The following is a 66,968-nucleotide window of genomic DNA, read 5'->3' as shown; positions in this document are numbered from 1 at the left end:
GGCCAATGGGGGAGGCGAGGCAAGAGTCCGAGGTGTGGCTTCAACCTGGGGGAGAGGCCGGGAGGCACGTCCTGGGATTTGCCGGGGGAGGGGCTGGGGGGCAGGGCTCCCGGCTGCCCGCCCCCTCCCTCACTGCCTGGCCCGCAGGTGCTGGGCCTGTGCGGAGCCGCATACCGACCCACAGAGGAGATCGACCTGCGCAGTGTGGGCTGGGGCAACATCTTCCAGCTGCCCTTCAAGCACGTGCGCGACTTCCGCCTGCGCCACCTCGTGCCCTTTTTCATCTACAGCGGCTTCGAGGTGCTCTTTGCCTGCACTGGTCTCGCACTGGTAAGTGCAGCCTGCAGAGGGTAAAGCCAGATAAAGTCCACGACATCCCGTTAAATTTGAGTTTCGGATAAACAACGAATAAGTTCAGAATTTATCAGTTCAGTTCAGTTCAGTCGCTCAGCCGTGTCCGACTCTTTGTGACCCCATAGACTGCAGCACACCAGGCCTCCCTGTCCATCGCCAACTCCTGGAGTTTACCCAAACTCATGCCCATTGAGTCGGTGATGCCATCCAACCATTTCTTCCTCTGTCGTCCCCTTCTCCTGCCTTCAATGTTTCCCAGCATCAGGGTCTTTTCAAATTTCGAATTTATAAGTATGTGTAATACAAACACCGTTGGCCCTCCGCGTTCACGAATCCAGAGGGCCCACAGCACTGCCCCATGTTATAGAAGGGATTTAAGCATCCACAGAGGGTGTCTGCAGAGAGTCCTGGAGCCAACCCCCTGCAGACACCGAGGGACAATTGAAGGCCTGGATATTTCCCCCTGTCTCCTTTTGCCTCTTTCCCTCAATCCCTGTGTACCTTGGGAAAGTTGCTTTCACCTCTCCCAGGCTGCTTCCTCATTTGTGAAGTGTCTAATGACTCAGTTCCAGCTGAGACGGAATCGTGCCCAGAAAGTGTTTGGTTCCACGTGGGTTCCAACCTTGGTGTCTGGGGCCACTGTCCAAGCATTTTCTCATGGTCTGTCACTGAGGAATCTTCCCACAGGCTTTGGAGGAAGTTGGCCCTGTGGTGGCAGTTGGGAGGGCAGGATGTGGCCTGACGTGAGTCAGAGAGCCTGGGCCAGCTGACCACCAACCTCACCCCTGTTCCCCTAGGGCTACGGCGTGTGCTCGGTGGGGCTGGAACGCCTGGCATACCTCCTCGTGGCTTACAGCCTGGGCGCCTCGGCCTCCTCGGCCCTGGGCCTGCTGGGGCTGTGGCTGCCGCGCCCGGTGCCCCTGGTGGCCGGGGCTGGGCTGCACCTGCTGCTCACTCTCAGCCTCTTCTTCTGGGCCCCCAAGCCCCGGACCCTGCAGCACATCTGGATCCTCTACACAGTAGCCGTGCTCTGGGGCGTGGGCAGTGCCCTCAACAAGACTGGGATCAGCAGTGAGTGTAGCCGTGGGCCCTGGGTAGCTGGACAGAGGATCCAGGGGCTCCTCGAGGCAGTTGTGGGGAGCACAGACATCCCAGGGATAGACTTAGGGGCGATGGATACCCTGGAGGGCTGTCATGGGGTCTGTGCACTTGCTGGGGGCAGGTGGGGATCCCTATGCACACTCTTGGTGGCGGGGGGAAGTTCATGGACACTGCGGGGACAGATGGGGGCTGTGGACACCCTCAAAGCGGGTATAGAGTCACCTGCATGGACATCCTGTCGACTACCAGGGCAGGCATGGGATTCAGGGTGACATTGTGTGGTTCCGTGAGCTGAGTATGGGGCTCTGTGGACACTTCTTCACTTCAGTTGCTCAGTCGTGTCTGACTCTTTGCGACCCCATGAACTGCAGCACGCCAGGCTTCCCTGTCTATCACCAACTCTCAGAGTTTACTCAAACTCATGTCCATTGAGTCGATGATGCCATCCAACCATCTCATCCTCTGTCATCCCCTTCTCCTCCCACCTTCAATCTTTCCCAGCATCAGAGTCTTTTCCAATGAGTCAGTTCTTCACATCAGGTGGCCAAAGTATTGGACACCTCTTAGGGACCATGTAAAAAAAAAAACACTGGGGAGGCCTTATTTCATACTAGGGGGCAGGGTCCACCTTGGCATAGTTTTCAGAACACTGGAAACATATCAAGGTCTGTGCCCCAGAGCAGGTCCATTGCATCCCAGAAAAATAACCAGGGTGTGTCCATTAGGGGGCTCACTGGAAAAGTCCTTGATGCTGGGAAAGATTGAAGGCAAAAGGAAAAGGGGTCAACAGAGGATGAAATGGTTAGTTAGCATCACTGACTGAATGGACAAGAGTTTCAGCAAACTCCGGAAGACAGTGAAGGAAGTCCTGCAGTCCACGGGATCGCAGAGTCGGAGACAACTGAGCGACTGAACAACAACGAACCACTAGGGGGCAGGCCGGGACCAGTTTACAACAGCTTTCTACACGCTCTTGCCAAGGGCTGGGACCAGTGCAGAAATCTGGGGGTCCCCTGAGGCAGATCCGCAGCTCTGGGCCCACCTGGCCCCTCCCCCTCTCTGCCCTGCCCTGTCTGCAGCGCTCCTGGGAATCCTGTACGAGGACAAGGAGAGGCAGGACTTCATCTTCACCATCTATCACTGGTGGCAGGCTGTGGCCATCTTCACCGTCTACCTGGGCTCAAGCCTGCCCATGAAGGTGAGGGCCGTCCCTACTCAACCCCTAGACAACAGATACTTTTGAGTGCCCGCCCTGGCTTCACAGACCATGAAAGGCATTCTCTGTCCAAGGGCCAGGCCCTGGGCAAAGCCCACTGGTTGGCCCCACACCCATCACTGGCTCGTCACTTCCTGCTTCATCTCCTGCCAGCCTCAGTTTACCCGTGTCTGAAAGGGTTCATAGTTTGCCCTCTCCTTGCGGGCACATCCCAGCTGCCTGGTGGGTTGTTTGGTCACCTGCTCACTAGATGTCGGGCTCTGAGCTGGATGCTGAAGGTCCCTCTCCCTTCTTGACCCTCCAGGGTCCTGGCCAACTTTAAAAACAATTTTAAAAAATTATTTATTTGGCTGCACTGGGTCTTACTTGCAGCACACAGGATCTTAGTTGGAGCATGTGGGACCTAGTTCCCCGGCCAGGGATTGAACCTGGGCCCCTTGCATTGGGACCACAGTCTTAGCCACTGGACTATCAGGAAGTCCCTGGCCAACTTTTTTTTTTTTTTTTTTTTTTAATGACATAGAACAGGAAATAGCAGGGAGTATGCCTGTGGAATATGCGTGAATGTACTGCCTTATGATGTAAAATTATGTCTGACTGCCTCTTACAGTCAAACCCTGTAACTAGTGTCACTTATGGTCCTCACATAAGGGGCAGGGTAATCTAAGCCCTGTTAAAGTGGCCCAAGCCTCCCTTCACATCTACCCCGGGAACCAAAAGCATTATCATTACAGTAAGGGAAACTGAGGCCCTGAGAAGTAGGGTGGCCATAAAGGACAGAGCTGGGGTTTGGGCCTTGCCGGCAGCACGGTACCCAGAGCTTGGCTGGCCCCCAGGAGGAGGGAAGGGCAGCCGAGGAGCTGCGGCGTGCCTATCAGGGCGAGGGGTGGGGCGGCAGCCGTGGGTCCCCTGCATTCTACCCCTGTTGGCCCAGGCTAAGCTGACGGTGCTGCTGGTGACGCTGGTGGCGTCCGCCGCCTCGTACCTGTGGATGGAGCAGAAGCTGCGGCGAGGCGTGGTCCCGCGCCAGCCCCGCATCCCGCGGCCCCAGCACAAAGTGCGCGGCTACCGCTACCTGGAGGAGGACAACTCGGACGAGAGCGACGCGGAGGGCGAGCGCGGCGGCTGCGGAGGCGGCGGCCGGGGGGACTGCGCGGAGGAGGAGGCGCCACCCGCGTGGCCCCGACCCGGCCCGGAACCAGCCGGTCTCTACCGCCGGCCCTGTCCCTACGAACAGGCGCAGGGAGGAGATGGGCCGGAGGAGCAGTGAAAGGCCAAGCGTGATCTCCGGCCTAGGTTTAACGCGTCTCAGGTCGGGCCCCTCTGATTCCGCGCGCCAATTTCAGGCAGGATCCTCTGCGCGCCCCGCCCCGGGTTCAGAAACGCCCCTCCCAGAGCCTGGCCACCTGGAGCTTGGGATCCTCCCCGCAGCCTCTTCCAAGGCGGACTGGGTCCTCGAGACCCCTCTGCCAGGCCCAGGCTTCAAGAGACCGCCCAGCGGAAACCCTCCCCCCACCTTAGGGGCCGCTCTCCACGACCCCCTCCCCGGCCCCAGCCCCAGGGCAGGGACCCCGCAGTCCCGCCCCAGCTCCGGCTCCAGGACTGGGCCGGTCGGTGTGTCGCCTGCTTTGCACATCCTGTCCCCACAGCCCGCCAAGATGTACGACGACTTTAAGAAAATGGGCAATAAAGAGATTTTTGTATTGTCCTGATTGGGAAGCGTGTCGTGGGTGAGCAGAGATGGCCCAGGGTGTGTGGCCGGGTGACCCAGCCGACTGGGGCACTGGGGTCGCCTGCCTTGAACTGAGATTGGGGAGGGAGGGTCCCCTAAGCTCCGCTCACCAGGCTGTTCCCGCTCCTGGAGGTCCTGCCGCTCCTCACAGCCGCCAGCTTTTGCCAGTTCCACCCCACCCACTCAGGACAGGCGCCTGGGGGTCGTCAGTAGGGACCTCAGGGGAGTGTGATGGGGGCAGCCAGCCCCCCATTGGGCTAGAGGAGGGAATGGAGTCCCGCAGCCCAGGTCCCGCTGCCCCCTCCTCTAGCATCGCCAGCCCTCCTGCTCCACCACGGTCCTTTCCTTACCCCTTGGGCCGCTTCTGCCCACAGCTCCCCAAGGGATTCCTTTTGGGGCCAAGTCCATTTCTGAGCCGTGTGCGGGTCACCCCGTGTCCAGTATGGGCCTGGGGCATTGATGTCTGAGCCCAGCTAAACTTGGCTGCTGATCTTCCGGGGTGACAGCCTACACTGTGATGTCCATGAGGGATGCAGATGCTGGTGGGAGGGGCAGACCCCTATCCCCTGAGGTCGCCCACCACTGTGGGGAGAGGGAACTGAGATCCCACTGTGAGGAGAGGCAAGGGGACCGCAGGAGGGTCCTGGAGCCCCCAGCTGCACCCCAGGAGATCGGTACCAGCAATGCTGGAGGCAGAGCATTCCTCCTCACCCCACATCGACCCCTGGCAGCCTCCCAGACCCTCGTCCACACCCACTTAAGCATCGGTCTCCTAGCTTCTTCCACCCACTATGGCCCTCTCTCCTCTGCCTCCCGCAGCCCTCACTTGAGTTTGGTTCCAGGAACCTCAGCGAGCCCTGGAGCCAGGCTCTTGAGCTCAGACAGGGGGTCAGCCCCTCTGAGCCACTTTCCTCCTCTGTAAACTGTATCTGTGGTGGCACCGAGGTCCCCAGAGCCTGGAGGAGACTCACAAGGGCACAGAGGATATTTTAAATTGTCTAAAATGTGGACATCTCCCCACTCTGAGCAAATTAACAGGTTCCGTTGGTTCACAATTTCAGCGTTAGATGACACCACAAATCCTTTCATGTCATAGCTTTGAGAAGGTGGGTTTCCTGTGGTTTCGAGACTAAAAAATGGACATGACCATGGAACAAGAAATGAGACTGGGGGTGTCCCATCTGATTCCAGGTTTGAGAAGCTGGCCGGTGCACATAGCCAGTTTGTAAGTCATGGTGGTTATTGTCGAGTCATTACATGGTATCCAACTCTTGTGCGACCCCAAGGACTGTAGCCCACCAGGCTCCTCCGTCCATGGGATTTTGCAAGTAAGAATACTAGAGTGGGTTGCCATTTCTTTCTCCAGGAGATCTTCCCAACCCAGGAATCGAACCCAAGTTTCCTGCACGTGTCTCCTACATTGTAGGTGAATTCTTTACCACTGAGCTACCAGGGAAGCTTGGTGGTTATTAGAGAAGGAAATAAAAATACCATTTTTTTTCTTTCTATTGCTGTGTATTATTCAATATATTTTCTAAGTTATTAGAACATACATACTTATTGATTGGACCTAAATAATTCACAAATAGAACAGTTAGATATTTCCTTTGGCTTTAGGAGCACCGTGAAAAAATTACCGAGACGCTGAGGGTTTCAGGACCAGGGAATGCTTGGGCAGCTCTGTGTTAGCAGAGGACTGGCACGGAGTTACCTACAGGGAGGCCCTCGTAGGACCCTGGGCTCCCCCTCCTGCCTTGCCCAGAGAACTGAAGCATCTTTGGCCCCAGCCTGGGGACGGAGATTAAACCTATGCTCTGTGATGCTCCAGGCCCTGCTCTGAACCAGCGTAAACTAGTCACCATCTGCTTTTGGCAGATTCGAGGATCCTGCCTTTATGGGGGGCAGCAAGGCCCACACCTCTCCACAGCCTCCCCGACAGGTGACCTCAAGATTCACACAGATGAAGGGGCTGAAAACTGCCTGCCTCATATACAGACTTTCAATGACGAGCAGCCCCAGACGGGGTCATGCGGGGTGACTGGCACTCTGTCCTCCCCTTCCCCCAACAGCATCTAGCACAGAACGCAATGTTCTCTGACGGCAGATGTGCTGACCTCCTTCTGGCAGGGTTCCAGCCAAATTCCAGACAGAGCTGGGCAACCAGATGCTCGAGCCATAAGCAGGGCAGGGCATCGTTTGGGAAAGTGTGGGCATCTGGGCGTGCCAGGCAAGCGAGGGGAGGCGAAGACAATGGTTCTACAGCTGGTCTCAGTTCCAAGTCATTTCCAGGGATGAGCCCAGGCATTCAGAGCAGCCACCTGGGAGGGAGCATGACTTTCAATGACATGCCTTGCAGGGGGATAGGCTCCCCATCAGAAGACTCCACACCCCCTGTTACTGCTCCTGGCACATGGACAAGATCCACAGAGAGACACACGGAACAGGCCACACGCATGACAAGCAACACACACACACACACCCAGAACAAGCAGGATAACTGTCATGGCGGCAAGCCCCAGCAGGCCAGCTCTTACAGGGACGCCTAATCAAGCCATCAGATGTGGATGCTCCATCCCTTGGCAGCTCCAGGTCTGGATGTAAAGTACAATGTTGATGTCTCTGTCACCTCTGGAGAAGGGGACTGGGTGGTCGTCTGGACTCCAAAGTGGAAAGTCAGACTCAGCATCATGGTCTTGGCTTCTGTGATTCTGTGTCAATCTGCCCTTGGGTAATTTTAAAAATCATATGATTCCAAGACTCTATAGTGTAAGATTTTAACTATCTTCTCAATAGCAGATGAGAGAGCTTGAAAGTCTTCTAGAGTCACCTAGAGATGCTGGAAACAAACAAACTGGTTTGGGGACGTCCCTGGCAGTCCAGTCATTAAGATTCTGTGATTTCCCGGCATCCCATATGGCATGGCCAAAAAGTAAAATTTGATAAATTCTGCAACTGAGGCAGATCTGCATCAGCAGGATACAAAAGTAAAGGTTGCTATTCAGAGGGTATTAGAGTTTACATTCAGAAAAGTGGAAGTCACTCAGTCATGTCCAATTCTTCGGGACCCCATGGACTATACAGTCCATGGAATTCTCCAAGCCAGAATACTGGCATAGTCTTTCCCTTCTCCAGGGGATCTTCACAACCCAGGGATCGAACCCAGGTATCCCGCTTTGCGGGTGGATTCTTTACCAGCTGAGTCATCAGGGAAGCCCAAGAACACTGGAGTGGGTAGCCTATCCCTTCTCCAGCAGATCTTCCCAACTCAAGAATCGAACCGGGGTCTCCTGCATTGCAGAGTGTCAATCTAAATGTAAGTTTGCAAATGTGGGCATTCTCCCAAGTATCTTGTTCAAGAGATGAGCCTTTCTTTATGAGAAGGCGGGATCTTATGAGAGTTGTTGAAGTTGGACGATTTGGCATGGGCTGAATCCCTTTGTGTTACATGTTACCGGTCATGAGGCAATACATGTCGTGGTTTTGTTTTTACAGACGGCAAACCCAGCCCCACAGCTCTGGGGTCAGGAACAGTGTGGCTGTGGTCCTGGCTGGTCAGGGTCCTGCTCTGGTGCTGATGGTAGTGCCCACTTCGGCTGGCTGAGAGGCCCGTGATGCTCAGGGAGGGCCCACGAGGGATGGAACCGCTGCTCTCAGTGAAGCCCTGTCTTGTTTACTCTCTTATTCCTGTGTTATCCCTCAGTCGTGTTCGACTCTTTGCAACCCCATGGACTGCAGCCCATCAGGCTCCTCTGTCCGTGGGATTCCCCATACTGGAGTGAGTTGCCATTTTTTAGGGGACCCCAAAGTGGTAATGACTCTGGGGCAAAAATGGCCTCCCAGAGCATCATGGTCCTGGGCAAGGGACCAAGGGTGGGGGTGGGGGTGGGGAAGGGTTGAGACTATGCCAGAAGACCCAGGTCTGTCTTTACCCTAAAGATGTTATCTTTACTGTAGCAAGGTGGTTTCTGTGGCCCACTTTCCTGACCCAAGGCATAAGTGCAGGGAATTTCCCCGGTGGCCCAGCGGTTAGGATGCCAAGTTTTCACTAGTGAGGGCCTGGGTTCAATCCCTGGTCGGGGAACTAAGATTCCACAAGCCATGTGGCACAATCAAAAAAAAAAAAAAAGCCATTTGGACATTTATGTGGAAAGTGTTGTCAATAAAATATCACACCTGGATTCTAGGGACAGCTACACATGACTGAGGGCCTGTGGGCACAGGTTTCATGCCACAGCTGGGCTGTTCAGGTAACCTGGGGAGCTCAGCCGGAGCTCACGATTTGTTGTTATTCAGTGGCTCAGCCCTGTCCGACCCTCTGTGACCGCATGGACTGCAGCACGCCAGGCTCCCCTGTCCTTCACGATCTCCTGGAGTTTGCTCATACACATGTCTGTTGAATCAGTGATGCTGTCCAACCATAGAGTAGGACTTACTTCAGAAAAACCTGTGGGGGCACCTGTGGGGGCACCTTTCATCACACGCGCTGAACTTCAGCAAGAGTCACAGAATTCCCACAAGGTTTAGGAGAAAGTTCGCCAGCTTGGACTGAAAGGACACAGACAATGCAAAAGCAAAAGAGGCCATCAGAATGCCCCCTCCCAGTCCGTCCGATTCTACTGGCAGGAAGCAGACTGAGGAAACCACTCAGCTGCAAACACATGCTCCCTTTTATGAGAAAGGAAAGACTCAGACGACCAGGACCCAGAGATCAGAGCCCTGAGCCTTGCAGCATTCCTCCCAAACCTTGGAATCCGACTAAAGAACTTCCCACGTGTTCCTGGCTGGATTTCAGAACTGCTCTGGGCCGGCCGGGTCCACTGCGCCTCCTGTTTTCTTGCTCTTTGAGCAGGAATGCCTGTGGCAGCTATCCTGTACTGAGATTATAAGACTACAGCCGAGGCATCGGCCAGATTTCAGTCATCTCAGGGCTCCGATGGGAAAGGACCCACTTCCAAGCTCCCTCCCCTGGCCGTTGGCTGGCTATGGTTCCTTGGAGGCTGTTAGGTTGAGGGTCTCAGCTCCTCACTGGCTATTGACGGAGGCTGCCTACAGTTTCTGCCGTGTGGGCCTTTCCATCGGCAGCTGGCTTCATCAGAGTAAACAAAAGAAGAACCAGAAAGAGCACGAGCGGGTGGAATAATAACCTTTACTTTTGTGGAAGTGAAATTCAAATAACACGAAACTCACCGTGTTAAAGTTCAGTGGCATTTTCTGCACTTGGCATATGATATAACCAACACCTCTCTCTAGTTTCAAAACTTTTTCATCACCACAAGATGAACATCCTGTACCCACAAAGAAATCATTCCCGGTTTTTCCTGCCCCCAGACCTTGACAGCCACCAGTCTGCTTCCTGTCTCTATGGATTTGCCTCTTCTAGACATTTCATATAAAACAAATCATTCAACATGTTCCCTTTGATGTCGGGGTTTTTTTTTTCCACTTAACCTCGTGTTTTCAAGTTTCATCCATATTGTAGCATATGAATAAGGACTGCATTTTTTTTAAAATAGACTATTTTTTAGAGTTGTTTTAGGCTCACATTCCTTTCTAGGGTGGAGTAATATTCCATTGTATGGCTACACCCTATCAGTTTATCCATTCATCCACTGATGGACATTTGGGTTGTCTCCACATTTTGGCTGTTGTGATTAATGCTTCCATGAACATTCATGAACAAATATTTGTTTGAACACCTGTTTTCAATTTGGGGAAATATACACACCTAGGAGTGAAATTTCTTGGCCATGTAGTGCCTATGCTAAACTTTTTGAGTAACTGCCAAACTCATTTCCAAGGCAGAGGCATCATCTGACAGTCTCACCAGCAGTGTACGGAAATTCTAATGCCTACACACTCTTACCAAGACTTGTTATTTTCTGTTTTTATGGGTTTTTGCAGTTGTCATTTCATCATAGCTACCCTAGTGGGTATGAAGTGGTACCTTATTGTGGTTTTGATTTGAAATTCCGTAACGGTCAATGAGACTGGACATCTTTCATGTGCTTTTCGATCATTTGTATATCTTCTTTGGAGATAGGTACTTTGCTATTCAGGTACTTTGCTCATATTTAAATCGGATTTTATGCTTCTTGTTGCTGAGTTGTGAGACTTCTTTATATATTCTAGATACATAACCCTTACCAGATTATATTGCAAATATCTTCTCACATTCTGTAGGCTGTCTTTTTACTTTCTTAATAATGTCTTTTGATGCACAAAAGTTTTAGATTTTTGTAAATCCCAGTTTATCTATTTGCTCTTTTGTTGTTCATGCTTTTGGAGCCATATTTAAGAATTCATTGTGAAATCCAAGGAGATGAAGATTCACTCCTGTGTTTTCTAAGAGTTTTATTTGTTTTAGCTCCTATACTAGGTTGTTGATACATAATGAGTTAATTTTTGAATATGGGGTGAAGTAGGTATTCAACTTCTTTGGCATGTGGTTAGCCTGGTGTCCCAACACCATTTGTTGAAGAGACTATTCTTTCCATAGCTTCCCTAGTGGCTCAGGGAATAAAGAATAAAGAATCTGCCTGCAATGCAGGAGACCCCGGCTTGATCCTGGGATGGGAAAGATTCCCTGGAAGAGGGAATGGCAACCCACTCCAGTACTCTTGCCTTCCTTCTTTCCATACTGGATGATCTTGGCATCCTTGTTGGAAATCGACTGGTCATTGATATTTGGGTTTGTTTCCAGACTCTCAATGCTATGTTATTGGTCTATCTGTCAGTCCTTAAGCAATAATCAAAATGTCTTTGATTACTATAGTTTGTAATAAGTTCACACATCAGGAAATGTCAGTCCTCTAACTTTGGTTTTCTTTCTACATACATTTTTGGCTATTTAAACAATGAGGATTGGAATTGCAATTACATATGAAGATGGGCTTTTCCATTTCCACAAAACGTTAGAGTTTCCATAGAGATTACATTGTATCACAGATCACTTTGAGGAGCACTGCCATAGTAAACATTATTCAGCTTTTCATCTCTCAGGCCTTCACTTTCAAGGTGACCAAGAAAAAAGAAGGAATGATAGTCTAGCCAAAAAGGGCTGTGGCCACGTGCAGCCCATGGTGCCAGCTGTGCCCAGTGTGCGCTCAAGGACAAGGCCACTAAGAAGGTCATCATGCAAAACATATAGAGGCTGCGGCCATCAAGGACATTTCTGAAGCACACGTCTTCAATACCTATGTGCCTCCCAAGCTGCATGTGAAACGACAATACTGTGTGAGTTGTACCATTCATAGCAAGGTAGTTAGGAGCCATTCTCGTGAAGCCTGGAAGGGCTGAACACCCCCACCCCAATTTAGAACTGGGGGTGCCGCCCCATGACCTTTGCCAAAGACCAAGTGGGGAGCTAAGTCCTTAGTGACCAAAGAAAAACTACCCGCTGGAAAAAAGTAAAGTGAAAATTATATTTTAAAAAATACTAAGTTTTCCAATCCATGAACATGGGATATCTTTCCATTTATTTATATATTCTTTAATTTCTTTCTACAGTGTTTTGCAGTTTAGTGTAAAAAAATTTCCCCTTCCTTGGTTAAATTTATTCCTAAGTATTTATTCTTTTGGATGATATTGTAAACAGAATTGTTTTTTAAATTTCCTTCTCAGATTGTTCACTGCTAGTGTATAGAAACACAGCTGATTTTTGAGTATTGATTTTATATCCTGTAACTTTGCCGAATGTGTTTATTAGCTCTAGTAGTATGTGTGTGTGTGTTCTTTGCGGGTTTTTTTTTTTCTTTTAACCACACCACGTGGGCTGTGGGATTTTAGTTCCCTGACCAGGGATCAAACCCAGGCTCTTGGCAGTGAGAGAGTAGAGCCCTAATCACTGGATCACCAGGGAATTCACCTTCTTTGGAATTTGTTTATATATAGAATCATATCATCAGCAAATACAAATTGTATTACTTTTTAAAAAATATTTATTTAGGCTGCACTAGGTCTTCACTGCTGTGAGAAGGCTTTCTTCAGCTGTGGCAAGTGAGGGCTACTGTTTGTTGTGGTGCTCAGGCTTCTTACTGCGGTGGCCTCTCGTGTTGCAGAGCATGAGGGCTCTAGGCATACTCTAGGCTTCAGTAGTTGTGGCTTGTGGGTTTAGCTGCTCCACAGCATGTGGGATCTTCCCAGACAGGGGATCGAACCAGTGTCCCCCGCATTGCAGGCAGATTCTTTACCGTCTGAGCCACCAGCTCTATGTAATGTTCAATGACAGTAGAAGACGCCGCCACTCACAAAGTTATAAACACATGGCAAATGTTAAGATCTGATGAGGCTGGGCGGTGTGTGTGTGTGAACGATCGTGCGTTATCCTGTGTATTTTCTGTATGCTAGAAATATTACATAAGGTGTAAAGAAAAAAAGAAGACCGTTTGCACCCCACATGCTAGAGTTCTCCATATCCTGAAGTTTAGCATGGTTAAGAAGAGCTTGAGCTCTCAAGTCAGTGCATTTCTCTGGGTCAAGTTTCTCGAACAGTTTTTGCAAACTACGATTCAAGCCCGTCCTGGGACCATAGCCCCCAGCTGTCCCTTCGGCCGGTGATATGTAGGGCAGGCAGGCACCTCTGGCCCCGCCTCTGCTCCTGGCCACACCTCACCTGGCTGGGCCCTTGAGGCTGGAGAGGACACACAGACTTCTGTCCTTCCCCCCACCCCTCAGGCCTCTCACTGCCTGCAGTGCTTTGAAGTTTCTGGAAACATCCAACCCGCTCCCATAATGACCTTCCCGCGACCTCATGAGATGAGTGTCATGGTTGGCTGCTTTCTCCCCATTCTATGGATGGGGAGACTGAGACTCTGGGCATTCTGGACAGGGTTGGTTCCCAGCTGGGGAGCTTCCCTGCGGAAAAGCCAGAAGGGAGGCTGCCAGGGGCCCAGGATCTGTCACAAAACTTACTGGGTAGCTTTTCCTAGGAATGACCAGGGAACCCCCTTTGTTCCCGCCAGGGAACCCAATGCCACTTTTGAAATCCATCTGAAATTTGAGATCATTTGGAAGCTGGTAAAGATGCTGATGCCAGGGCCCATCCCACATCTGCCGAGGCAGAAGCCCAGAGCAGGGACCTGGCATCTTCAGGTCCCCAGGGCAAGTTTGAGGGTCCCCAAATTAACCTGTTGAGTCCCACTGAGGAGGCCAGGGTCCTGGAGTCCTGGGCACTGCTGTTTCTTTTCTTCCCAAGAAGGATCCTTTTCATAGGGCACCCAGCCACTTGGCCCTCTCCGCTTCCTGCCTAAAGGCTTCCTAGTGACTCAGTGGCCAAGAAACCCGCCTGCCAATGCAGCAGATGTGAGTTCAATCTCAGGGTCAGGAAGATCCCCTGGAGGAGGGCATGGCAACCCACTCCAGTATTCTTGCCTGGAGAATCCCATGGACGGAGGAGCCTAGTGAGCTACAGTCCACAGGGTCACAAAGAGCTGGACGCGACTGAGCACGCTTGCACACAGATATGAGTTTGGGGAGACACCAGTCAGACAGAAGTCTGGGAGGTCTCACTGGCAGATCATGGCCTAGAGTCAGCTGCTCTGTCCTGAGGCTTGTCACATCCAGTCCCTCCTTCCCCTCCCCTAGCTGGTAGTCACTTCCTGGAAAACACAGGAACTACGCTGCCGCCCCAAACTCTGCAAGACCCCACCCCCCATCCATATGGGTCACCCCCTGTGACATTCTCATCAGGGGGATCATTCCTGTAAGCACCCAGTGTGACCCCAGACTTTCCCCTTTCTACCTCAACCCACCCTTCAGCCATCATTGATTCTTTGCTTCCCTGGAGCAGCAGAATTTCTTTTAAGTCTTTCTTCCCTCTGAGAACTATTTGTTTACATTTTTTGACCCTTCTTTATTAATATTTTATTTGCCACGCCAGACAGCATGCAGGAATCTTAGTTCCCCGACCAGGGATCAAACCTGCCCCCTGTTTGCACTAGAAGCACGGAAGTCACAGAACTGTTCGCAAGAATCATCTAGTGAGGTGGCTCTGAACTAGGGAAAATGTCATTCCCCTAGGCACACTTGGCAGAGTCTGGCGACATTCTGGTTTGTCGTAACTGCAGAGGTGTAGAGCAGAGGAAGGCCAGCAGTTGCGAAAGCTGAGACCTGGGAGGGGAGGACCCCCGCTGGAGCCCCACCAGCACATGGGTTTCAGACTTCTGTCCTCCAGAACTGGGAGACTGTAACCCCCGCTGTCTCCAGCCACCGCTGTTGTGGTGGTGGTTCGTTAGCACAGCCCAAGGAAACTGATCCGAGGCATTTGCAGAGCATCTCTCCATTGCTGCACTTGGCATTTCACAGTTGTTGTGGAGGCCGAACATACTTTCATTTGCTTGTGGGCTATGCAGGCTTCTTGTTGGTTCAGTTCAAAGTGGTTTAGTTTATTTAGTTTTATGTTTGCTTGTTTTTGACCCTGTGGCTTGTGGGAATTTAGTTGCCCAACCAGGGATTGAACCCACGCCCTTGGCCATGAAAGCATGGGGTCCTAGCCACCAACCACCAGGGAATTCCTTGGTTTGTCTCGCTTTAGCAGCTTTGAGGTACAATTGGTGAATTGCGCAATCCGGTGGCTCCCAGGAGGCAGGCTGTACCCCATCCCACCACATCCCACCCCTCGGCTCTTCGATTGTTCTTGCCAGCACTGACTTCCCTTCTGGTGTCTTGCGTGGCCTCCACTGGCCTGGTTCCCATCACAGCCAAGGAGCACCTCACACGCCTGCCAAGGGGGCAAGCTGGTTCTCATGCGGTGCCTGGATCTGCTCTCCACAGCCCTCGGCCATGGAGTGATCTTGATCTCTTGGGACAGGCTTGGGAGTGAAGGGCAGACAGGGGCAAATCACACATGACGGATTAGCAGTGGGGCCTGAGCACATCTGCTTCCTAGAACCTAGCAGGTGCTTTAGAAAGACTGGGGGAAAAGTTAGTAACCAATGCTTACAAGCACTGATTTCGTGTCAGGAGCTGCGGTTATCTATATCTATTCTTTCATCTTATAGTGAGATTCTCTAATTGCAGTTGCTGCCTCGGGAGGCTCAGGGAGGTTAAGCAGCTTGTCTGTGCTATGTGTTTAGTCACTCAGTCGTGTCTTTCTGACCCCGTGGACTGTAGCCCCCCAGGCTCCTCTGTCCATGGAATTCTCCAGGCAAGAATACTGGAGTGGGTTGCCATGCCCTTCTCCGGGGGATCTTTCCCACCCAGGGATCAAACACAGGTCTCCCGCATTGTAGGCGGAATCTTTACCATCTGAGCCACCAGGGAAGCCCAAGAAACTTGCCTAGGGTCACACAGTAAACAGAAGAATAAGGGGAAAAAGGAACAAGATGTGATACCCTGTGGCTACAGGGGCCCCTGGCCCATCCACTCTCTCTCTGCAGCTGCCAGGGCCCCTTCCTCTGCCCTGAGGAAGCCAGTCAGGCACATGAGGAGAGCGCAGATGAAGGAGCCCTGCAGTGTGGGAATGAAGGCATAGACATGAGGGTCTGGTGGGGGACCTGAGTGGCTTGAAGAGCTCTGCTGTCTGAGGGCGTCCTGGAGGAGGCTGCCAGGGTCCGCTGACAAAGTATTGATGCTTTCAAACTGCGGTGCTGGAGAAGACTCTTGAGAGTCCCTTGGACTCCAAGGAGATCAAACCAGTCAATCCTAAAGGAAGTCAACCCTGAATATTCACTGGAAGGACTGATGCTGAAGCTCCAATATCTTGGCCACCTGATGCAAAGAGCTGACTTATTGGAAAAGACCCTGATGCTGGGAGAGATTGAGGTCAGGAGGAGAAGGGGATGACAGAGGATGAGATGGTTGGGTGGCATCACCAACTCAATGGACGTGAGTTTGAGCAAACTCCAGGAGATAGTGGAAGACAGAGGAGCCTGAGGGGTTGTAGTCCATGGGGTCACAAAGAGCTGGGCTCTTGGCGACTTGGCAACTGAACAACTACCTTATCTTTCTCCTTCTCAGGTTACTTCCTGCCTGTCCTTCCCAGCAACCACAGCATCACCTGGAGTCACTTGGAGTTGCCAGGCCTGTTCCGGGGGCCAGCTGTGCCAGGTGAGGCAGCCTCAGGCAGTGCTGACGTGTGAATCAGCAGGAGGCCAGACTGGCTGGAGCTTCGGTTTGGTGATCTGTCACCCGGGAGCCTCTCCACTGCCAGACGTGGGCACAGGGCATCCGGTTGGGGAGCTGCACAGGCAGCTGGCAGAGGCGAGGTGAGAGCGCGCATCTGGAGGCAGAATGTCAGGCATAAAGCGCCCAGGCTTGGCAAAGGATCCGGGGTCGGAGTCCACACCAGGGTACATGGGGTCAAGCGTTGTGGGGAGGGGCGGGCCAGCAGCACAGAGTGGGGGAGTGGGGAAGAGAAATGGGATCCCGACCCTGTGGGGCCTCCAGGGCTGGGGGTCCGTGGGCCTGGGGCCTGGCTCAGTGCAGGGAGGTGGTGCTGCCCCGCCCCCTGCTCCCCGCTCCCACTTCCAACCCCTGTGACGCCCGGGAATACTCTCGGGAAACCTGCAGCCCCCATGGGCTGGCCTGGCCCGGGGCAAGGGTAGAGGCTCCCCAGGCTGGGGGAAGAGGCCCTAACCCTAAACGAGGGAGCTGCTGACCTCAGCCCTACCCAGCCATCCGCCTCCTCATTTGATTGGGCACTGGTAGGGGTGGGCCTGAGAATATGGTCCCCGGGCTTTGGTTCATTCTGGCCACATTCAGCCCTAGCGAGGCTCTAGAGAGGCTCAGACAAAGCCAGAGCAGGGCCAATGCAACCAGGTGCCACTGGAACTCCAGTGGGAAAGCTGGGTGGCGCGGGTGACGCTGGTGCCTCTGGGGCAGCCCTGGAACTTGAAGGTCTAAGGGTGTTCCTGGCCACCATGAACCGAGGGTGGGCGGGGCCTGTGGCCAGAGGCAGCCCCGCAGGCCCAGCTGCTCCCGGACGCTCAGGAGGAAATGGCCCTGGTTCATCTTGACGCTGAGCCTGGGCCTCAGCGGGACTTCCTGACCTCCCTCGGCCCCTCTGCCATCTGGGGCGTGGGCGGGGGTTTAGGTGGGACCACCCCGGGCCTGGCTGTGGGAGGGCATAACTTGGGTCCCCTTCCAGCCCAAGAAAGGGCCAGGATAGCTGCCCTGCCAACCACAAGTGGGAGCAAGCAGGTCCTGGGTTCCCCCTAAGAGCTGAGCTCCCGTTGCCCACCTGCTGAGGGGCCTCACCCACACGGCCAGCCTTCCCCCTCCCACCCAGCAGGACTTGCATGTCCCTCGTGTCCCCAGCCCAGGCCTGTGCTTGCACGCCCAAGGAGAAGTCTGTCCCCACTCCCCAGGTGAGGAGACTGCGGCTGAGAGAGGAGGAGGGGGCGGACGCTGAGACCTGCCTCACTCCACAATCAGGGCTCTGAGGCAGAAGTCCTGGGCTCAGGCCTTTGAGACGCTGCTGGACCCTGAGGGTAAATGGCTCACATTGGCACACGGGAAAAGAGAGACAAAGACAGACACAGAGAGACACACAGACATGGACAGAGAGACACTCAGAGGGACCTGGAGGCACAGGCAATGGTGTGGTTTTGGGGCCCTGGTTGGGGTGCTCAGAGACCTTTCTTGCTCAAAGTCCAGGTATTTCCCCCCAGAGGCCCTCCTGGGCTCCTTCTTCCCACCCCCATGCCTCATCCCCCTCCCCTCCCAGCCCCGCCGGGGTTCCCTTGGGTGTCAGACCAAGGCCAGATGGGCTCAAGGCTTCAGGCTGTCAGCTGAGCCTTCCCACGGACGCCTCGCCCACCCCATTGCTCCTTGTTCCAGGCCCACCTCCCCAGAGCACAGGGAGCCGTCCCATGCTCCGGGGCCCTGCGGCACACCCCAACCTCAGTTTCCCCATCTGCCACTGCAAAGTTCTGTGGTCTCTGAGGCAAAGAACCCCTCGAGGCCCTGTGGGGGTGTCCATGGGCCCACGTGGGTGCGAGTATGGGCCGTGGAGGGGTGGTAGAGGTGGGGGCACCCCAACCCACACTGCCTCCACCCTGCAGGATGGACCCCTTTGCAGACACCCTGCAGCGGCTGCGGGAGGCCTTCGTCTCGGGGCGTACGCGGCCGGCTGAGTTCCGGGCCGCCCAGCTGAAGGGCCTGAGCCGCTTCCTGCAAGAGAACAAGCAGCTTCTGCAGGAGTCGCTGGCTCAGGACCTGCACAAGGTGGGTAGGGGGCGGCGTGGGGGGAGGAGGGCAGGGGTGGGTGAGGGCAGTCAGGGGTGAGTGGGGGCAGGCAGGGGTGAGGGGAGGAGGACGGGGTGGGGGGAGGAGGGCAGGGGTGGGGGCTGGAGCCAGCTGCATCCCCAGCTCAGTCCTGTGGTTCAGCAGACTCTTCCCTGGGCTGCTAGCTGCTCTATGTCAACTCAGTAAACCTGTAAGGCAGGTCTGACTGCTGTCCCATCTCACAGATGGGGAAAGTGAGGCACGTGGGAGTTAAGTCACTGGCCCAAGTTCCCACAGCCAGAAAGCAGCAGAGCCCAGGACCCATGCTCCTCACTGTAGTTCCCAGGGGCTGGCTGTGCTCACCCTGGAGACTGTCTCCGTGTCCACCCTGAGGACTCTTGGGAACCTCCAGCTCCCCTCCCCACCCCGCCCAGGCCTAACCCCCGAATCCCACCTCTACCACAGGTGGCCTTTCATTCAGACATTTCGGAGCTCATCATCTGCCAGAATGAGGTCGACTTGGCTCTCAGGAACCTGTGCACCTGGATGAAGGACGAGCCAGTGGCCAAGAACCTGGTGAGACCTCTGGCCAGGCGGGACAACTTCAGGGCGGCCCAGCCCAGGCCCTGGGCGAGTCACTGACTTTCTTGGGACCGTGGTCTCCTTGAGGGGACTCCACTGCACAGGCAGGTCGAGGGCTGTGAGGGGTGGGCTTTGGGGTGATCCTTAGTGAGGCCTCACTGTCCGTTCCACACCCCAGATCACGCAGCTGGACTCGGCCTTCATCAGGAGGGAGCCCTTCGGCCTGGTGCTCATCCTGTCTCCCTGGAACTACCCCCTGAACCTGAGCCTGGTGCCCCTGGTGGGCGCCCTCGCTGCAGGTGAGAGGACGCCTCCACCCTCATGCCCGGTTGCCTGTCCTCCCAGCTGCCCCCAGAGCCAGGAAGGAGGAGGGAGCTGGCACCAGGTGGCTGAAAAGGGCTGGTTCCCATCTGGCCACCATCCCTGGGTCTGTGTGGCCTCGGGGCCAATAAGGCACCTCTCTCAGCTGCACTAGGCGGGAGGATCCGAGGATCGGATAGAGATGGGCGAGGCTACACATGGCCCCGCCCTCTCCTTGCCCCGCCCCGTCCCGCAGGTAACTGCGTGGTGCTGAAACCCTCAGAGATCAGCAAGAACACTGAGAAGGTCCTGGCCAAGGTGCTGCCCCGATACCTGGACCAGGTGAGGCTGAGCCCCCACTCCCACCAGTGGGAGATCCTGCAGGGTCCTCTGAGCCGTGCATCCCTCCCGCCCCCTTGCAGAGCTGCTTTGCCGTGGTGCTGGGCGGGCCCGAGGAGACGGGGCAGCTGCTGGAGCACGAGTTCGACTACATCTTCTTCACGGGTGAGGGTGGCCCCGGCTGGTGTCCTGGGGAAAGAGGGATGCTGGAGAAGAGGCTGGAGAAAAGGGGGAGGGAGGAGGCGATGGCCAGCCGTGTGGAGCGTCCCTGATAGCAATCATCTGGGGCAAGTGGGCCTGGCAGGGTGGGGTCCTGGGGCTGCAGGGCGGGGGCAGATCCCAGTGGGTGGGCCAGGATGGGGCCAGGAAGGTGGTGCCTGAACCTTCCGGCCAAGAGCAGCTGAGTAAAATCCCATGCTCCCAGGGACCCCTCGAGTTGGCAAGATTGTCATGGCTGCCGCCGCCAAGCACCTGACGCCCGTCACACTGGAGCTAGGAGGCAAGAACCCCTGCTATGTGGACGACAACTGCGACCCCCAGACTGTGGCCAACCGGGTGGCCTTCTTCCGCTGTTTCAACGCCGGCCAGACCTGCGCGGCCCCCGACTATGTCCTGTGCAGCCCCGAGATGCAGGCGCGGCTGGTGCCCGCCCTGCAGAGCGCCATCACCCGTTTCTATGGCAACGACCCCCAGAGCTCCCCAAACCTGGGCCGCATCATCAGCCAGAAGCATTTCCAGCGGCTCCGGGGCCTGCTGAGCTGTGGCCGCGTGGTCATCGGCGGCCAGAGTGATGAAAGCGATCTCTACATCGGTGAGACCCGCCCTCCCTGCCATTGTGCCCCACCCCCATCCACACCCCAGCGAAGGCCCCTCCACGCTGGGGTCCACAGCTGGGCCCCGAGTCTGGGCTCTGAGGCTCCCCCCACCCCACCGCTACAGCCCAGCCTGGTGCCACGACTTCGTGACCCTGGTGTGTCCTGGTGCTGGGGTCTGAGCCCGCGACCCCACGACTCCACACTCTGGCCCAAGTTCTCCAAGCTCAGACCCCAGAGTTCTAGGCTCAGCTTCCCAACTTCAGCCCCACGATCTGCTGCTCCACGGGCCACACGACCCCTAGTGCTACGCGCCCACGATTCTGGTTCTCAGCTCCCAAAGCCCGTCCTGAGCGTCTGCTCTGCTGTGAACAAAGAACCCTGGTCTCTTGGGCCAAACGACTCAGAGTGTCTAACAGGCTGGGGCTTGGGGCCTCAGACTCTGGGGTCTAAGATCAGATCACCCTCTGACTGTGAGACCAAGGCTGAGTGATTCTCTGGGCCCCACGAGCCCGGTCAGGCTGGGGAGCCCCTCGTGGTCACTTCCCGGGGGCTGAGGGGAGAGTACTGTCCCTGGGACATCCGGGTCTCTGGGCCCTGTCAGCCCGCGGGCCCGCCCACCAGAGGCCCTGCCCACCGATGCCCCACCCGCCGGAGGGCCCCGCCCCTGGGCTGAGCCGGCCCCTGTCTCTGGCAGCCCCCACGGTGCTGGTGGACGTGCAGGAGACAGATCCGGTGATGCAGGAGGAGATCTTCGGGCCCATCCTGCCCATCGTGAACGTGAGGAGCCTGGGCCAGGCCATCGACTTCATCAACCGTCGGGAGAAGCCCCTGGCCCTGTACGCCTTCTCCAACAGCAGCCAGGTGGGGCTGGACGCAGGTGGGGGCAACAGAGCGGCCCAAAGGGGTGAGACTAGTCACCTCCCTTTTCCCAGCCCACTTACAAGGGTCAGGGAGCAGACAACCAGGGTGACTATTCAGTTCAGTTCAGTTGCTCAGTCGTGTCCGACTCTTTGCAACCCCATGAATCACAGCACTCCAGGCCTCCCTGTCCATCACCAACTCCCGGAGTTCACTCAGACTCACATCCATCGAGTCCATGATGCCATCCAGCCATCTCATCCTCTGTCGTCCCCTTCTCCTTCTGCCCCCAATCCCTCCCAGCATCAGAGTCTTTTCCAATGAGTCAGCTCTTCGCATGAGGTCGCCAAAGTACTGGAGCTTCAGCTTTAGCATCATTCCTTCCAAAGAAATCCCAGGGCTGATCTCCTTCAGAATGGACTGGCTGGATCTCCTTGCAGTCCAAGGGACTCTCAAGAGTCTTCTCCAAAACCACAGTTCAAACGCATCAATTCTTCGGCGCTCAGCCTTCTTCACAGTCCAACTCTCACATCGATACATGACCACTGGAAAATAATCCAGGCCATTGGACAACAGCTCCCTGAATACAGGTGTCCCGCTGAGACAGGGGTGTGGTTGGCGGGGGCAGCACCAAGAACAGCAGCCTCCACCCAGACAAGGAGGTGCCCTTTCTATCTGCCCTGCCCCAAACACCCTTCTTTTCCTGAATTGTGCAAAAGTTCTGTATGGGTGTGCAGAGCCCCTGAAGGGGGATTAGGCAGAGCAAAGGTGGGGCCCTGCAGGCGGAGCTGGGCTGGCTGCCTATTTGCTGTGGCTGCTAGCCCTCACAGGCGCTTCTCAGGGCTGCGGGCTCCTCTTTGTGAACCCAGAGGGGCGACACTCACTCAGCAGAGCATGGAGACCGGGGAGGCACCTCTGCTCACTGTGGAATAAGGAGACTACGCTCCACCCCTGACCCCGGCCTCCCCCTCCCACCAGGTAATAAACCAGATGCTGTACAGGACCAGCAGCGGCAGCTTTGTAGGGAATGAAGGCTTCACCTACATGAGTCTTACCTCCCTGCCATTGGGGGGAGTCGGTGAGCCCCGCCCTCCTTCACCCTCCAGCCCCAACTCCCAGGGAAGCCCAGATGGGTGCTCCAGACCCAGGAAGGTTCGGTTTGGCCTTCACTCACAGTTCAACCTTATCCAGACCCCTGGCCTCTCAGGGCCTCAGTTTCCCTCTCTGCAAAATGGCTCATCGTGTGGCCTGGCTTTCCCTGGGCTCCCTGCTCGGCGGCGGGCTGCTGGTGGTGGTGGTGGTGGTGGGCTCCTCGGCCTGGCCTTAGACCCTCACTTTCATGCCTGTGCAGGCAAAAGTGGGATGGGAAGATACCACGGCAAGTTCTCCTTCGACACCTTCTCCCACCACCGTGCCTGCCTGCTCTCCCACTCGGGCCTGGAGGTGCTGAAGAACATCCGCTACCCACCCTATTCTGACTGCAGACAGAAGCTGTTCACCTGGGCCATGGGCAGCCACTTGTGCACCCTTCTGTGAGCACCCTGCCTGCCTCCAAGTCTCTGTCCACGACCCCGCTATCCTGCTGCCGCCTGGGTACTCAGTGGCCCCCAAAAGGCAGGCGTCCTGTCCAGGAACAGAAAGGTCCTGCCCTTGGGGCTTTGTCTGAACAGACGCCCGGCTGGACAGACCTCTGGGCCATGAGTCCAGCCGCTTTCAGGACCAGAGTCCCCTCTGCAGCTTTCTGATAAATTTGTTGACCCTTTGCTTGAACATGTCTGGTGACAGAGAACTCACCCCCTAGGTTGAGCAGTCCTGGTGGTTAGGAAGGCCTCTCTCATGTCAGATCTATAATTAGGTTCCCAAAGTACACAGTGATTTCTAACAGCTCCAGCCAGACCTGGTTTGGGAAGCTGGGTTTGTCTGGGTCTCAGTTTCCCCAACTGCAGTGACGAACGTGGGCCCTTGGAGACGTCTGTGCCCTCCAGGCCAGCATCTGCTGTGCCCATGTCTGTCCTCCAAACTTGCACCTGCCCCCTCGCCCCTCACTCCTCTCAGCTGCCCCTACCGAGGAGGGAGCCTCACTCCCATCTCACAGGCAGGAGCCAAGGCCCGGAGAGGGCACCGACTCCCCAGGTCACACAGCCTTTCGGGGAGGGGGGTGTCGGAGCCAGTGGGGGCTGGGGGTCCCTCTACTTCCTGGGGCTCAGAGGGGCAACAGCCGGCCCACCTCCGGACTGGTCTCACTGCTATGGCATGAACACATGTTGGTACACATAGCACAGGTGTGAACACACAGATCCTCAGACAGGCAGACACCAGCGGTCACACACACTCGCACACTCAGTTGGGGCTGGAGGCTGCTGTTTCTTGGGGCTCTTGTGCCAGTTCCCCGATGCCCTTCGTTTCTATGAACACCTTCTGAGGGTGTGGAGAAAAGGGAACTCCCCTACATTTTTTTGTGGGAACATAAATCCGTGCAGTTACTATGTACGGAGAGGTTCCTTAGAAAAACTAAAAATAGAGAAACTGATGACCCAGCGATCCCACTAGTGGGCATATATCTGGAGAAGACTAATTCAAAAAGATACGTACACCCCCAATATTCATTGCAGCACTATTTACAACAGCCAAAATATGAAAGCAACCTAGATGTCCAACAACAGATAAATGGATAAGGAAGATGTGGTGCATATATACACAGCGAAATACCACTCAGCCATAAAAAGTATGAAATCATGTCATTTGCAGCAACGTGGATGAACCTAGAGATGAGATTATCACACTAAGTGAAGTCAGTCAGAGCAAGACAAATACTCCACACTATCACTTACATGTGGAACCACAAAAATAGTACAAATGAACTTATTTACAAAACAGAAGCAGATTCACAGACATAGTAAACAAATGTATGGTTACCAAAGGGGAAGTGGGAGAGAGATCCATTCGGTGTATGGGATTAACATATACACACTGCTATATATAAAATAAACCTCAAGGTCCTACTATACAGCACAGGGAACTATAGGCAATATCTTATGATAAACTGTAATGGAAATTATTTGAAAAGTATATACATAAAACACAACATTGTGACTCAACTATGTTGTTGTTCAGTCACTAAGTCGTGTCCAACTCTGCGACCCCATGGACTGCAGCACGCCAGGCTTGCAGGTCCTTCACCATTTCCCAGAGCTTGCTTAATCTCATGTCCATTGAGTTGGTGATGGCATCCAACCATCTCATCTTCTGTCACCCCCTTCTTTTCCTGCCCTCAATCTTTCCCAGCATCTGAGTCTTTTCCAATGAGTCGACTCTTTGCATCAGGTGGCCAAAGTATTGGAGCTTCAGCTTCATTATCAGTCCTTCCAATGAATAGTCAGGGTTAATTGCCTTCAGGATTGACTGGTTGGATCTCTTTGCTGTCTAAGGGCCTCTCAACTATCCTTCAATCTAAAAAATAATAATAATAAAATACATGTATAAAAACACCTTCTGAGACACAGAAGCTGGACCTCAGCCAAGGGAACTGAACTTTCAGGATCCCCTAATGCTGTCCTTCCCAGAGCAGGAGGCCCCACACCTCCTGGCAGGAAGCATTTGGGTCTCCAGAAACTGCCCCTCATAGCTGGGGGCTGCTGATCAGGCCCCCCTTCCTTCCCAGGAGGCTCAGCGGCCTGGGCGGGCCCCTCGAACAAAGGCTGTGGCTTCTGACTCATAAAGTGGGTCCCCGAGGCCCCTGCCCTGGGAGAAGCAGGGAGCAGGGACCCTAAGGCGGGCAGACACACTCGCTCCACCACTGCTGGCCGTGGGATCGGCCAAGTCGCTGAGCTTCCCGGAGCCCAGGTCTCGCCCTGCAGCCTCCGCAGGTCTCCAGAGTCCCGCCCCGGGACCCTAACACTGAGGCAGCTGGAGCACGGGTTGGAAAGGAATTTGCAGGGACAGAGCATTGCAGAAGGGATTGAGTTTATGAAGAGTGGGGGACAGAGATGATGAGGGCGCTGCAAATGCAGCCTGCCGACCCCCTGACAGACCAGGGAGAATTGAAAGTTTTCTCCTGTTAGTCGCCAGTTTTATAGCCTCAAGACAAAATTCCTGCTAGGAGGTTAGGTGATTGGTTAGGGCATAGAGAGAGACTGCTGGGGTGTGCATTCTAGCCTAATTTGGGGTCAGGAAGCCTACAGTGATGATGGGCAGGGGTAGGGGAGCTTTGGGCAACAAAGGGGATCTGTTGGGCCCGGAGCAGACCTTGTTTCTGGGCTCCATGTCAGTGGCCTTGGTACAAGGCCTCCCACCTGTGGCCTTGGGGCAGGACTCAGCCCTCCCTTTGCCGAGGCTCCAGATCCCTGGAGGGCACTAGCAGGGCCCCCCACCCCTTCGGGTGACCCAGCCTCAGATTGCAACCCCGTCCACCCCCGCCAGCTACCCTACGGAGGTGCCAGCACCCTGACAGGCTCCACAGGCCCCGCCGTCTGGGTGGAGGGTGGGACGGCAGGAAGCGTGTGAGCTGGGCGCTGCAGAGAGGGCTGGCCTGGAGGGAGCTCTGGCTGCTGGGCTGGCTCTGGAGCCAGGCCGAGACCTCCTGGGAGGACAAGGGCTGTGCCGGAGTCCAGCCCCTGCAGGATCCAGGGGAACCTGAAGGAAAAATGGTGTCGGCGGATGATTTAGAGAGAGATAAGGAAAGAATATTGTAGATAAGAAAATAGAGGAGAGAAAGAGGCTGATATTTTTTGGTTTACATAGAAAGCCAATAAAACTTCGAGACAAGAAGTTCGCCCTGTTCACAGAGGCCACAGGTGCCTTCCCGGTCTCCCGAGGGAGTGAAGATGCAGAACGTCTTTTCGTTTAGGTCTTAGAAACCTGGGCAGATAAATGAACTCAGGGAGCCTCTATGTTTCAAGGGATCAGCCTGAAAAAGAAAGTGAGAGAGAAAAAAAAGAGAGAAAAGAAAAACACGGGGTGACCAAGCTTTTTCAAGCGAGGCCCATTGTTTTTATTTTTAAAAGGGTCTTTTATACCTTTACTTGTACATAGAGGGAAATGAAAGATGCAAAGTCATACAGAGTCAGCCCAAACATTATATGTGTTTTGTCTTTATCGAAACCAGGATTTTTTTGCAAACCTTTCCCATAAACAATATTGTATACATTATCTTTTGTCCTTGGAGGTCTGTGAACATTTTATGACCCTCTTTTGATAAAGGCTTCTTAACCAGAAAACTTATTTTCCCTTGAAATGTTTTTTCTTATATTTCTAATCTATGTCAGCCTCAAAAAGTATTAAACAGAGTTACATTCTCACGAAGCAAAGGTGCAGTGAGTTACAAGAAAGAACCAATTAGCTCAAAAGTCTGATGTGGTTAAATCCAAGGCTACACTTGTTTTTTTTACATTCCAACTATGTTAACTAATGCACTCCCAGGTGCAGAGTGGATAAGAGATATGGGAACTTAGCAACAAGCATTGGCCCAATAATGAAATCTTACATTAGCACTACTCTAATAACTTTTAACTCTTTGAAAGGCTCTATGTTTTAGGCTTTCCGTGCCTCTCACAGTTGGGAGGATGTAAATAATCATATGCGTAGCTGCAAGAGTCTGGATATACCTGCCAAGCAAGCTATAATGCTAACAGAGGGGTTTTGATTGGAAATATTCCTCTCATGTCCAGGAGACTTATTAGCTATAGTCCTAAGTTAATTTTCTCCAGAGAAAGGTGATCAGGGTTAGCCCCCTGTTAATGTCAGAGGAGTTAGTGAAAGTCATGAAGTAGTAAAACAGACAGATTCTGGTTTTGGGAGTAGATGCTCGAGAAAGCCTAGGGAGCCTGTTGAGTTCTGAAGCCTTGCTTAACAGTTCTCTTCCACATGACCTTGTCATGGGTGGGATCTCCCGTGGTGGCTCCCGGCAGGGCTGGTCATAAAGAAGGCCTGGGACCAGCTGCCCCGGGGGAGACCCAGCCTCAGGGCCCCAGCATGGGCAGCCAGTAGGCGCTGGGGACATAGTATTCATCCTGCCCTCCCTGTGCCTTGAGACCAGCAGGACGACGGTGGGCTCAGATTGGACGCCTGCCGGTTGGGGCCCTAACGCAGCAGACCAGGACACCCAGGTGAGGAAGGAGCTGGTGCCGACACGACTAAGGTCCGGGTCTACGTCACGGTGGCAGCAGGCCCCTGGGACAGGCAGTGCGGAGGAGCTGGGGCTCTGCAGCTCCCCCGGGGCCCGCGGCTGGTGCCCGGCCATGTAGATGCCAGCCATCTCATTGCCGCGGTGGCCCTGGTCACTGCCGGGGGGCGGGGGGCAGGGCTTCTCAGGACATCGCCAGTGTGGGGGCGGCTCACCTGGAGGGTGGAGCTGCTCAGGCAACCTTGGCACTGGCGCGGGCCCAGTGCTGTGGAGGGCAGGAGGGGGCGCCTTCACAGCCTGGACACCCCTCCCTCACCGTGGGAGCGAGAGGGCGTGGAGCAGGCACCGCCCAGTCCGTCCGGTGGGAGGGGCAATTACCGAACCGTCTCTTCCGTTAAACCCTCCCATGGATTCTGTGAGCATCCCTATGCGCATTAGCAGGAAGTCCAGCGTCTCCCTCTCCCCATCTCCTCTTCCTCGCTGTTATAGGAACTGGGTCTTCCTGCTTCTACACCTAGCGAGAAGGAGGTTGGCAAGAAGGGGCAGCCCACCAGCCGCAGCTCTGTAGGGTCCGCCACATGGGGTCGCTGTTGAGCAACACCCCTGCCCTCCAGGGGCCCTCAGGTCCTGCAGCCCCAGAGGCAGGGCCCTAGCCCGCTTAATAACTGTTCCCCAGGGAGAGCTGGACCTTATATAAGGCTGAACGCCAAAGAATTGATGATTTGAATTGTGGTGCTGGAGAAGACTCTTGAGAGTCCCTTGGACTACAAGGAGATCAAACCAGTCAATCCTAAAGGAAATCAACACTGAATATTCACTGGAAGGGCTGATGCTGAAGCTGAAACTCCAATACTTTGGGCACCTGATGCGAAGAGCCGACTGAATGGAAAAGACCCTGATGCTGGGAAAGATTGAAGGCGGGAGGAGAAGAGGGCAACAGAGGATGAGGAGGTTGGATGGCATCACCAACTCGGTGGACATGAGCTTGAGAAAACTTTGGGAGAGAGTGAAGGACAGGGAACCCGGTGTACTGCAGTCCAAGGGGTGGCAAAGCTTCAGACACGACTGAGCGGCTGAGCAGCAGCAGCAGCAAAGCCCCTCAGCTGGCCTTCAGAGGGGGGAGGAGCTTCCACGAGCACCATCTGCGGGCACTGGCCCACCCGCCCTGTGCACCTGAGCCCAGGGACCAGCCGGAGCAGCCTCCTCCGTGGGTTTCTATCTCAGGGGCCTCCACCTCCTTCCTTTGTCAGCCCTGCTCATCCCTCCTGGAGCAGCTGAGATCTGGCTCCCACAGCAGGCCGATCCCCCAGCCGAGGGCACAGCAAAATGGGGGTGCAAAGAGAAATATTACAAAGGGGCTGACATGTCAAAAATATGATCCTTTTTAAAGGACCAAATAACAATGAGAAGAAAAAGTCAGAACTTGGCTGGACTTCTCTGCTCTAATTACAGCTTCAGGTTTTATTTTGAGGTGTTACGTTACTTGTAACATTATGGTGGAGGAAACACCGTCCTTTCAGTGTTTTGGGCTAAAGACCCATCTTCCCTGCAGATGCTAAATAATAGTGATTTCTGCCACAATTTAAAATTTTATTTAATACACTTTTATATTGTAGTTACTACGTGTCAGACACTGTTTTTTTTTTTTTGTTGTTGTTGTTATTTTTGCTGGTTTTTTTTGTTTGTTGGATTGTTTTATGGTCTGGATTGTTCAGCTTATAAGATCTCAGCTCCCCAGGAATCAAACCTGAGCCCACCATAGTGAAAGCACTGGGTCTTAGTCACTGGACTGCCAGGGAATTCCCCCCACGCCCTGCTTTAAGCACTGTTAGCTGTTAATTTAAACCTCAGGACGATAGGAGGAGGTCGTATAATCCCAGTTTTACTGAGGGTTGGGAAGGCTGAGACCCAGAGACGTTGAATGACTTGCTCAAGGTCACACAGCTAGCAAGGCCTTGAAGCCAGACTTCGCCGTCTGCGCCTGTGGCCACTAGGGCACACAAGGACAAGCATCTTTCTGGGGTGACCGGGGTCTCCATCTCTAGACACGCAGCCAGCTGGCGTCTCAGCAGACACCCTGTTGCATTGACTGAGGAGGTGAAGGGCGGGTGGGCAGGGCCATCAGTGAAGGGCATCTCTTGGCTCCCTGCTGGGTTTCCCCCTTTGGGGCCAGGGCAGAAGTTGGCCCCAGCAGCCTTGGCCCCTGGGTCCTCTCCCAGGACCAAGCCTTCTGGCCACTGTGACTTGTCTTCCAGATGTTCAGTGGTGAGGACGTGCTCTGTGAGGGGGAGCCCACTGCATACCCCATTTCATCAGCACGGTGCCAACCATGAGAGGGGCATTGTCTTCATCCAAACTGAGAAGCTCACGTTCTCCGGGCCTGCCCTGCCCACACTGGCCCCCCGCCCCAGCCTGGGTCCCCAACCCAGGCCAGGCCTGTCCGGCCTCAGACCTCCCTTCTGAACAGTGGGTCTTGAGACACAATCTGGAGCCCAGGGCCCCCCTTTGCCCCCCACTGTGTGCCACATTTCTTGCCAAACCCGCACCTCCATGCCTCAGTTTCCCATTCTATAAAATGGAAGGTGTCCAGGGGCCCATGGCTCCTGTCCTCTCTCCTGTGTGGGAGAGGACCCCTCTCTGTGACCTTGGGATCCGGGGCAGGTCTGCCTCAGGGTGGTCTTAGACCTGCTGTGCGTTCTGGGGCCAGGGCTGACTGTCTCTGTGCCCACACTATTTTATCACAGCCCAGAGGGAAGATCCCATAGTGCGTGTGAGTGTGTGGAGGGGAACTTGGAGAAAGATTGCCCTGGGACCAGCAGAGGGGCTTTCAGAGGAGGCCATGGTCCAGAGGAGGGCTTCAAGCCCTCTCTGTTCACAGGGCCACAGAGTCGATCTGGGAGGCAGAAGTGTGCGGCTGTGTATGTGCCCACGTATGCAGGTGTCTAGGCGTGTGTCTGCCCAGGCGCTGTGTGTGTAAGCACACGTTTCTGAGAGCCTCAGCACGTTGGCCCTTCTTCCAGAAGGATACGTATGTGGTGGGTGGCACAGCCCAGATGTGCGTTTCCAAGTGTGTGATGAGCCCAGTGCTCATGGGACTCAGGGGGCGTCAAGGCTGGGGAAGAGGTGCAGCTTGACAAGGCTCTCCCCACCTGGGACCACCTGTCCAGGTGCAGGGGTGCAGGGGGGAGGTACAGGAAGGGCAGGTAGGGTGGTGGAAGTCCCACCAGGGAGGCTGAGATGGTCAGCGTCCAGGAGGGAGCGGGCCCAGTCCTGCCCCTCAGGTCCCCTCCATCCTAACCAGGCACTCTCTGCAGTGTCCACCGCAGGGCCACACTTGCTGGGGTGGGATGAACCTTGAGCACAGCCTCACACCGTCCAGGCCTCCCCCGCCCCCCGTGCCTGAGAGCTTTGCTCCTGCCTGACAGAGGGGCTGGAGGAGCCCAGAGCTCCGTCCTCCCCAGCTCTCCCTCCCTGGGCCCTCTACACCCGCACCCAGCCCATCCGTCTCCCCGCGGCCATGGCTGCCGCTCTGCCTCCTGCTATTGAGCAGCGAGATGAGAAGGTGTGAAGGATATGGGGGCACCCAGGACAGGCTGGCAAGCAAGATGGATGAGGGGGCAGGGGGCCAGGAGGTGCCTCGGGCGGGAAGAGCAGACCGGCTGGGGAAGAGGCTGTTGAAGAAGGGAGGCGTGCCTGTGTGTGTGTGCGTGGCGTGCATGTGAGAGACAGCATGTGTTTCTGTGCACACGGGCGGTGGCAGGTCACTGAGTCTTGAGTCTGTGTGTGCCCATGGGTTGGCATGCCAGTGAGCTCACATGCATGTGGCAGGCTTCCCATCTCACAGACCCAAGGCAAGTGCAAGTGCATACACACACACACAAACACACACCAGAAGCCAGTAGACCCCTAGGTCCCTGGGAGTCCAGGCTGAGGGGGCGCCAACCTCATCACCTCTCCTATCTCCCCCTAGCCCCACCGTGGCTCCTGGGACAGGGTGGCATGGCTTCGCCTCACTAGGCAGCCCCTCATCCCTGGGAGACTCTGGGACACTCCTCAAAAAGGCAGAGGACTCGCCCCATCCTGCCCAGCAGCAGACCCCAGGGCTGGGTCTGTGCCAGGGTCGGCCCTCACTCTCCTGATGGGATTTCTCCCAGCCTGGCCCCAGGGACCTGGGGAGTGTGGTGGGGGGTGAGGCAGCAGTCCCCCTGAGCTGAGGGAGGAGAGTTTGCCCTCATCGAGTGGGTCCGAGAGGGGCCGGGGTGTCACGCTGTATCCCCAGAGCTAGACTGTGGAGGAGCTGTGGGGTCCAGTCGACTTTGGGAACCCCGATCGGGCATGCCAAGCCCAGCCCAGTGTGCTCTCGCCTGGTGCCCTGGCCCATGGCCCTAGAGTGGGCCAACCCAGGGTTAGTCCGATGACCTGTGCTGAGCCACATGGCAGCAAGCAACGTGGGGAGACCCCCCCTCCCTTTCTGACTGGCCACCTGTGTGTTCCCTGAATGCCCCATTCCAAATAGGCAGGGGCTGCTGGGGAAGGTGCCCGGTCAGGACTTGCCCCTGCGGCCTCTGACCTGGGCCAGCCTCCCCTGACCCTGTGGGGCCTGTGTAGGCACCATCAGCCAAGATGGGGACAGCTTACTGCACCCCCCAGGCGGGGCCAGCCCATCCCAGGCAGAAGCGAGTACGCACCTAGTTCAGTTGGGGAAACCGAGGCACAGGGCCGTCAGGTCCTGCCAGTGTCACAGCTCATGGGCTGAGCGGTCAGGAGTACCTGGCCTCCCACCTCCCAGTCCAAGGGCTCTGCTTCTGCTCACACACGTGGCTGCTGCCCCCTTGCCTTTCTGGCCCGAGGTCCCTGGTGATTCCACGACAGCAGCCCCGGTCAGGGGTCTGGGTCCTGGGAAGAGGCAGCGCCTCTGCCATTCAGCCTTCCATGCTTCTACCGCAGCCCCTCGACCTCCCTGAGGCCCTGTCAGCCCTGGCCCCTCCATTCAGCCGGGTCCAAACCCCTGCAGATCTCCCAGCCTGTCCTGGAGGTGGGCCCCCGCCCTGCGTGCATCTGGGCCCATTGATCAGGAATGGCTGGGGGGCGCCTAGCTAAGGAGGGGAGGAAGCCAGGAGCAGAGACTGGGAGGGGGAGAGGCGGCCTCACCACGTCAGAGCTTCCCCACCTGCCCTCCTCCCGCACAGCATCGCGCCTGGAACCGGACGAGCCCAGCCCGGGGCCTCGCACAGTCCAGTCTGAGGGTGGCTTGCAGAAGGGGCTCTGCACACCCCAGCGCCGAGGTCCCACCTGCAGAGACCAGTTGCCTGGCTTGGGGACAGAACCAAGACGTAGACGACCCAGGAGGGGAGGACAGTCCTGCCAGGAGGCTGGGGACTGAGGGAGGGCCTGAGCACTGAGCCGTGCTGCCGATGGACTGGGAGACCGGGAGAGGCTGACTACTGGGGCAGCAGGCAGAGACCCCAGCTGAACCACTGTCTCCAGGAATTGGAAGTCCAGGCTGTTCCATGGCAGGTAAGGGGCAGGCGGCCAAGGCAGTCCCACAAGTGAGTTCAAGCTCCGGGGTGGGTCGGGTGGGACAGGGTCTAGGCTTAGGGACCAGGGAAACATAACTGTACCTAGGGCCTGGGCAAGAGGATGGGGCAGGGACACCCCAGGCTGAGGCCTCAGGCCCCACCAGGGCGGGGCCCACGCAGCCATCCAAGTGCAAATGTGGGGGTGCTGATAGGCAGCAGGATAGAGACATTTCTGGGGGTGAAAGCCTTATCAGGCCTGGGGGACCTTGGGCCTGGCCCCTCCTTTCTCTGGGCCTCACCCCTTGCATATCAAGGTGGACAAGGAGCTGCAACTTCCCCTCCAAATCTGACTCCATGTCAGTGGAAATTGGCAATCAAGAGGTGTTGGCTTTCAGGGAAAGTGGGCAGAGGACAGGCCCCTCCCCAGAGTTACTGAGGGCGGTACAGGGCAGCTTGTGAACCAGGAGGGGCAGGGTCTAGGCTCAGAAAAGACTGGGGAGCCAGTAACCAGCCTGCGAAGCCCCCAGGCCCAGCAAAACCACGAGCCTCTCTCCCTTGGGACACATCACCAAAGACTCTGGGGCTGGCGTCGGTTATCTGGATGATGTTCCTGCCCCAGCAGGACAGCTAAGTGACGGGCAACTGCCCAGCTGACGGCCTGGTCCAGGTGATGGGGGACATCGGCTCATCCACCCTTCATCTCTGGGGGATTTAGACCTGATATGTCCCGTCCCCTTTCTGTAAGACCCACCCATCCCCAGACTGCAGAGCTTCCAGGGACTTTAGTGAGGTGCCACTTCAGGGCTGCTGAGGATGGGACCACGGACCCTGGACCCCACACTCTCACCTGGTACCTACTCTGCACTGGCTCTGGCCAGGTGCTGCCTGCCTGTCAACTCATCACATGCTGTATTATCCCAGGAAACTCCCTCCACCCACGGACCTGTCCATCCATCCATCCAGCACCATAATTCTACCTCTACCCGGGGGATCACACAGTTTTACCAGGTTCCCAACCCATGTGGGGCTGCTAGAAATGAACAGTCTGCTTTTCAGGATGCCTTTTCTAGTTTTAAGATGTTGTGTTAAAATATACACAACATGGGTCTTCCCTGATGGCTCAGACAGTAAAGAATCCGCCTGTAATGCAGGACACCCAGGTTTGATCCTTGAGTCGGGAAGATCCCCTGGAGAAGGGCATGGCAACCCAATCCAGTATTCTTGCCTGGAGAATTTCATGGACAGAGGAACCTGGCAGACAACAGTCCATGGAGTCTCAAAGAGTCAGACATGACTAGCGACTAACAGTTTCTTTTTCACTTTTTCATAATATAAAAACTATCATTTTAAGTATTTTAAAGTGTTCAGTGGCCTTAAGCACATTCATATTGGTGTGCAACCATCACTACCATCCATCTCCGGAATTTTCTGCATCTTGCAAAGCTGAAACACTGTCCCCATTGAACATTAATTCATTCCCTCTCCCTGCCCCTGGCAACCGTCATCCACTTTCCGTTTATGAATTTCACTGCTAGGCACCTCTTATGAGTGGAATCATATAGTCTTTGTCCTTTTGTGACTGGCTTGTTTTATTTAGCGTAACATCCTCAAGGTTCATCCATGCCATGGTCTGCCTCATAACACCCTTCCTTTTAAAGACTGAATAATATCTCATCGTCTGGATACACACGTTCTTCTTATCCATTCATCCAGCAGTGCACAGACACTAGGGTCTCATCCACATTTTAGCTGTTGTGAACAATGCTGCTCTGAATACCAGTGAACCCATATCTGTTCAGGTACTTGCTCTTGGTTCTTATGGGCATTCCAGTATTCTTGCCTGGAGAATTCCATGGATAGAGGAAGCTGACAGGCTGTAGTCCACAGGGTCACAGAGAGTTGGACATGGGCTTCCCAAGTGGCACAGTGGTAAAAAATCCACCCGCCAATGCAGGAGACCCAAAGAGTCAGACATGACTGACTAACAATTCCACTTTTCATAGTAATTCTATCTTTCATATTTTGAGGAACCATCAGTGGTTTTCCACAGAGGCTACACCGTCTAACATTCCACCAGCAATGCACAAAGGTCCCAATTTCTCTACATCTTCACCAACACGTGTAACACTTTTTTGGTTATTGGTTTTGTTACTTGCTTTGGTTTTTGGTAATAGCCATCCCCGTGGGTAAAAAGTATCTCACTGTAGTTAAAATAATTTTTTTTAAATAAGAAGGATGGAGCCGAGGCAAACTTTTGCCCAAGCCGTGTGCCAGGATTGCAGACCAAAAATGGGCTCTTTTATCTTTTTAAGATTTAGTTTTGGCTGCTCTGGGTCTCCATGGCTGCATGCAAGGGTCATTCTTTGTGGCAGTGCTTGGGCTTCTCATCGTGGTGGCTTCTCTTGAGGCAGAACACGGCCTCTAGGGTCCGTGGGCTTCAGGAGTTACGACACACAGGCTTAGCGGCTCTGCGGCATGTGAGATTTTCCCAGACCAGGGATCAAACCCTTATCCCCTGCATTGGCAGTTAGATTCTAAACTACTAGGCCACCAGGGAAGCCCCGAAGAGGGGCTCTTTAAAAAAAAATGTGAGGAGGCCAGAGAGGAAAGATGTTAGAACTGGCTTGGAGAATCCCATGGACAGAAGAGCCTGGTGGGCAACAGTCCATGGGGTCACAAAGAGTCGGACACGACTGAGTGATTAACACAACTTCAGGGTCAGAGATAGGTAAGAGTCATTCACAGTAATTTGGGGATCTCCTTCAGCTCAGTATTCCTTAAGCAGCACGAGGAAGCCAGGTCTGCACAGAACTGAGAAAGACTCCCCCCACCCCCACCCCTCACAACCCCACCTGTACCATAATCCATAACAAGGTCCTTTCTGAAGGGCCTACTGTGTGTCAGGGCCTGTGTGTGTCTTCACAAATCCTCACGTCAGCCCAATAAGACAGATTTAAGAATTCCTTGGGACAGATGTGGAAACCGAGGTTCCAGGAGGTGAAATAATTTGCTCAAGGTCACACGGCCTCCTGATGGCTCAAAGATTCCCTGGGAAGCCAGACAGGTCTTGTCTCTGGCCTCCAGGAGCTTTAAGTGAACATTTACCTCATGAAGTGATGCTGAGTTAGGGATTCTATGGGAACACAGGCCTGGAAATCAGGGAGGGCTTCCTGGAAGAAGAGGCATCAAGCCCTGGAAGAAGAAGGGCTTCCTGAAAGATGAATGCTGGCTAGGTGGAGTGGGGGTGGGTGAGGAGAACAGAGGCCAAAGGCCCACATCGTGTCCTCTCTCCCCAGCCTTCCTCTCTGCTAGCCTTGGGGTATTTGCCCCCTCAGAGACCTACACACTGCCCAAGACCAGCTCCAGCTGGGAGCCCCAGCCAGACTCCATGTTACCATCAGGCCCTTCCACTGGTTCCACAGGGGCCCCAGCGGTGGCTGAGCCCACGGTGCAGGGCCCCAAGAACCCACATGTGTCCAGTGTGACGGTTCAGCTGGAGATGAAGGCTCTGTGGGAAGAGTTCAACCAGCTGGGCACAGAGATGATCGTCACTAAGGCGGGCAGGTATGAGCACGGGGGGTGAGGGGGTGGCGGGAGGGGTGGAGAGACTGGAGCCATGCCGGGGCCGCTGAGCACCCCCTCTCGCAGGAGGATGTTCCCCACCTTCCAGGTGAAGATACTGGGCATGGACTCGCTGGCTGACTACGCCCTGCTCATGGATTTCGTGCCTTTGGACGACAAGAGATACAGGTCCGGGGCTGGCTGGGGCTCGCAGCTCAGACCTCAGGCACTGAGACGGGGAAGCAGAAGCCCACCCGCTCCCTGGGTGAATAGGGGTCAGTCGGAACAGTGTCAAGGGGTCTATCCCTGCCAGGCGGGGATGGACGGGGCTAGTCCAGGGCGGCCGGTGCGACCGCAGGGACCCCAGGCCGGACAGTCTTCTGGAGCCTCTGGTTCCTCGTGTGCAGATGGGCCAGCACGTGGGCAGTAGGGGAGATGGTGACCCCCGTCAGTCTCGGCTCCAGGTGGGGGCAGCAGATGAGGTAGGCGCCCTGGGGTGCAGTCAGGGCGCCCTCGCCACCTCGCTCCATCCCCAGGTACGCCTTCCACAGTTCTGCCTGGCTGGTGGCAGGCAAGGCGGACCCGGCCACGCCTGGCCGTGTGCACTTCCACCCCGACTCGCCAGCCAAGGGCGCGCAGTGGATGCGTCAGATCGTGTCCTTCGACAAGCTCAAGCTGACCAACAACCTGCTGGATGAAAACGGCCACGTGAGGCCCGGGCCACCGTGGGGAGGGGCTGGGCCAGGACAGGGGACACTGGGGCCTGGGTGTGATGAAGCCTGGGGCCAGAACCGGCTGGGGCTTTGATGCCCAATTCCACCTGGCCAGGGGGTCGAACAGCAGAGGGAACTGCCCAGGCCCACCACAGATGCAAGAACATAGCATCGTTGACACTTTGTCCAAGGCAAAGATCAGGCTGACGTCAGGAGAAAAAAGAGACAGGGAAGGGGTCTGAGACGGAGGCAGCAACTGAGGCTATTAGAAGAGAAGTCTGATGGAGTGGAGGAGGGAGCCTGTGTATATAGAAGAGGGAGCTGTGGCAGGCAGAGGGCCCAGTGAGTGCACAGGCCCTGAGGCAAGAAGATACTGGGGAGCCGAGGGGATTTGTGTGGCTGGAGTGGAGCTGGAGTGGAGCGAGGAGGGGCAGCGGGAGGGGAAGAGATACTAGGGGCGGCCTGCGCTGATCTGCAGGACCAGTTGGCTGCGGAGAGGATTCGGATCTTTACTCTGTGTGGGGCGGGAGCCATAGATGGGGGGTGGTGGTTCTGAGCTGCAGCTCATTAGGGCGGCTGTGTGGAAAACGGGCAGAGGCACCAAGTGGAGGCAGGGAGCGCAGCTGGGAGGCGGCTGCAGAAATCCAGGAGAAAGATGGTCGTGGCTGGGCTGCTTGGAGGCCACGGGGTAGGAGAGGTGGTCAGATCCCAGACCGTCCTGTGATGGCTGGGACATGGGAGTGAAAGAGGCCAAGCCGCCCAGACGCTCAGACGCAAAGGGGCCTTTGACTCAGAACCGCAGACTCGCAACCTCACATCGGGCACCAGCAGTTATGAGACAGGGGCGGGGGTGGGGGGCCCTGGAGGAAGGGCGTCAGCCTCAACAGGGCTGGCTGCCACCCTCCCCACCCACCCCACAGATCATCCTCAACTCCATGCACCGCTACCAGCCGCGCTTCCACGTGGTCTTCGTGGATCCGCGCAAAGACAGTGAGCGCTACGCCCAGGAGAACTTCAAGTCCTTCATCTTCGCAGAGACCCAGTTCACGGCTGTGACAGCGTATCAGAACCACCGGGTGCGTCAGGCCACCGTTCCTGACCTGACTCCCCTAGCCCATCACGTGGGAGAAACTGAAGTACCAGGTTCTTAGGCCCGACAGGCACACAGAGCCCTGCTCGTCTGTCCTTCCGGGGCTCCATGGGCATCAGCCCACAGTCATTCCTCTGCCTTCACGCCCACTGGCTCTGTGGTTCCTGGACTGAGAGGCGCAGGGCCTCCAGATTGCGGGGATCCGGAGAGGAGAGGGTAACTAGCCCGGGGCCCCACAGCCTCTCCCCAGCTCAAGGCTGACCTCTAATTACACTCTCTCCTCTGCAGATCACCCAGCTGAAAATTGCCAGCAACCCTTTTGCCAAGGGCTTTCGGGAGAGTGACCCAGACTCCTGGTACCTTCTGGCCCCATCCCCTCACCCCATTTCTATCCCTAGGCATCTCTTAAGGTCTCAGCTCCTGACCCTTCTTTCAGGGTCACAGCCACTGGCTTGTCTTGGGGTCCTACTGCCTGACTCAGACCATGACCCTTGGCCTGGGCTCCCCACCATGACCCCTGCCCCCATTCCTGCTTGCCCCACCTCCAGGCCTATATCTCCACGGCCCCTGCTCAGCGTCCCGACCCGGAGTCGCAGCAGCCTCGGCCCCCACCTGCTGAAAGGCTCTACTGAGCGGAAGAAAGGTCAGCCCCCAGGCCCACAGACACTGTGGGACTGGAGCCCGCTGAGCAGGCAGGAGGGGAGGGGACAAGGCCACGGGCCCCCCAGGAAGGAGCTGTAGACTGCTCAGCAAGCTCACCAGGCATCTGTGTGGACAGAGAGGGGGAGCAGAAATGTCTAAGACAATTTTGGACCCAGGGCAGGGAGAACAGTTGGGCAGGGACAAAGTGCGGAGAGCAGGGGTGGAGGTCAGGTAGACTTCCTGGAGGAGGCAGTTCCTGGGCTGGGCCTTGGAGGACTGAGAAGGAGGGAGGAGGAGGGGAAGAAATTCCAGGCAGAGGTAAGAGCAAGCACAAAGGCTAAGTGCTGGGCAACTTGAGAAAGGAGAGCAGCCGGGTCTCAGAGCAGCGGGCTGAAGGTGTGAGGGGAGGCCTGGGGTCCACTGAGACCACGCCCTCCCCCCTCAGACCCCAACAAAGCCTTCACCTCCAGGATTCCCGCCAGGCTCCACCATCAGCTGCTGGCGCCTCCTGAGGCACTGCTGGCCCCAGCCACCTACCCGCCTCTCGCCTACCAGGGCCTGTACACTGGAGCCTCAAGCCCCGTCCGACCAAGGGCCCGACCAACACCATACCCCCTCCCCAATATCCAGGCTGACAGGGACCAGGGGGGCCTGCCCCTCCCAGCGGGGCTGGGGCTCCTCTCCCCCACTGCAATGTGCCTGGGGCCTGGCCAGGACCCACAGTGATGGTGGGGGCCCTGTGGACAGAGTCCTCTCACCCTGGAGCCCACTCTCTTTGGCCTTACCTCTGCAGAGAGCCCCCCTCCTACCCACTTGACCAGGAGAGCAGGGCAGGTGGAAGCCCAGAGAAGAAAGCGACCAGAGTTACCAGGCTGCGGTGGTGCCAGGCTTGGAACTGGACCCCCTATCTCCAAGCTGCCCCTCTGCCTTGGGGGTGACTCCTCCAAACCCTGCTTTACCTCTTTCTTCCCTCCAACATTAAACCATTTGGAATGGGTGGTCAGAGCACTTCTGTCCTTGGAGTTCAGGGTGGAGGGCCTCAGGAAAGCCCACACCCCAGAGTCTGGGCTGCAGACATCACAAAGCTCTGCCCCGTGCTGCTGGCATCCCAGGGAGCAGAGTCATGGTAAAGCTGGCAACACAAGCTGAGTGGCAGGGCTGTGAGGGAGGTTGTATTCCTGCCCTCTGCCTCGCCCACCCAGATGAGGACCAAAACTGCAGCTCAGGGAGGCACTGCTCAAAGTCGAAGCAAAGCATGGGACACCTGCCATTCATTTCATGTTTAGGTGCTGTGTGCAAAACCAGGGTGTCTGGTCCTTGGTGGGGGGGCCACAGTCTGGCAGAGGGGTGCAGCATGCCACAGGCAGTGACCACAGGGGTCATGGTGGGGGTGACGCTAGGAGTTTGAGAATTCAATCAAAATTCCAGGCAGGAGAGCTTCTAGAGAAAGTGACCAGCACCTGTAAGAGTAGAAGTTGCAGAGGAGATGGGAGAGGAGGAGGCCAGGTCCTGGAGGTGGGAAAAGGAGGGGAAAGGTCTGGGGCTGGAGTGGGTTCCCTGGAGCGAGAGGGCGCAGCTCATGCCTCCCAGCGGAGCCAGGAGATAGGGCCCGGACGGTGGGCAGGGCTGGGCACTCCTTCCCGCGGCCCCAGGCATCTCTACTCGTTAAACGCCGACTCCAAACATCCTGCAGCACTTGCGGGCGCAGAGAAATGCGGGACCTCAACAATCAGACACCCCGAATTCCAAACCCCGCGGTCAGTACGGCCGACCCTGGTCGCCGGCCAGACACGAGTCCAGTTGCACTAGGCAGGAGACACTCTTCAGACCCGTCGGGCCAGACCCGCCCCTTCCCGCCCCGCCCCTTCCCGCCCCGCCCCAGACCCGCCCCTTCCCGCCCCGCCCCAGACCCGCCCCTTCCCGCCCCGCCCCAGACCCGCCCCTTCCCGCCCGCCCCAGACCCGCCCCTTCCCGCCCCGCCCCAGACCCGCCCCTTCCCGCCCCGCCCCAGACCCGCCTCAGGCCCTCCCCTACCGCAAGCCCAGGCCTGCCCCTGCCGGAAGCCCAGGCTATCGAGCCCCGCCCCTTCCCGCCCCGCCCCACAATTCTCAGAGCGGCCCCTCCCCTGCCTGGGTCCGCCCCTTGGTCGGGCCCCGCCCTCGTAGGCGTGGCCTTGACGCTACCGCGCCCCTCCAAGGCGGTCAGACTCCTCCCACGGCCCGCCCCCCCAAGTTCCTGAGAGACCTCCCCGAGTGTGCTCGCCCGAGCCTCTTCCCTCTCGCCGCCCGGTGCCCTTGGTGTCCCCGCCGCGCTGGACCGGACATGCTGCCCGACTGCCTGTCGGCGGAGGGCGAACAGCGCTGCCGGCGGTTGCTGGCGGGAGCCACGGCCCGGCTGCGCGCGCGGCCTGCGGCGGCCGCGGTCCTCGTGCCGCTGTGCTCGGTGCGCGGGGTCCCGGCGCTACTCTACACGCTGCGGTCCAGCCGCCTGGCCGGGAGGCACAAGGGTGACGTCAGGTACACCTGCCGGGACCTCCTCTCCCTTCTAGGAGGGCGCTGCTAAACTCCGGAGACCGCCGGGTCGTGGGCAAAGCACTTAGCCTACCCGAGCCTTGGTTTCCGCCTCTGCAGAATGGGTCTAAGTAGAGCCCTTGGGCCAGCCGGCTGCGGAGGGAGGAGCCTGGAGCCGCGGGTACGTCTGCCCCGGCGCCGCCGCGCGGACGCTCGAAGCGCGGGCGCGGGACATAAGGTAGCTCAGCAGATAAAGACTCCGCCTGCAATGCAGGAGACCTCGGTTCGATTCCTGGGTCAGGAAGATCCCCTGGAGAAGGGATAGGCTACCCACTCCAGTATTCTTGGGCTACCCTGGTGGCTCAGAAGGTAAAGAATCCGCCTGCAATGCAGGAGACCTGGGGTTCGATTCCAGGGTGGGGAAGATTCCCCTGGAGGAGGGCATGGCAACCCACTCGTCTTCTTGCCTGGAGAATCCCCATGCACAGAGGAGCCTGACGGGCTACAGTCCACGGGGTCACAAAGAGCTGGACACGACTGAGCGACCAAGCACACATACTAAAAAGGCAGAACTTCGCCTTTTCCCTGCAACTGCAGGATGATTCCCCTCCGGGAGCCAAGGGGGAGCGTGGGGCGGGGCTATCTGGCTTCCCGCCCAGGCCGTGATCCCCCTCCCCCCGGGGGAAACTGGGGACACCCTAGGGTCACTGTCAGCACCTCTGGGGCGACCCACGATAAGCCCAGTTAGCGTGTCTCAGCCCCGGGGCTTCTCCCCCTTTCTCCTGTTGTTCAGGGAGGTAAACCGAGCCTGCAGAGGCCATGGGGCTTTCATAGCCCTCTCTGCAAACTAGGGGCAGAGACTTTGTTTTAGGCGAGTCCCTGCCGCAGCGGCCACCCCCAGCACTTCATGGCCCCAGTAGCCCAGGAAGCAGGCTCCCTCTGCCTGTTCAGTTTCCCAGGTGGCAAGTGTGACCCCACTGATCGGGACGTGGTGCACACGGCCCTGAGGGAGACGCAGGAGGAGCTGGGCCTGGCTGTGCCTGAGGAGCAGGTGTGGGGAGTTCTGCGGCCCGTGCACGACCGGGTAAGCCCTTCAGGCCCTCACCCCACTCGGCCTCTCTGCTCACCCCTGGCTAGGAGCAGGGCGCTCAGGGACCAGGAGGGTGGCCTTGGGGACTGTGGCAGTCACCGAGGGCGGTGGGGTCCCAGACAACCTGCCCAGCCGTTGTGTTCCAACCTCCCACACTTGTCGGGAAGGGGCCAGGGGTATTTGATTCCCCTTTCACAGGGGATCCTGAGGCTCAGTCCTGGGATGGAGGTGGCTCCAGGTGAACCAGCTCCACTCAGCTTGGTGGACAGAGGTTGGGGAGGGCGTTGCAGGCTAGGCAGGGGTGATTTGAGGGTGGTAAAAGTAAGGGAGAGCAATGGCGCAGAGGCCCGAGTGGGTCTAGTGTGTTGAGGAGGACTGAGCCAGTCAGCATGGCTGGAGCAAGTCCACGAGCAGGGCCGGGTGGACCCGGCCTGCACGGCTGTAGGCCCCAGAGGCCTCCCCTCAGGCTCCCCTGGCCCAAAGCTCCGCCAAGCCCAGCCCAGCCCTGCCCTGACGGCCTGCTCCCCTCCTGCCACAGGAAAAGGCCACGGTGGTGCCAGTGCTGGCTGGAGTGGGCCCGCTGGATCCCCAGAGCCTCAGGCCCAACCCCGAGGAGGTGAGTAGGGGCATCTGGGGAGGGGGAGGGCGGGTTGTCCTGATGAGGGAGGCTGCAGTGGCCAGCGCTCTGTCTGCCCTCTCGCTGCCCCCTGCCCACAGGTGGATGAAGTGTTCGCCCTGCCCCTGGCCCATCTGCTGCAGGAGCAGAACCAAGGTTACACCCACTTCTGCCGCGGTGGCCACTTCCAGTACACGCTGCCCGTATTCCTGCATGGGCCGCACCGAGTCTGGGGCCTCACAGCCGTCATCACTGAGTTCACCCTGAAGCTGCTGGCCCCTGGCGTCTACCAGCCCCGCCTGGCTGGCCCGGAGCTGCCCCGGGGCTGAAGGCCTGGCCCCAAGCGGGCCCTGCCTCTGCCCGGCCAGGCCGGCTCCTCTCCAGGACTGAATAAAGAGCCTTTCCAAACACCGTGGCAAATGCATCTTCTGCACTGGAGCCCTGACCTTGGGGCAGAGTCCATGGGACAGCTGGCCTGCTGGCTGGGGCACCTTGGGATAATCACGCTGTCACTTGCTATGCGCGCATACTGTGTCTGGCGTCTTTTCTCTCATTTCACATTTCACATTCACCATGGCCCTGGGAGGTGAGACCACTGCTGCCCTGGGTAGTGAGACGGGATCAGGGAGGGCAGACACCTTGCCCAAGGTCACCCCAGTTTGGGATTTGAACCAGACCCTGTCTGACACCAGAGCCCAAACTCCCAGCCACCACAGCCACTGCAGAACTGTCCTCCGAGCCTGGCTGATGCTGTGCCGGGCAGCAGGCATCCAGAGAGGAGCCCTGCATGTTACTGCAAACTTGTGACGTGCCAGGCTCTCCCCGTGCCAGGTGCTGCGCTGGGGCCACATCTGTGCACCAGCCAGATGCTACCCTGCCCTCTAAAGGTGCTCAGTCTTGGGGCAACCTTAGACCAGGTCACATAGATAATCGTGTGATTACACATTAATTACTCACAGATGTGTAATGGAATTACATATCCATCTTGTAAATCTCTGAGTTGAAGAGGTGGGGAGTCTGACCTGGACATGGTGGACTGGGCAGTATTAGGTAGGACAAGGGATAGAAAACGCCACCCAGTGGCTGACTTTGCCAAAGGAGGAATTAAGTTCAGTTCAGTCACTCGGTCATGTTTGACTCTGTGACCCCATGGACTGCAGCATGCCAGACCTCCCTGTCCATCACCAACTCCCAGAGTTCACTCAAACTCACGTCCGTTGAATCAGTGATGTCATCCAACCATCTCATCCTCTGTTGTTCCCTTCCCCTCCCGCCTTCAGTCTTTCCCACATCAGGGTCTTTTCCAATGAGTTGGCCATTCCCATCAGGTGGCCAGAGTATTGGAGTTTCAGCTTCAACATCAGTCCTTCCAACGAATATTCAGGACTGATTTCCTTTAGGATGGACTGGTTGGATCTCCTTGCTGTCCAAGGGACTCTCAAGAGTCTTCTCCAGTGCTCGCTTCAGCAGCACATATACTAAAATTGGAACGATACAGAGAAGATTAGCATGGCCCCTGCGCAAGGATGACACGCAAATTCGTGAAGCGTTCCATATTTTTAAAACTAAAAAAAAAAAAAAAAAGTCTTCTCCAACACCACAGTTCAAAAGCATCAATTCTTTGGCGCTCAGCTTTCTTTATGGTTCAACTCTCACATCCATACCTACTGGAAAAACCATAGCTTTGACTAGACAGACCTTTGTTGGCAAAGTATTGTCTCTGCTTTTTAATATGCTAAGTTGGTCATAACTTTTCTCCCAAGGAGTGAATGTCTTGTCATTTCATGGCTGCAGTCGCCATCTGGAGGAATAGTGATTGCAGACTCCACAGATAGACTAGCTTCAGGTGTAGCTGGATCCAGGAGCTCCGGGCACTCTTCCTTCTGTGCTTTCCACTGTATCAGCCTCACTCTTGGGAGTATTCTCCACTCCCCAGAGATGAGAGGAGAGGAGAAGACGACAGCTGTAGGACAGAACAGTACCAGCATCCCATCAGCAGAAAACAGCTTCTCTTTCTGGGCCAGTCTATCCCAGAGTTACACTTTCTTGGCTGACTTTGGGTCACATGACCTTCCTTGAGCCTGTCACTTGACTGCTGGACTTGGAATTCATTGATCAGCCGGGCCTGGGGCACAGGCCTGGGGAACAGGGTGAACTTCCTAGAATGCGAGTAGGGAAGGGGTGGCCCCCCAAAGATCCCATGGAAAGAGAAAGGGAAGGTGAGTAGGCAAAAGGCAGCCATATTCCCCTGCAGAGAGTGACCCTGAGACCATAGATAAACAGGAGCAGGGCAGGTCGAAGGGCAAGGGAGGGAAGTTGGGGCAAAAGTGCAACCCCGATTAGGACTTGAGCCCACAGTCTTATAATTGGTGTCACTCACCTGGTGTCTCAACGTACTGAGGCTCAGGGTCTCATGTTTCAGCACAGAAGGAATTCGGCGAGAGGCAAAGTGCTGGGCAAGAAGTAGATTTATTAATATAGGACGCTTGTGAGAGAGGAGGCTCTGCCCCAAGGATTAAGTGGGTTACATTTTCATAATCGAAGGAAAGTTGGGGAGAGGGGAAAGACCGCCTTCTCATTCTTCGAGTAGACCTCAGGCTTTCATCACCAGGTGGGCTGCCCTGATAGCTCAGTTGGTATAGAATCCTCCTGCAATGCAGGAGACCCTGGTTTGATTCCTGGGTTGGGAAGATCCCCTGGAGAAGGGATAGGCTACCCACTCCAGTAGTCTGTCATGGAAAATTCCATGGACTGTATAGCCCATGGGGTCTCCAAAGAGTTGGACACGACTGAGCAACTTTCACTTTTCATCACTAGCTCCTCCTTCACATCGGACAGGAGAGTATCTGACCCTAGAAGGTCAAACTAGGACTGTCTCAGTGCTTCAATCAGCAGAATACTTTTTCTTTCACTTAATGACCTGGGGCATATCTCATGCTTCCATTTATGGTTTTATAGTTAAGCAAGCCTGCTTCGTCCCATGATGTTCTGATAGCTTTCTTGAGTGATCACTAACTTGCAGTGGCCCCTGGAGCTCCCTAGGGTCCCTGTCTCTAGTCCCCTACTGGGACTTCTGCAACTACTTGCATAACTATCCTTAGTCTATCCCTATCAGAAGGAGCGTCGTTGACTCAATGGACCTGAATCTGAGCAATCTCCAGAGATAGTGAAGGACAGGGAAGCCTGGTATGCTGCAGTCCATGGGGGCGCAAAGAGTCAAAAACGACTGAGCGAGAGAACAACAATCAGAAGAAGCAACACATGCACAAAGCTTGGCGTGTTCAAGGAAACGTGGGGGCAAAGGGGCCCACCATTCAGGGGACCGCAGTGAGGGGCCGAGCCTCAGCGGTGGGTTAGGATTTTATTCCAAGCTGGGAGAAGGGCGAGAGGAGCCCAAGTAATTGGTTGATGTTTTAAAGGCTTGAGCGGCAAGGGGACCAGGTTGCCTTCCCCCTCCTGTCTCCAGGGAGCCCTCCCGGCTCGCCTCCCCGTTCCCCGCCCCTCCCCCTCCCGCGTGACTCCCCACCTGCTCCCCCCAGCCCCCCCCTCTCACCCTTCCTTCCCCCCAACCCTGCCTCCTGTTGCCCCTCACACCTCTTGTGTCACCTCTGGCCCTCCAGCCTCCTCACCTGGGAGCAGAGCCACATGATGGTGGTGAAAATAGAAAATAGAGTGCGAACTGCGGGGGGAAGGGACCCTTGCAGTGGAGGGCAGGGAGCTGTGGGCTCCTGGGCTCTGGGGGGGCCCTGAGTCCCGCCCCTTCCACCTCCCCGGCTCTCACCGGTCACCTCAGTCAGCGCCCAGCAGCCACCCAAGGCAGGTGCAGGGGCTCTCGGAGCGGTAAGTGGCCCTGCAGGCCTAGCTGCCGGCACACGGGGTGCCCCCCCAGGCTGGAGGCCCCCACCCCACCAGCCTTGACCCTGTCCTCTGTACTCAGGTCCCGGCTGCCTCCCAGGACCCCCCATGATGCCCTCGGTGATGCCTGTTGGCCCTGTCTGGGTGGGTCAGTGCCGCCCCCTCATCTGCGGTCCTTGGGGGCTCCTCTGAGTCCCTGCCCATGTCCATGCCCCCATGGCGGGCCGGGGGCGGGTGAGCATGCAGGAGCACATGGCTATCGACGTGAGCCCGGGCCCCATCCGGCCCATCCGCCTCATCTCCCACTACTTCCCGCACTTCTACCCCACCGCTGAGCCCGCCCTGCACCCCCCAGACCCACGCCCTCCAGTGACCCCCGTCCGCTCTGCACCCCAGCCCCAGCCAGACCCAGAGCCAGAGGCAGACTCAGACGACAGCAGTGAGTAGGGGCGGGGTTGGGGGGACACTCTGGGCTCCGTCCATCCAGGAAGGGGGTCTAGGGCAGGCCAGGTGTCCGACCAGGGAGGGCCAGGAGGCGTGGTGCCCGGCGGAGTTGACGCGGACACTGACCTGCCTGCCACCTGCCCCTAGCCGCCCTTGGCACCCTCGAGTTCACGCTCCTTTTTGACGTGGACAGCAGCACCCTGCATTGCACGGCTCACCGTGCCAAGGTGAGGAGGGGGTGGGCGGCGTCCCTGGGGCTCGCGCCTGCACCCCGGGCCTCTCCCAGAGCCACTCTCCCTTCTCAGGGCCTCAAGCCACCGGCCTCGGGCTCTGTGGACACCTTCGTCAAAGCCAACCTGCTGCCCGGAGCCAGCAAGGTGAGGGCAAGACACAGGCCCCCGCCGCTGCCCCTTGGCCAGGTACCCGGCCTGGAGTGCCCACCTGGTCTGCCATGCCCCTCCTCCCCAAGGCCTCCCCCTCAGGCAGGGGTCCCCCCATTGCTGGGACGGAGGGGACCCAGGTGGGGCGCCGGGGTCCGAGGAGGGCTCTGACCACACCCCCCACTTGGCCCTCAGGCCAGCCAGCTGCGGACGCACACGGTTCGGGGCACGAGGGGGCCTGTCTGGGAGGAGACGCTCACCTATCATGGGTTCACCCTCCAGGATGCCCGGTGCAAGACCTTGCGGTGAGGATGGGGTCTGGGCCACAAGGGGGGCGGCCAGGCGGGGACAGGGAGGTGGGGCTGGCCTGGCCAGGCTGACCCGAGTGGCCCCCAGGCTATGCGTGTGTGAAGACCCGTGGCTGCGGCGACGAAGGCGGGTGCCTCCCCTGGGAGAGCTGCGGGTGCCCCTGAGGAAGCTGGTGCCCAACCAGGCCAGGAGCTTCGACGTGTGTCTGGAGAGGCGGAGGCCGGTGAGGTGGGGCTGGGGGGCAGGGAACACGGAGGGAGACCCGGGCGGCAACTGGCCCAGGTGACCAGGCTCTCTGCTCTTTCAGACCAAGAGGCCCAAGAGCCTGGACACAGCACGTGGCATGTCTCTGTATGAGGTCGGTGGGACGTGGGACCCAGAGCCGGGTGTTGGGCAGGGCTCCGGGGCCAGGGCAGCTCAGAGAAACTGAGGCCCTCTCTCCCTCTGGGCCCGTGAACACTCATAGTCTCAGAGGCACAGGCCAGCTTGAGACAGAGGCTGGAGCTGGGCGGTTGGTCAGTGGCCCATGCGGGTGGGGCAGGTCAGAGTTCAGGGGCGAACAGTTGTGGTGGGCCCATGGCTGCTAGGCCTGCCCCGGGGCGAGCAGGCACTGCTCCTGGGCTGGGAGCTCTGGACTGGCCCTTGTCAGGAGGGGTGAAGGTGACCACGAGGGGCTGGCAGGATGAAACCAGAGACCTGGCCAAAGCCGCTGCAGCCCAGGGCCCCAGGGCCCCGCAGAGCTGGGGCAGGGCCCTCCCCGTCCCAGCTCCCCCAGGCGCTGCTGCCCTGCCCCCTAGTGGAGGCTGCAACTGTCGGTCAGTCAAGTCCAGGCTGGGGAGCCCTCCCCGGGGAGCAGCCCTACTACAAGCCCTTCCCGTCCCAGACCCCCGGACACACACAGCAGCCCCCTGGTGCCTGGCTGGCACTCACAAACCCCGCCTCCCCCCATACTGAGGAATGAACACAAGCAAGGCGGTTGGGCTTTCTGCAAATCACATTAGGTGTGGGAGAAGAATATTCTTTCCACAGTGTCCTCCGAGTCCTTCTGGAAGCACCAGGGGCCGAGGGGGCAAAGGGCATTCAGCATCTGGCCCCCCCGGGCTGTGGGGTGTGAGGGGGGAGGGTCTTGCAGCTCACGAGGCCTGTGTGTGCTTTGAGGAGGGACGACCCTCTGGGAGCTGCTTCCAGGCTTCCCCAAGAGGGAAGAGATGGGCCCCTAATGGAAGGCTACCTAGGAAGCTCCTACTGAGAGTTTCTGACCCTCAGAGACATCAGTTCCCTCCCTCTCCACAACAAACACAGCCGCAAGTGGCCGATCACGAGACCCGGACAAGCCCCCTCCCCTTCTCAGGGTCCAGAGGGTAGAGTGGACCAGAAAGTCTCATTCCAGGACACTAAGTCAGTGACAGTATCGGGAAACTGAACCATGAAATCGAACATTGGCCCGATTTCTTTGCGGCCAGTTTGAGTTCTCCTGTCTGGGCCAATACTGGTGGGCAGCTGGGCACTGGGCCACCCGGAGCTGACCCAGCCTACCCTGTGGGCACTGGGCTGTGCGGGGCTCACCCGGCCAACCCCTGCAGCAGAAGGTGGAGGTGGAGCCAGCCTCGGAGGAGCGCGGGCGTGTCCTACTGTCGCTGTGCTACGGCTCTCAGCGGGGTGGCCTGCTGGTGGGGGTGCTGCGCTGCGCCCACCTTGCCCCCATGGACGCCAACGGCTACTCGGACCCCTATGTCCGCCTGTGAGTGTGAAGCAGGCGGCCGGGTGGGCAGTGGGGGTTCCTCAGAGCGCCCCCATGGCTCACCTCTCCGGGGCCACACTGAAACCAACCTCCCCGCTCCCAGTTTCCTGCATCCCAACGCAGGGAAGAAATCGAAATACAAGACCAGCGTCCGGAAGAAGACCCTGAACCCCGAGTTCAACGAGGTAGGCTGGCCGGACAGAAGGCAGTCCTGGCTGCTGGGGGAGGGGAGTTGGCATCCTATCTCACACAGTGCAGACCCCAGTCGCCCTGGGCCACTTGCCTACGTCTGTTCCTGAAGCTGTGAAGGATTAAGGCCGCCTCTTTTTCACTGCGTCCCCTGCAGGAGTTCTTCTACGCAGGCCCGCGGGAGGAGCTGGCCCAGAAGACACTGCTGGTGTCTGTATGGGATTACGACATGGGCACGGCTGATGACTTCATTGGTGAGCGGGAATGCGGGGGAGCTGGGTCGGGGGGCGGGACTCCCACATGGCTCCTGACCTGTCCCCCAACCCAGGCGGAGTGCAGCTGAGCAGCCAGGCCGGCGGGGAGCGCCAGCAACACTGGCGAGAATGCCTGGGCCACAGTGACCGCAGGCTGGAGCTGTGGCACCCGCTGGACGGCGCGCCCCTCCAGCTCAGCGACTAGCAGGACCCCCAGCCTGGCCGGCTCAGTGCCCCTTCCCCAGGCTGACCCACAGTCTCTCTGCGGAGCTGGAAGGCGCCGGACTGCTTCAGCCCCGCTATTCAACCCCTGGTCAGTTGTTTCCTTCCTTTCTCACTTCCAAATTCACCCCACCATCAAATCATGAAGCAAGAATAAACCTCTCCTCCCAAACAGACCAGACAGTCCATTTTTTCCCTGCCATCGCCTCACAGGGCAGAATGGGCCCTGCTCTCCTTGCTCCCACCCTCCAGAGGCCTGCACTGGGCCAGGCCCAGGTCTGGACCCCAGGTCACAGTTTTCCCCTCCCAACTCTTGATTCCTGCACTGAGGGATAAATGCTCAGGGAGGTCGATGACAGGGGCTTCCCTAGTGGCTCAGTATGTAAAGAAGCTGCCTGCAATGCAGGAGACAAGGATTCAATTCCTGGATCAGGAAGATCCCGTGGAGAAAGAAATGGCAACCCACTCCAGTATTCTTGCCTGGAAAGAATCCCCTGGACAGAGGAGCCTGGCGGGCTTCAGCCCAAAGGCTCCCAAAGAATTGGACATGACTGAGCACGCCCAGTCTGTGACAGGCTGACACACAGGAGTCAAGGTGTCAATTCTCAACACGACCTTGTCCTGACCTATTCCCCCCACTGTCTGAGAAACAAGCGTCTGTGAGTCATGGGCTGCAGCAGCAGCGTGCAGGCGAGCAAGGCCACAGGGAAGATGCAACGAGAGAATGGGTATTGCTAGCTTTATTATCCAGCCATCCAGACAGACAGACACCAGTCCCGTGGGCTCAGGAAGCGGCCTGCCTGGCCTGGTGCTGCTGGGCAAACCGCTGCATCCGCTCTTCGAGCTCCGGCCGGAAGTGTCGGATCAGGCCCTGGGGTGGGGGTGGGGGGTGCAGGGGGCGCTGTGTGAAGCAGGGTCTGAAAGCCCCGCCGGCCCCTGTGCCCAGGCACTCAGCCCCCGTGCCCCTCACGGGGCAGCATACCTGCACAGGCCAGGCGGCCCCGTCGCCCAGGGCGCAGATGGTGTGGCCCTCGATCTGCTTGCTGATCTCCCACAGGGAGTCGATCTCTGCCGGCCGGGCGTCTCCCCTCACAAAGCGGGCCATCACTTTGTTCATCCAGTCCACACCTGCGCCGGGGCAGCAAGAGACAGCCTGCTGACCCCTCCAGCCGGTGTGCAGGGGATGGAACTCGAGGGGTGCGGGTCATGGGGCGAGGGGGCTGAGAGAAGCCACAGCAGGCTGGGCATCCGCAGCGGCGTATTCAGGGTCCAGAGCCCAGGCCACCTGTGCCCCGTGCCTCCCCCAGGCCTGGCGTGAGCCACAGAGAAACCCCCAGCCTGGCCAGCGCGCCTACCCTCGCGGCACGGGGTGCACTGGCCACAGCTCTCGTGCTTGTAGAACTCGATGAGGCGGGCGATGGCTTTCACAATGTCTGTCTGCGGAGACAAGGGGCAGTGAGGAGGCGCCCGAGCCTGAGCCTGAGCCCCTGGTGGCACGCCCGCCCAATTCCAGCAGCGCTCTGACCACCTCCACCCACCCCAGGCATCCTGCGCTGCCAGGCTCCACGGCCGCTCCTCCGAGAGAAGCCTTGCCCCCCAGCCTCTCCCACCTCCCTGTATCTCGGGTGACAGGAATCGGAGAACTGATTCCTGACAGTTCTGTCAGAACTGATTCCAAGAACTGGCGGGTGTCTCCGAGAAGCCTGGGCCGGGTTACTAACCAGGCTGGCCTAAGGCACTGGGTGGGGAGCGTGGGCAGCCCTTCCTTACCGAGCGGTCCATGACGATCACGGCAGCTGTGCCCAGGCCCGTCTGCGCCTGTATCAGCGCGTCGAAGTCCATCAGCACCGTCTCACACACGGACTTGGGGATCAGCGGGGTGGACGAGCCGCCAGGGATCACAGCAAGGAGGTTGTCCCAGCCACCCGTGACACCCCCTGGGGCCCCAGCCAGGCCCCGAAAGGATGGATGGTCAGGGTGGGGGCCGGCACACCTGTCAGCCCCCTCCCCAGCCCAGGCCCCCGAGGCCCGCCCACCCTGCTGGCTGGCCCCAGGCCTCACCGGCATGCTTTTCAATCAGTTCCTTCAGCGGCACAGACATCTCCTCCTCCACAGTGCAGGGGTTGTTGACATGGCCAGAGATGTTGAACAGTTTGGTGCCTGAGTTGCGCTCTCGGCCGAAGCTGGCAAACCACGCACCCCCACGGCGGCAGATGGTAGGGGACACGGCCACTGTCTCCACATTGGCCACGGTTGTAGGGCAGCCAAACACTCCTGTGGGGAAGGAGGATGAGAACCTGGTGGATGTCACATCCCTGGGGGCTCGGTGGCAAAGAATCCACCTGCCAACGCAGGAGACGTGGCTTCAATCCCACACGCCAGGGGGGCAACTAAGCCTGTGCGCCACAGCTGCTGAGCCTGTTCCCCAGGGCCCAGGAGCTCCACCACTGAAGCCACACGCCCTAGAGCTTGTGCTCGGCAGCAACAGAGGCCATTGTGATGAGAAGCCCGGGCACCAGAACTAAAGAGTGGCCCCGTTTGCCACAAGGAGAGAAAAACCTACGCAGCAACGAAGACCCAGCACAGCCAAAAACAAATTTTGTTTTTAAAAAAGGAAACAAACCAGTGGCTGCTGCAGGTTGGGGACAGTTGACCCTGGAGGTGGCATCTGTCCAGGGTCTGCTTCTGGGGCAGAGAGCCCTGCTTCCACCCCTGTGTGATTCTCATCCCCTGGGAGCCCAATCCCAGCTGTGCTGCGTCTCCACCACCCTGCTCCAAGTTCCCGGGGGGTGGGAGCACAGCCGGGTGTGTGGCCTGTGCCCTGGGGCAGGGTGAGACTCCGGGGGCACTGGTGCAGCCGCTAGGTTGTCCCCACCTACTCTCGGTGTCAGGCCCCCCAGTGCAGAAGGGACTCAGAAATTCCCCAAGAATGATCAGTGGCGACCTGAAGCCAGATCCCAGATTCCACAGGACAAGGCCCGGGATGAGGCCAGGCGCCAGGTCGTACCCACGTCTGCAGGGAAGGGTGGCTTCAGGCGGGGCTTGCCCTGTTTGCCCTCGATGGACTCGATGAGTGCGGTCTCCTCCCCGCAGATGTAGGCCCCGGCCCCACGCACCACAAACACATCGAAATCGTAGCCGGAGCCGCAGGCATTCTTGCCAATCAGACCAGCCTCGTAGGCCTCTCGGATGGCTACCTGTGGGACAGGGGTGTACGGACAAGGTCCCCACGAGCCCAGGAACACTGCATGTGGGAGGGCGGGGTACAGGCCCAGGGAGCCCATCACCATAGTCCAGGGCCAAGCTCCCTCTGGACGCAGGCAGAAGACGTGCTGGGAGAAGGGTGGGGATGTTTACAATGTGTGTGCTGCTTGCGTAATAACATTTAACAAATTCTCCAACTATACGTATTTTTTAAAGACTTTAAGGAAATAATGAAAATTTCAGCAAGTAGTTTCTCTAGGTAGCCAGTCTATGGGAGATTTTTCTTTGGCGTGTGTGTGAATTCCTGTCTTTACAATGAGTGAGTACTACTTCTGAGTAGAGGAAAAGACCCTGGAGGCTGAGTTTTAAATATGTAATAACACACATAATGCTACCATGTGCCAGGTTATGAACCTAACAGAAAGGTGAGGCTCTGGCCCTGGACAATTACTACAGGCATCAGTGGGCTGAAAATTACTGACACGACCTCTTGACCCTTCAGGAAAAAAAACCCACGTGTTGAGTTCTCCAGCCTATCCCCACCCCAGGAGCTCTCCCCTACTCCAGGGAGACTTCCCAGGCTAAGGCTCTGGGACACAGAGCGAGACGGTGGCTTTGGGGTGCACGTCCCACTCAGGACACAGGCCAGCTCAAGGGATCCCCACCCTCCCAGCGTGACTCCAGATAGATCCCACATGAGAACCTAAGAAGAACTCTGCCTGGATTGGGGCATGTAAGTGCCCGCCCAGCACCTGGCCCTCCCCCTGCTCACCTGCAGATTGGAGGCCTCGTTGTAGAACTCCCCGCGGATGTAGATGTAGGCAGCGCGAGCGCCCATGGCCCGGCCCCCTACTAGGCAGCCTTCCACCAGCTTGTGGGGGTCGTGGCGGATGATCTCTCGGTCCTTGCAGGTGCCTGGCTCCCCCTCATCCGCATTCACTACCAGATACTTGGGCCTGCGGGGGCCAGCAGGTCAGTTGGGCTACAGGGCCACCAGGCTCAGGCCTTCAACCGTATTCCACCCCACTCCACCAGGAAACCTCAAAGAGGTTTTATCTGACAGCCAATCCTTCTCTGTCCTTGCAACAAGTCCCCAGGGCTCTGCTTGCTCACCAACAACGACGGGGAGCTCACCACCTAGTCCACACTGGTGCAGCTATGACCACAGGCAAGGTCTTGGTTCTACTCAGCCCAAAAGCCTCTCCCAGTGCTTTCTCAAGAGCCCAAATCTGGTTTTGGTCACAATGAGCATTCTGTGAACCTCCATCATATATCTGGAGCCAAAAGGAGGCAGAGCTGACATTTATCATTTACTTTCTACATGCAGATCAAAGGGCAGGCCAAAAGCTGCTAGGCACAGTATCTCTTTAATCCCTGCACAACACAATACACATTTACAGAACAGAATACTGTGGTTTAGAAAGGCCAGGAGATTGCCCAAAACTATATGATTAAATGGCAGAGCCAGGAATCGATCAATTAAGTCTGCTGGGTTAAACTCTTGTGTAGACTCTGCTGCCCTTCAAGACTCCCCTGAGGAAGACGATGGAACCGAGTCCCTGCTACTGGAGCTCTGGTAAGGTTTTCCCACTTTGTTCACTCTTGGTTTCCAAGGAAACAGCCCCAAGGCCCAGGTAAGTCCCAGCCGCCCCGAGGTGCAACTCCATTTCTGCCTGCCTATACACACCTGCCATCTGAGGGCTTATTCATGAAGCTCCATTTAAGGCCAGTGGGGAAGCCAGCACCTCCACGGCCCCGCAAGCCCGACGTCTTGACCTCACCCAGGATCCAGTCAGGTCCCTTCAGCAGAATCTCCTTCGTCTTGTACCAGTCACCTCGACTCTGGGCACCTTTAAGCCTGGACAGGGTGGGGAAGGCAGTGAGGAGGAGGCCCTGCCTGGGGACCCACCAGCCTAAGGGCACCATCTCACCTCCAGTCATGGCGGCCATACAGGTTGGTGAAGATCCGGTCTTCATCCTTCAGTGAGCCAAATGAGGTTTTCTTGGGCGCTGTCTGGGGACACAGAGAGTCAGTATGCCCAGCAGAGCTCTGGGATTATGAGGGGCCAGGCCAGGAGCTACAAATTTTTGGGTCCCCTAATTAAGGAGGGTTGGATTGGGAGGAGGGCAGGGGCCAAAGCTTCAGAACCCTTCGTAGGGTCATAACTACCATCACCACTTAGTAAGCACTTTCTGTTAGCAGGCACTAGCCTAAGCTTTTTATATCCAAGATCTCATTTCATTCTCATAACCCTGAGATAGGAATGATTTCCTCCATTTCACAGAAGAGGAAACAAGACTCAGAGCAAAATCAGCTTACAAAAGGCAAACAGCCTGAAGGAGCAGGTGGAATTTAATCAGGTCTGTCTGTGGCCAAAGCCCACACAGGATCCACAGCACAGACTACCGCCCTGAGCCCAGCGTGATGTCACGTCCATTTATTTACTTGTCTGGCTCTGCTGGACCAAACCTTAATTTGGCCAAAGTCTTGCTTATATGACTAAACTCTGCTGGAGGCAAAATGTGTTTTCTGAAGAAAGAGGAATGCTTCACTGGGGTTGGGAAACAAGATGATGGCGGGAGACCCGCTCGGGATAAAACTTGAGGAGAGATGGCTCTGGAATCCCACGAGACAGAGAGAACCACAGCTGAGGGCTAAGGGGACCTGGCTTCCAGACACCCAACTCCTTAAGGGCCAATACAGGGAGCAGAACTTTGAACGAGGAATGAGGAGGCGCACGGCCCTCTCCAAAGCTGTTTCTGCATCTGTAAAATGGGGTAATGACTCCTTCACGAGCTACAAGGTTGTAGCGAGGAAGGAATGAGAGAGACAAGGACGCTTTGCCACCTGCAAAATTTTCCGTTACGTCGCGCAGTTGTTAACTAAGGGGAAGCCAAGGAGCCGGAGGGCTAGGGGGCAGGGGAGAGTCAGCCTCCCGTTTGGGACCCGTCCCCTTCTACACCGGCAACCTTCCTGTCAGACGAGAGGCTTCTCCAGAAGGCACTACGGACCCAGGCATGGAGCGCGCAGACGCGACAGCGAGACCCGGCCCGCGAGCGCCCCTGGACGAGCCAGGTCGGGCCTCACCGTGTCGCCGCTGAATCGCACAGACACCCGCGCGGGGAGCGACCCGCCGAGCAGCCGCCGTGCCGCCAGCATCGCGGGGCGGGGCGGAGAGAAGCAAGCCGGTCACCGCCCGCTGTCACCTTCACAGCTCTGAGGCTCAGGACCCGGCACGACCGAGACGCTAGGCGGCGCACAGGAAGAACGTCACACGCGCCCTGACGCCGGGGCGCGCCCCAACTTCCCCGCGCTGCTCCCGCCCCGCCCTTGGCCCCGCCTCCTCGAGGGAGCGCGGAGGGCCGGAAGTGCTCTGTCTGGCGCTGAGGCTGCTGGGAGATGTAGTCCCGTGGGCCTCCCGACCGCCTTTCTCTTGCCGCGGGCCTGGCGTTTATTTACTGTCTTGCCCGCCAGCTCTGTTCTTTCGCATTTGCCTCCGGACTCTCAGCCTTTGAGGCAGCTATGCAGCTGCACCCTCCTGCCTGCCTTGTACGGCTCTAGCCCTGTCCCAGCCCTGCCAGACTGTGAATTTCCCCCCACCCACCGCGGGCACCCCTGGGCTCAGGGAAGTAGGGAGGCGGGGCAGGCGAGGGGTCTGGGGCAGAGTCTCCCAGAGGAGGGGTGTCTAGAGTTCTAGGTTGGGGTGAAGCCAAGAGGGTGGAGATGGTCATCGGGCGGTACATCCTCTCCCCGGTGCTGCTGCGCTCTCCGCACCATCTCTCCCGCGGCGCGGGTCAGGAGAGTTTGGCATTTGGCGCTGCTGCTCAAGATCCTGGCGTGGTCCCTGCTGCCTTGGCAACCTGGCCCTGGCCTGGATAGAAGGACTCTGCCCCTCCCGCGCAGGGTCTTCTGGCCCAGGCCACGTCACGCCCCCTTCTCCCCAGGACCTCTTGCGCTTGGGACTTTAGGGCCTTTCTGTCCCCAACACACATCCCCCCCCCACGCCCCCCTGCCCCGCCCACCACCAACACCACCAGGCTCCAGTGACCTGAGAAGGTCTTTTGATCTTTGCCTTCGCCTGAAGTCTCCGAAGCTTGATTAACTTTTTAATCAGTTTGTCAGTTCTCTGGAACGCTGTGGCTCTGAGTCCCAAGATGTCTGTTTGGGTCTTCTCTCCCCAGCTCCTCTATTCTCTTATCCTGTGGTCATCCTTTTTTTTTAAATTTATTTATTTATTTTGGCTGCACTGGGTCTTCCTTGCTGTGCACAGGCTTCCTCTAGTTGCAGCGAGCAGGGCTGTTCTCTAGTCGAGTGCTCAGACTTCCCCTTGTGGTGGCCTCTCTTGTTTTGGAGCAGGGGCTCTAGGGCACTCGGGGTTCAGTAGTTGTGGCTCACAGGTGCCTTAGTTGCCCCATGCATGTGGGATCTTCCTGGACCAGGGTCCCCTGCATTGGAAGGCGGATTCTGAACCACTGGACCACTAGGGAAGACCCATCCTTTCTTATCTCTCAAGAAATGTGCCATTTACAAAGTAATAGGCCCTTAATTTCTCATATATTTCCCACAGTAGCCCCGGATACTGTTAAGTCCATTTTCTCCACGAAGAAAAGGGAGGGCCATGGTGGTTTCATCTCTTGTCCAGGGGCGTGAAGCTGCTGCGTGTAGAGCTGGAAACCGACCCAGGCCATTCTTCCTTTGCAGAGCGCCCCAGACACAGCAGACACACAGACCAACTGGCACATGCGTGACAATCCTTGCCGGGTGTCAGTGGTGTTTCCAAAAGAAGAGGCAAGAGCTGGGGGCACCTTGTCTGAGGGCTCCCAGAGGGGTGGGGCAGCCCCAGGCCCAGGGCCCAGCAGTCCTGACTCCCACCCCCAGGCCCCCTCTCCCGGGCAGGAGAAGAGATTGTCCAGTCAGAGCTGGGGATTACACAGCTAATCCGGGGTTCAGACCCTAGTCCGTGGATCCCTCCCTCTGGGCTGGCAGAAGTGGGGCAGGATGGAGCCGGAGGGTGGGTTCTCTCCTCATCCCTGCCTAACTGGGTCAGGGGAACACACAGCCATGGGGAGAAGGCAGCTCGGGGATGCTGCAGATGGGAGGTGCTGGGCACGGGGTGATGGGAAAGTAAGAACAACGGGCAGGGCCCCCAGATCATCCCATGCCAGGCTCAATGCCAAGCACTTGCCATGTGTTATCTCCTTAATCCTCCCTCAACCCAGAGCATAGGAATGACAAGCCCCTGTTTTCAGAAGAGGACAGAGAGTATTAGCCATGCGGAGTGGCCTGCCTAGGACAGCACAGTGGCCAGAACTCGGCCTGAGGTCTCCTGATCCTTAGTCCCCACCCATCCAGAGCCCATGCGTGCCAGGCTCCACTAGGTATCACCTCCTCCAGGAAGCCCTCTTCTAAGGCATCCCAGACCCTGGCTCTCGGCTATCTCATCCTGCACCACTGTCTCCCCTGCCAGCCCCCAGGCCAGAAACTGGGAGGCATCCAGGATGCCTCGTTGTCCCCAGATCCACTGCATCCTGCCAGCCCTGCCTTCTGAGCACACCCCGTCCCCGTGCCTTCAGGGCCCACCCCATGGCCATGGCCCATCAGCTTTCATCTGGAATTTTGCAAAGCCTCCTTGAGGTCTCCCAGCCTCAAGTCTGTGCCCTGCGATCACTTCTTCGCACCATGGAACGAGCAGGACTGTTGTAAACCTGGGATCCGTCTTGCTCCTCCCCTGCCTGAGATCCCTCGTGGTTCCCCGTGTCCTCAGGAAGAAACCCAAGCCCCCAACTTAGAGCCCAACTCAGCTTGGCTGGCTCTGCCCATGCCAGCTGGCTTTGCACTGGGGAATCGGTCTTCCTCCCCTTCCTCCTCCGCCTCCTCCTCCCCAGAGGATCCCTTTGGATGTCACCTCCCAGGAAGCTTTTTTCCACCACTTCATACAACTCTTGCACAACTACTGCCATGGGACCAGCGTGACTACAGCTTGATCTGATCTACCCTCTTCTCCAACCCCCAGGACAGAGCTTCTCCCGGGAGGGGCTTACTCAATATTGTAATCTAATTTTATATTTGGAAAATGAAAAAACTAGATGCTTTTCCTTTGTTGGAAATTTAAGAAATACAAAATAGCAAAAAGAGAGTAGTAACAAGAGGAAGTTGTAACATGTTTTCAGGGGCTTCCCAGGTGGCGCTAGTGATAAAGAACTGCCTTCCTGGTCGGGAAGATCCCCTGGAGGAGGGCACGGCAACCCACTCTAGTATTCATGCCTGGAGAATCCCATGGACAGAGGAGCCTGGAGGGCATGGTCTGTAGAGTCGCCAACAGTCAGACATGATTGAAGCGACTTAGCATGCATGCCACGTGTTTTCATTGCCCTGACTTAGTCCCTATTAGTATTTTTGTTATTTTGGCTGTGCTGTGTAGCATGCAGAATCTTAATTCCCCCGCCAGAGATGGAACCTCTACCCACTGCAGTGGAAGTGTGGGGTCTTTACCTCTGGACCACCAGGGAAATTATTTTTGCTTCTTTCCACTGTTTTCTAGATGGTTAAAAAACATTTCACAGTAGCATATGAATATGTGCTAAGTCACTTCCGTCGTGTCCGACTCTGTGACCCCATGGACTATAGCCCGCTAGGCTCCTCTGTCTGTGGGATTCTCCAGGCAAGAATACTGGAGTGGGTTTCCAAGCCCTCCTCCAGGGAATCTTCCCAGCATATGAATATACTGACCCTTAAAAATTTAGACTTTAATAGAAAAAAACTAAAGTGCCTCTACCCCAGAGCCAAATACTATTTAATCCAATATTATCTTAAATCCTTTTTAAAAAAAAAGCAACTTTGTTTGTACATCATTTACCTGCAGAAAAATGAGTGTTTAGTGTTTTTTATTTGTAGAAACAATGTCTAACTATAACATGATCTTTCACCCTGCTTTTTCAATCAAAACTGTGTTTGAGAGTAGTCCATTTTACAAATAGATTTAGAAACCTAATTATCTACAGGTTACACCAGAGCATCAAGGTTAAAGACCTGGATTCAAAATCCTGCTTTCCCCCACTTACTTCCTGTGTAATTTTATGACCCATGCCTCTATTGGGAAATTAGGATCACATACATCCTAAAAGAGCACTGTTAGGGTTGAGGAAAGTAAATGAGCAGTGCCTGACACAACGCCCTAAGAATGTTCAGTTAAAGGCACTGGGTTAGATTAAATAGATTAATTCAGAAAATCCGTATCTTTACATTATTGAGTCTTCCCATCCAGCCATGTGATATGGTCTCATTTTTTTCAGATAACCTAGGTCCTTCACTAAGCATTTAGAATTTAAAAAAATTCCACACGTTGTAAAATACAGGAATTTTATGGGATGTTTTTGTGATCTCTGTTCTGATAACATTTTCTAATTGACTGTTGTTTGTAAACGCCATGCTCAGTCGCTTCAGTCGCGTCCAGCTCTTTGTGACCCCATGGACTGTAGCCTCCCAGGCTCCTGTGTCCATGGGATTTTTCAGGCAAGAATCCTGGAATGGGTAGCCATTTCCTCCCCCAGGGGATCTTCCTGACCCAGGGATTGAACTGGTATCTCCTGTGTCTCCTGCATCACAGGCAGATTTTTTTTACCATTGAGCCATGGATGCTTGAGTTTAGTACAGTGTTATTTTGCTGTAGTTGATTTCACATCTGGAACCCTTCATGGAATTCTCCGTAAGAAAGTTTGTCCACTGAAGCTCTTCTATTTTCTGCGCTGATGATTGTATTATTGAGAAATGATGAGTCTAGCATGTTCCTTTCTAATGTCAGGTTCTACTTTCTTTTCTTATTTCATCAACTAAGAGCTTCAGAATAAGATTGAATAGTGTAGTAGGCCACCTCATGCGAAGAGTTGACTCATTGGAAAAGACTCTGATGCTGGGAAAAATTGAGGGCAGGAGGAGAAGGGGACGACAGAGGATGAGATGGTTGGATGGCATCACTGACTCCAGGGACATGAGTTTGAGCAAGCTCAGGGAGATAGTGAAGGACAGGGAAGCCTGATGTGCTGCAGTCCATTGGGGTTGCAAAGAGTCAGACACAACTTAGCAGCTGAACAACAGAGCTTCCTTATATGGGGTGTAACTTTAATTGGAGTGGTAAAAGCTTAATATTGAAAGCTCAATTGCATTTGTTAGAATTTTTGTTTCTCCTTTTCACTTCATGTGCCTTTAGATTTCCTTAGACCAGCACATTTTAACTGGCAGCTCAGAAACAGAATTCCTGCTGTAAGTGTCTATTTCCCTCCTAATTAGTAATAGCTGCTCGTGACAATGAAAGCAGAGTGACTGCAGAAAAGAACCACCGATGCAGGTGCAAAAGGAGATGGAATTCTAAGCTGCTGCTGCTGCTGCTGCTAAGTTGCTTCAGTCGTGTCTGACTCTGTGTGACCCCGTAGACGGCAGCCCACCAGGCTCCCCCATCCCTGGGATTCTCCAGACAGGAGTACTGGATTGGGTTGCCATTTTCTTCTCCAATGCATGAAAGTGAAAAGTGAAAGTGAAGTCACTCAGTCGTGTCCGACTCCTAGCGACCCCATGGACTGCAGCCCACCAAGCTTCTCCATCCATGGGATTTTCCAGGCGAGAGTACTGGAGTGGGTTGCCATTGCCTCTTCTGGAATGCTAAGCAATAACACCTAAAAACCTTTCTAGATAAAGTTGAAGTCTGGAAATATTCACAACAGCATCAACCCTAGTCTTTTCTCCAACAGGCTTTATTGTCTTTTTCTGTCACAGGTCTGGATGCTTCCCTGGTGGCTCAGTGGTAAAGACCCCACCTGCGATGCAGGGAATGTGAGTCAGGAAGATCCCCTGGAGGAGGAAATGGCAACCCACTCCAGTGTTCTTGCCTGGGAAATCCCATGGACAGAGGAACCTGGCGTGCTACAGTCCATGGGGTCACCAAGGAGTCGGATATGACTTAGCGACTAAACAATCAATAGCGATAATCAGATCATCTTCTTCCCTAGTCAATCAGAGGTGTGACCTTGAACCTCCCAATGGCTTGCTTCCAAACCATGCAGTGGGTGGGAGGAGGGTGGGTCTGGGCAATAATATTTGGATTGCCCTATCAGATCTGGGCATGGTTTTGAAATAGAAACATCTATTTCTGCTTTATTGACTATGCCAAAGCCTTTGACTGAGTGGATCACAAGAAACTGCGGAAAATTCTGAAAGAGATGGGAATACCAGGCCACCTGATCTGCCTCTTGAGAAATCTGCATGCAGGTCAGGAAGCAACAGTTAGAACTGGACATGGAACAACAGACTGGTTCCAAATAGGAAAAGGAGTACGTCAAGGCTGTATATTGTCACCCTGCTTATTTAATTTATATGCAGAGTACATCATGAGAAACGCTGGACTGGAAGAAACACAAGCTGGAATCAAGATTGCCGGGATTAATATCAATCACTTCAGATATGCAGATGACACCACCCTTATGGCAGAAAGTGAAGAGGAGCTAAAAAGCCTCTTGATGAAAGTGAAAGAAGAGAGTGAAAAAGTTGGCGTAAAGCTCAACATTCAGAAAACAAAGATCATGGCATCCGGTCCCATCACTTCATGGCAGATAGATGGGGAAACAGTAGAAACAGTGTCAGACTTAATTTTTGGGGGCTCCAAAATCACTGCAGATGGTGACTGCAGCCATGAAATTAAAAGAGGCTTACTCCTTGGAAGAAAAGTTATGACCAACCTAGATAGCATATTCAAAAGCAGAGACATTACTTTGCCAACTAATGTCCATCTAGTCAAGGCTATGGTTTTTCCAGTAGTCATGTATGGATGTGAGAGTTGGACTGTGAAGAAGGCTGAGCGCCGAAGAATTGATGCTTTTGAACTGTGGTGTTGGAGAAGACTCTTGAGAGTCCCTTGGACTGCAAGGAGATCCAACCAGTTCAACCAGAAGGAGATCAGCCCTGGGATTTCTTTGGAAGGAATGATGCTAAAGTTGAAACTCCAGTACTTTGGCCACCTCGCGCAAAGTGTTGACTCATTGGAAAAAACTCTGATGCTGGGAGGGATTGGGGGCAGGAGGAGAAGGGGACGACAGAGGATGAGGTGGCTGGATGGCATCACTGACTTGATGGCCACGAGTCTGAGTGAACTCCGGGAGTTGGTGATGGACAGGGAGGCCTGGAGTGCTGCGATTCATGGGGTTGCAAAGAGTCGGAGACGACTGAGCGACTGAACTGAACTGAACTGACCAGATCTGGGCATGGTTTTGTTAGTTGCCCCAGGGCACCTTGGAAATGGATTTCTCCTCCAGTTAGGCAGGATTGTAAATGTCCTGAAGACTTTGGCCCATTTATTATTTGAAAACAAGCATGTGGTGTGGCCAAAAAAAAAGCTAAGTGTGACGATTGTCAAGACAGCCTGTTAGTATGAAGTTTGCTGAGGCTTTTGATAGAGACCTTGACTTACTTCCCTGGTGGCTCAGACGGTAAAGCATCTGTCTAAAATGTGAGAGACCTGGGTTCGATCCCTGGGTTGGGAAGGTTCCCTGGAGAAGGAAATGGCAACCCACTCCAGTACTCTTGCCTTGAAAATCCCATGGATGGAGGAGCTTGGTGCAGGCTACTATCCATGGGGTCTCAAAGAGTCGGCAAGACTGAGTGACTTCACTTTCACTTTCTTGATTGTATTAAGGCTCAGTTTCACTGAATGCTTCTTCTGCATCTGCGATGATCGTATTGTGTTTCTTCGGTCTTCTTAATTACATCAATCTTTTTTCTAATCTACTGAGTTATTTTTGACCTAAAAGGATGGCACAGTGAGGTCTCTAAGAGGACAGTTTGGATCTTCAGTTCTATCACCTACCAGCTGCCTGGCATCAGACAAGTTTCTTGACCTCTCTGTGCTTCCTGACTAGTTACCATGGTGACCTGCTTTAATCTCCGTGAAGTCCTTACGTTGGGGCCCCGAACATTGTAAGCGCTCTGTGTTTGCTGTTCTCATTTTTTATTATTCCAGGGACAAGGCTTTTGGTCATGCTGTCATATTTTTTCACTGGATAGATAGCTGTGGTGCACCCCTTTCCTCCTTTTCCTATACATTGCAGGATTTTTCTGAGGGTGACTTTTAAGTCATCATTTCCTGAAGCATCACTAGGACTCATTGTAAGGCCATCTGGAGCTGGGGCCTCTGCTTAGGGGTGAGCTGACCACTGTTTCCATTTCTTTTATGGCCATTTGTTTATTTCCTTGAGCCAGGTTTGAACACCTATATTTTAAAGAATGTTTTCTTCATGGATTGTCCCTTTTTCTAATATAAAATATTTCTCTGCTTTTAACAATTTTGCCTTGAGGTCTAGGGTCTCTGATATTACTATTGCTACCTAAGCTTTCTTTTTATTAGTATTTGGGGTTTTCTTTTCTTTCTTTCTTTTCTTTTTTTTGGCTGTGCTGTGTGGCATAAGGGATCTTAGTTCCCTGACCAGCGATAGAACCTGTTAGCCCTGCATTGGGAATACAGTCTTAGCCACTGGAACACCAGGGAAATCCCTGGGATTTTTTTGTTTTTATTTTCCATCTTTCTCTTGTTTTCGGGATGACTGTAAAAACAACCTATAATTAACTTTTCATTTTGTTTTACTTTAACCCAATGTCACTGCCTTTTAAAAAGAGTATGACCAAAAAAAATAAAAAAAAAAAAAAGTAAAGAGTATGACCTATTTACATTTATTGGTATTTCCACTGGAACATATATCTGCCATATTATATTATGTTTTCTATTTAGCATTCTTTCTCTTGATTTCTTTTTCATCTGTTTTCTGAACTTCTATTGAATTAATTGAGTTTTCTTTGTGCTACTCCATTCTTCCCCAGTATTGGTTTCAAAGTTATACATTTTATTTCTATTTTTAGTGGTTTCCCTTACATTTTTAACACTCAGATGGAAATTTCCTTTTCCAGCAAAACTATTCTAAACGTCTATCCTCCTGCTGAATTGAAACAAAAACAGGTGGTACTGTGTCTCTCTGTACTGATTTCTATCACAAATTCTGCATCCCTGTTTTCTGGGTTGGCCCTATTTATGACCTGGCAGGGAGGGCATTTCTGGCACCAGGCTTCATGCTCTTGGTGGAGACCTGGCCTCCGCCACTGAAGCCTCTCAGTCTTGTTCACCAGCACTGGCTGCAGACTGAAGATTTGGCCCCAGGCCCTGTGCATTCAGCTTGGCCGTGTTCCCGCTTCCTGGCTAAGTCACAAGGCTTCTGCTCCCACCCCAGGCCAGGGGTTCCTTCCTATTTCTTTCCTTCAAAGAGAGCCTTATTTCGAGTCTACACAGAATTCCCTTGTTCATTTCTGTGCGATTGGAATGTCACTACTAATGCTTTTTTTTTCCTTCTCTGTTTCTTTGACAGCGAAACGGTGCATCTTCGGTTCTACTCTTATATCTTCAACTGGATATCTCCCTATTTTTTTCCCACTAATTTAAACTTGAGAAAGTAAAGTCAACCAGCCTTCGCTGGTGAGGTACACTTAGGACACCGTGAGTGCAAACAGCGTAATTAATGGCTCATGTGACCCAGCCTCCCTCCCTGCTCTCCAGAGCAGAGCGCCCACACATGCCCTGCAGACCGTCTGGTCCTGGTGTGAGACCCTGTCGGCCTGCCAGGGTCTCAGGGTCCCTCTTTGGTTTATACTGGTCCTGAAGCCCTGGGGACCGTCTGCAGCCTCCACCAGGGAGCACCTGTGACATCTCAGTCCCAGGGATCAATACAGTCCCCTCAGCCCACCCACCCTGGCACCTCCTTGGTGGCAGACGCATACTCAGACACCTGGTAGATCAGGTTGAGGTATCTGCAGGGTCTCCGTGTCAGCCCCTTTCCCGTCTTTACATTGTCCCTTGGCATTCTGCCTACACCCCCTTTGGCCCTTAACACAAGCGCTCTAGTTTCTTTTTTGCCCCATGTAGCCCTTGACTGCTATTTGGGATGATAGACACCAGGAAGAGCTTACACACCCCTTGACTAATCCCAAGCTGTTAGAAATACGAGACTCAAGTTTCAG

General features: G+C 55.8%; 6 protein-coding genes and 1 pseudogene across 10 annotated transcripts in view; 6 read left to right on the top strand and 1 right to left on the bottom strand.

Annotated features, from left to right (window-relative positions):
- Positions 1-4,383, top strand: part of UNC93B1 (unc-93 homolog B1 (C. elegans)) — a 10,074-nt gene extending 5,691 nt beyond the window's left edge. For both annotated transcript variants that reach the window (XM_018043450.1, XM_018043451.1), the window contains exons 8-11: positions 148-330; positions 1,152-1,425; positions 2,535-2,653; positions 3,606-4,383. In XM_018043450.1, the coding sequence (XP_017898939.1) occupies positions 148-330; positions 1,152-1,425; positions 2,535-2,653; positions 3,606-3,941 (912 nt within the window). In that variant the 3' untranslated portion in view covers positions 3,942-4,383. The remainder of the gene's footprint in view (positions 1-147; positions 331-1,151; positions 1,426-2,534; positions 2,654-3,605) is intronic.
- Positions 4,330-11,813, top strand: LOC102185441 (annotated as a pseudogene).
- LOC102185156 (aldehyde dehydrogenase family 3 member B1) lies at positions 16,486-23,230 on the top strand. Of its 4 annotated transcripts, none has more exons than XM_018043557.1 (10): positions 16,488-16,606; positions 18,404-18,566; positions 19,032-19,142; positions 19,327-19,447; positions 19,705-19,790; positions 19,871-19,952; positions 20,212-20,598; positions 21,297-21,463; positions 22,439-22,538; positions 22,812-23,230. In XM_018043557.1, the coding sequence occupies exons 2-10, from the start codon at positions 18,405-18,407 to the stop codon at positions 22,994-22,996; spliced, it is 1,401 nt and encodes a 466-aa protein (XP_017899046.1). In that variant the 5' UTR covers positions 16,488-16,606; position 18,404; the 3' UTR covers positions 22,997-23,230. The 4 variants fall into 4 exon arrangements, with proteins under 4 accessions (XP_017899048.1, XP_017899046.1, XP_017899045.1 ...); XM_018043556.1 differs by having other exon boundaries at positions 16,488-16,690; XM_018043558.1 differs by lacking the exon at positions 16,488-16,606 and adding an exon at positions 17,488-17,707.
- TBX10 (T-box 10) lies at positions 31,099-39,849 on the top strand. The gene is made up of 9 exons (XM_018042768.1): positions 31,099-31,143; positions 33,862-33,950; positions 36,215-36,664; positions 36,749-36,850; positions 37,198-37,369; positions 38,295-38,450; positions 38,753-38,820; positions 39,013-39,107; positions 39,552-39,849. The coding sequence occupies exons 1-9, from the start codon at positions 31,099-31,101 to the stop codon at positions 39,830-39,832; spliced, it is 1,458 nt and encodes a 485-aa protein (XP_017898257.1). The 3' UTR covers positions 39,833-39,849.
- On the top strand, positions 41,339-43,842 carry NUDT8 (nudix hydrolase 8). Its single transcript, XM_018043528.1, has 4 exons — positions 41,339-41,622; positions 42,568-42,700; positions 43,245-43,322; positions 43,424-43,842. The coding sequence occupies exons 1-4, from the start codon at positions 41,429-41,431 to the stop codon at positions 43,649-43,651; spliced, it is 633 nt and encodes a 210-aa protein (XP_017899017.1). The 5' UTR covers positions 41,339-41,428; the 3' UTR covers positions 43,652-43,842.
- Positions 46,923-51,011, top strand: LOC102184601 (double C2-like domain-containing protein gamma). Its single transcript, XM_018043529.1, has 10 exons — positions 46,923-47,616; positions 47,769-47,848; positions 47,927-47,998; positions 48,197-48,306; positions 48,398-48,533; positions 48,618-48,668; positions 49,894-50,051; positions 50,155-50,236; positions 50,398-50,494; positions 50,569-51,011. The coding sequence occupies exons 1-10, from the start codon at positions 47,394-47,396 to the stop codon at positions 50,697-50,699; spliced, it is 1,140 nt and encodes a 379-aa protein (XP_017899018.1). The 5' UTR covers positions 46,923-47,393; the 3' UTR covers positions 50,700-51,011.
- On the bottom strand, positions 51,439-57,234 carry NDUFV1 (NADH:ubiquinone oxidoreductase core subunit V1). Its single transcript, XM_018043470.1, has 10 exons — positions 57,009-57,234; positions 55,852-55,934; positions 55,608-55,778; positions 54,693-54,876; positions 53,724-53,913; positions 52,778-52,990; positions 52,487-52,653; positions 52,072-52,153; positions 51,699-51,844; positions 51,439-51,587 (listed from the first exon to the last, which is right to left on the bottom strand). The coding sequence occupies exons 1-10, from the start codon at positions 57,078-57,080 to the stop codon at positions 51,501-51,503; spliced, it is 1,395 nt and encodes a 464-aa protein (XP_017898959.1). The 5' UTR covers positions 57,081-57,234; the 3' UTR covers positions 51,439-51,500.

The sequence above is a fragment of the Capra hircus genome, chromosome 29 (genome assembly GCF_001704415.2).
Source record: "Capra hircus breed San Clemente chromosome 29, ASM170441v1, whole genome shotgun sequence".
NCBI classification, from domain to species: Eukaryota; Metazoa; Chordata; class Mammalia; order Artiodactyla; family Bovidae; genus Capra; species Capra hircus.
This window is presented reverse-complemented; position numbering and strand designations above follow the sequence as displayed.

Excerpts from the sequence above, each read along its gene's own strand:
- LOC102184601 (XM_018043529.1), top strand. The coding sequence starts at position 47,394 with ATGGCGGGCCGGGGGCGGGTGAGCATGCAGGAGCACATGGCTATCGAC. Across the intron at positions 47,617-47,768 it reads GGCAGACTCAGACGACAGCA|CCGCCCTTGGCACCCTCGAG; the intron begins GTGAGTAGGGGC and ends ACCTGCCCCTAG. Across the intron at positions 47,999-48,196 it reads TGCTGCCCGGAGCCAGCAAG|GCCAGCCAGCTGCGGACGCA; the intron begins GTGAGGGCAAGA and ends CTTGGCCCTCAG.
- NDUFV1 (XM_018043470.1), bottom strand. The coding sequence starts at position 57,080 with ATGCTGGCGGCACGGCGGCTGCTCGGCGGGTCGCTCCCCGCGCGGGTG. Across the intron at positions 55,779-55,851 it reads TATGGCCGCCATGACTGGAG|GCTTAAAGGTGCCCAGAGTC; the intron begins GTGAGATGGTGC and ends CACCCTGTCCAG. Across the intron at positions 52,654-52,777 it reads ACTGATTGAAAAGCATGCCG|GGGGTGTCACGGGTGGCTGG; the intron begins GTGAGGCCTGGG and ends CTGGGGCCCCAG.
- NUDT8 (XM_018043528.1), top strand. The coding sequence starts at position 41,429 with ATGCTGCCCGACTGCCTGTCGGCGGAGGGCGAACAGCGCTGCCGGCGG. Across the intron at positions 41,623-42,567 it reads AGGCACAAGGGTGACGTCAG|TTTCCCAGGTGGCAAGTGTG; the intron begins GTACACCTGCCG and ends CTGCCTGTTCAG. Across the intron at positions 42,701-43,244 it reads TGCGGCCCGTGCACGACCGG|GAAAAGGCCACGGTGGTGCC; the intron begins GTAAGCCCTTCA and ends CTCCTGCCACAG.
- LOC102185156 (XM_018043556.1), top strand. The coding sequence starts at position 16,632 with ATGTCAGGCATAAAGCGCCCAGGCTTGGCAAAGGATCCGGGGTCGGAG. Across the intron at positions 19,791-19,870 it reads TGCCCCGATACCTGGACCAG|AGCTGCTTTGCCGTGGTGCT; the intron begins GTGAGGCTGAGC and ends GCCCCCTTGCAG. Across the intron at positions 19,953-20,211 it reads CGACTACATCTTCTTCACGG|GGACCCCTCGAGTTGGCAAG; the intron begins GTGAGGGTGGCC and ends CCATGCTCCCAG.
- TBX10 (XM_018042768.1), top strand. The coding sequence starts at position 31,099 with ATGGCTGCCGCTCTGCCTCCTGCTATTGAGCAGCGAGATGAGAAG. Across the intron at positions 38,821-39,012 it reads GAGAGTGACCCAGACTCCTG|GCCTATATCTCCACGGCCCC; the intron begins GTACCTTCTGGC and ends CCCCACCTCCAG. Across the intron at positions 39,108-39,551 it reads CTCTACTGAGCGGAAGAAAG|ACCCCAACAAAGCCTTCACC; the intron begins GTCAGCCCCCAG and ends CTCCCCCCTCAG.